This window comes from Aplidium turbinatum, chromosome 8 (genome assembly GCF_918807975.1).
Source record: "Aplidium turbinatum chromosome 8, kaAplTurb1.1, whole genome shotgun sequence".
Classification (NCBI taxonomy): Eukaryota; Metazoa; Chordata; class Ascidiacea; order Aplousobranchia; family Polyclinidae; genus Aplidium; species Aplidium turbinatum.
In genome coordinates this window covers 18,398,486-18,465,436 of record NC_137479.1, presented here as the reverse complement: position 1 = coordinate 18,465,436, position 66,951 = coordinate 18,398,486, and the positions used below count along the sequence as shown (strand labels likewise).

At 37.8% G+C, this 66,951-nt stretch overlaps 2 protein-coding genes and 1 pseudogene across 2 annotated transcripts; 2 read left to right on the top strand and 1 right to left on the bottom strand.

Annotated features, from left to right (window-relative positions):
• Positions 1 to 3,098: 3,098 nt before the first annotated feature.
• On the top strand, positions 3,099 to 3,981 carry LOC145775546 (phosphomannomutase 2 pseudogene; annotated as a pseudogene).
• A 13,604-nt stretch (positions 3,982 to 17,585) lies between these two features.
• On the top strand, positions 17,586 to 30,323 carry LOC145775326 (uncharacterized). Its single transcript, XM_082586602.1, has 15 exons — positions 17,586 to 18,142; positions 20,284 to 20,447; positions 20,523 to 21,197; positions 21,912 to 22,105; positions 24,287 to 24,438; positions 24,899 to 25,080; positions 25,271 to 25,471; positions 25,809 to 25,959; positions 26,221 to 26,315; positions 26,925 to 27,054; positions 27,422 to 27,502; positions 27,662 to 27,884; positions 28,046 to 28,149; positions 28,629 to 28,751; positions 28,989 to 30,323. The coding sequence occupies exons 1-15, from the start codon at positions 17,699 to 17,701 to the stop codon at positions 29,400 to 29,402; spliced, it is 3,333 nt and encodes a 1,110-aa protein (XP_082442728.1). The 5' UTR covers positions 17,586 to 17,698; the 3' UTR covers positions 29,403 to 30,323.
• An 89-nt stretch (positions 30,324 to 30,412) lies between these two features.
• LOC145775327 (uncharacterized) lies at positions 30,413 to 59,902 on the bottom strand. Its single transcript, XM_082586603.1, has 18 exons — positions 59,767 to 59,902; positions 58,657 to 58,811; positions 57,421 to 57,599; positions 56,875 to 57,080; positions 56,163 to 56,303; positions 54,453 to 54,639; positions 51,926 to 52,025; positions 48,236 to 48,334; positions 47,924 to 48,014; positions 47,574 to 47,765; positions 37,430 to 37,588; positions 36,987 to 37,134; positions 36,045 to 36,200; positions 35,566 to 35,744; positions 34,270 to 34,453; positions 33,710 to 33,822; positions 32,349 to 32,442; positions 30,413 to 31,894 (listed from the first exon to the last, which is right to left on the bottom strand). The coding sequence occupies exons 2-18, from the start codon at positions 58,757 to 58,759 to the stop codon at positions 31,793 to 31,795; spliced, it is 2,433 nt and encodes an 810-aa protein (XP_082442729.1). The 5' UTR covers positions 58,760 to 58,811; positions 59,767 to 59,902; the 3' UTR covers positions 30,413 to 31,792.
• Positions 59,903 to 66,951: the final 7,049 nt, after the last annotated feature.

Here is a 66,951-nt window from a genome sequence, read left to right as displayed (position 1 = left end):
TTTGAATTACATCGTCGTAGAAAGCTTGCTTTTGCTTCAGTTCTAGCAAAAGTTGTTTCCAACGCTGATCACCTCAAACTCTAATCCAACAAGCTGAAACTTGCTATTGCCTGGGATTCCCCCAATGACCGCCAAGGTGTGCAGATCAGCGAGTGCACAGCCTGGCTGACCTAAAACCATTGCTGTTTTCGCTGCCTTGTGACGTCATTTTTCTTAATTGTTTATTTTAAATAGCACTCGCCAAGCTGTCAGTGCACACCCAGCTTAAAGGTAATTACCGAAAAAAATTAAAGGCAATGACCTCAAACGTTGGAATATTAAAATTAGAAGGGGACGAGTTTTGCAATTGAAAAGAAAGCAATCAGCATGCAGCAAGATGTTAGAATATCATGAAAGTAAAGAACATCGACAACCGATGGAAATTTTCTTTTTTTCTGGATTTCTTGGGGTGTGCAGTGCACACCTTGAACACCCTGAATATACGCCACTGTACTGCACATGCAATAAAAGTGGCCGTATTGATGTCTGAAACCGCGTCCTACTGCGCATCAATTCACTACTATTATAACAAAGTAATGAATGTAGCCTAGGCCTAATTATAAGTCAATCGAGCCATGTTTGCTGTGCTACAGCATACATCGATTTCAACCTGAGAATGAGATATGCAGTGGTGGCAAGTTGTTAACAGCAGGATGTTTTCTTGAAATACATCTCTAGCGCTTGACAACGGATGAATTGCAACAATGCACCAACAATATTGTTGCTGTTATTATTAGCCTACACTTTTATTGCAGACAAAACTTTGTCCATAGTAACCACACACAGGGCGTGTGAGCACCATATTGGCATCCCGAAATCCACAAGTGGGCCTCTATACTTAATGAGTGTTCTTAAAAATAGGACCAAAAAGCGTCGCAAACTTGTCAGTCCGAAGATAAAGATTCAAAACCAAACCAAACTATTGTGGGCTATGAGGTATCCTCCTTGAAGCTTGGTTACTGCTGGGCACTCCACTATGAGATGGTCTGTGGACTGATTTTTTGTTGAGTTATCATCACCATTGGTAAAGGTTGTCACTTGTCATTTGTTTTAGCTTGTTTTGTTCTTATGCGGTTTGGTTCTTGTTAACAGCAGTGGAACATAATTTTCTGGTAACCATGTCAAAGCCTGGGAGAGCCTTTGTTGAGTCTGTGAATAGTTTTCCACTAGGAAGGATTTTGTTATTTCAGAAGTTCTGCTACTCCGTTGTACTGATTAATTGGGGATGGGTCGGTTTTGTAGAAGATGTGTCTTGATTTAAGTCGCTAGGTTTTTGGAGCTGGATTTTCCCTTACAAAAAGATACGAAGGTGACGTAGGACAACACGCCTGAGCGCATATTGAGGTCAAACGTCTTGCTTGAGTAAACATAAACAGGGAAATGTAGTCTCAGACAAGGATGCCAGAGCTTGGTTTTTCCACCTAGATCTGGGTTTTTTTGACCACATCTGGGTTTTAAGTTTTTTTTTCAAATTTAGGTAAATCTAGGTTTTTTGGTTTTTAACTTTGTACAGAGCTTGCACGGTAGGCACTGGGATCCTCGATAAGTGGTCCACACTGCAACACAAAAATGATAAGGTACGGTACCGTAATGTTTTTTGCATCAGCTACTGCAACTGCAGTCAGTGAGGTACAGGATGCTGAAGAAATGATCCAACTTTATGAAAATGTGGATGACTAAAAATTGGAGTAGTACAGCTATTTGTGTTACTGAACATTTATTTATTGTGAGTTTGAGTTATTCTTTTCAACGTTATGTTCAAATGAAAAAGGTTAAGCAGGGTTTATTGCTAAGAACCAATTTAGCTGTACACCAAACTGTAAGCAGGCATGATGATTCTCCTCAGCCACAGTCTACAACTCACACAGCAAAAGTTTAGTTCAAAAGTCAAAACTAACCTTAATGGCTAGCCTATACACTCATACATCTAGTCAGTTTTAGAAATTTTGGTTAAACACACACTGAACCTTGCTAGCCAGACGCTTTACCATGAAGGCAATTTTAAGCCAAAATCTTTGCTGTGAGCCCTTATAGGCCTACCAAGCTCTTGTTTTTCTATATAGTTATATTCCATATATATTAACTACTACCATACCAACATAATGGTAAGCATGTATATTGTATAATTATACAGTATATACGTGTTACCGTACTATTTGCAGCTTTCTGAGGCTTCTGTGTAATGATTTAAAATGGTGCTAAAAGCACACGCAGGTTTTTTTTAACCGCTTTACTACATATTTTTTGGACCTGGTTTTTTTTTGCCTCATCTAGGTTTTTTTTAGCACACAATCTAAGTTTATTAGAAATTTGTCGCTGGCATCCCTGCTCAGATAAAAGCTATAGAGATTGTGTGTTAATGATCTATTTATTATTAGCTAGTATATACTAGTAGGCCTACAAGATATAATACTTTCTCCAAGAATTTCATTTTTTACAGTACCATAGTCTATTTCATTTATTAGTTTTTTTTTACGATTTATTACATCGTTTGTAATAGCCTAATGATAATGTTATTATCTACAAAACCTACCTATGATGTAAATCAAAGAATTGTATATATTCATTGGTTTACTGCATAAAGCCTACTGTAGTGTAGTAGTACATACTCATGAAGTTTTGTGTTCCAAAAATATGCTAATGTAAACTTTTTCAGTAAAAATTGGCAATTTTTGCCATTTTCACAAAAATGTTTGTGCCTTAACGTCATAAGCTCTACTTTTAAATGGTATTATATATATATTATATAATATATGTGCAATTTCAGATAATAATAAACCGCAAGTCCAAATGCAGTTCATAAGTCAAAAAAATAAATGACAATCGAAACTTTGATGTGTGAGGTAAACACATGTACTTAGGCTATGAAATGTAAAAGCATTTGTGTGTAGGCTATATATTTCATTATTTAGTAAGTAGTGGGTTACTGTATTATATATTTTGATGGTGATCTTTTGACTTGCCTAATATGCACTATGCAGTAGACCAGTAGTGCATTTTAACCCAGGTGCATATAGGTCATTTGTGGTCAGCTTAAAAGGTTATCACAATTAAAGGAGATGTCGAGTAAAAATAAGTCAATTTTATGTCTGTTTGATGTTGATGGAACAATCACTTTGCCACGGCAAAAAATTTCTAAAGAGATGAAAAACTTTCTTACCCAGCTAAAGGAAAAACACACACTTGGGATTGTTGGAAGTTCTGACTTACCTAAATTAGTAGAACAGCTAGGAGAAGATTCACAAGATATTTTCAACTCATTTGATTATGTTTTTGCAGAAAATGGACTTGTTGCTTACAAGAATGGCAATCTTATAGCCGAAAATAGAATTGAAACTCACCTTGGTGAGGAATTAATGCAGCAATTCTTGAATTACTGCATGTCATATATGTCCAAGTTAACACTTCCAAGAAAGAGAGGCACTTTTATTGAATTTCGAAAAGGAATGCTCAATATATGTCCTGTAGGTAGAAGTTGTTCCCAAGAAGAACGGTTAGAATTTTATGAATATGATAAGGTTCATAACATACGTAAAAAATTTGTTAGCAGCTTACAAGAAGAGTTTAAAGAAAAAGGTTTAATTTTTTCTATTGGTGGACAAATCAGTTTTGATGTATTTCCTGTTGGTTGGGACAAGCGATTCTGCCTTAATCATGTAAAAGATTTTGGATTCAGTGAAATTCATTTTTTTGGAGATAGAACTGATGCAGGAGGCAATGACCATGAAATTTATAATGATGATAGAGTGATAGGTCATGCTGTAACTTCTCCAGAAGACACGAAACAACAAGCTATGAAACTTTTTCACTGTAATGCACCTTAAATTGATTGTTATTTCAGTGCTACGGTACTATACTAGTGTGAGGTCTTCCACATCATATGGCATGTGTCTACTACTGCATTATCCACCCTTCATGGTTTAAATACTAAAAATGACTATCATATCAACCTTTATTTGCTTCCTTTAATGTGGAAGGTCAGATTGCAAATTGGGTTACACCAATGGTCTCAAACTCAAATTGGTCTGAGGGCTAAATGAACTCTTATAACTTATCCCGAGAGCCGCAATACACAGTATGAAGTCAATAAACAAAATAATACAGTTAAAACGCATTAAAAAAGGTAGTAACAACGCATGAAGAATGTTAGATCCCAGGAAAAAGTAGTAGAACAAAGAGATGAAAAACGCTGCATGAACGCAAAAAAAAGGACGCCAACGAAACGACGGACCTGGAGAATAAAAATCTTGCAATCAAAATTCAGAAAGCACGGAAAAAACTAAGCTCTTGAAGAGCTGAACAGTGGCCAGCAAATACCAAGGTTACTATTGCAATAACGACACAATAAGTGAATAGGAAATGTCATTGTGATGTAACAATACGAGTCTCACTCACGCAATAAAACGGCTGGACAATGGACACTGGACAGTTGTGCTAAAAATCGTGTGAAGTTTGATGGGCGTTTTTGGAGTGAATTTTATTTTTCTAAATCTATGAAACAAATATGTACTGACAGTACTGTAATTGTTAATTATTTTAAAGTTTAAAGATGCATCACATGCCGCACCACGTTTATGGCGTTTAAAGCGTTTATACATCGCGGCCGCATGCCGCACCGCGTTTTGAGACCCTTGAGTTAGACCTTGCGTTACGGTAGCATTGTTTGCCATTTGAAACACACAGTACAATGCGTACATGTAGTATGCTGAAGTTAAGTTTCATTTAGTCACCTGTGTTTTGGTACTTTGTACCAGAGTATTCAGCCCCAATTTTCAAAAATCTATAATGCCCTTATCAAATATTTTGTAATGTGAAACATTTACATTGGGAAAGCATTGACCTATTGACTCTATCACTGTGCGCAAACATGTGTATTGTTTTTTGAGACTTTACGCTTCATCTTTGCCATAACCTACCTGGATCAGAGATAAAATGCAGTATGGACGTTGTGCTTTGCAAAGCAAAATAATTGTTGCTACAAATAAGCTTGTGTCACTTGATGGCATTGTTTATTTTTACAGTAAGTAAGATCTCTTATTAGGTAACTCCAATATGCAGTTTGGTTATTTTTTTCGCAGGTTCCCCTTACCATTTTTGTACATGCTGCCTAGTGGCACTGTTGTGTATTTTTATGCGTATGTTATTTGCATATATTATTAATATTATAATATTTTTTATGTGTATATTATAATACTGTATACGATACTTGTAAATTTCCACTATATTTTACATCGAAAAATAATTATGTTGTTCATTTTAACATTATACATTATGATTTCCATTAATGCTAAGAGATTTTTCATTCTTTTAAATTAAACACTTGAGTTTGACTAGCAAGTACTGCGCATCGAATTTTGTTCCACATCATGGTTACTTCGCAATCTTTAATTGCGTTTATGCAGTCTTTTATTATTAGTACTGTGTCCGTGGTACCTCATCTATTTAATTTTTTAGACTGGCTTTATAGTCTTTTACTGTCATTTGTGAACAGAGTTGGGCAGTAGCGTGCTACTTTTTTTGATAGCAATAGCGCCGTTATATTTGTATTGGAGTAGCGGCGCTACTTTTTTTCAATGTAGCGGAGAGACGTTCAATTACACTCCCGCTACCCACTACTTTTTAATTTAAAGTGAAAAAAATGACTCGTTTTTGAGATTTGAAATCATTCGGCAATTCCAGGAAACATCAAGCCACGTTGATACCAACAATAGTGACACCCACACCAGTCACGATTCCGAGAATGTTTTTTTTGGTGTTATTGCATAGAACAGTGTTTCTCAACCTGTTTTGGCCCAACGTTCTCTTTATAAACTGGCCCAATTTCACCGCCCCCCAACAAAAACGATTGATTTCAAAAACCAAATACAGTATATAATATATTTGCGAGCATGTAAACAGTATAGGCCTACTGGAAGTCAGTGTGAAACTTGGGCTTGGTGAAAAAGTGCCAGTTTCTTCACATCCGGTGTAAAGCCAGTGAGAAACATTCGAAGATCACCTCTTTTGGATACGTCAAGTCGGTTTCGCTGTTTGGTATGTAGCAGAACAACACAGCTGAATCCCTTTTCACCAGGTATGAGGTAGAAAATGCCGCTAGGAAGATACGAGCTCTTTTAAATAGTTCTCGGTATCTCTCAGTTGCATGCAACCACATCTGTGCAAACCCTTGTGCTCGAAACTTGTTTTTCATCTGTTCCTCATTTTACAAATCAATTACTGTTTCCTGAATTTCCACATCCACCAATTCTGGGTTCGCCTCAAAGGATTCATCACCCAGTCGGAATTTCCAGCGTACATAGGTCTTGAAACCGCCTCATAAAGCTTCCGTGTAACTTTTCCAGATATGATGTGTAGACTTGAAGATCATTATCCGTGACTTCTTTTGTCAATGACTTCAGCGATGCAAATTGTGCATATTTTTTGCTACTTGTATTGTGTTTGTACAATGTTAGTTTGGAGATAAATGCCATGACGAGACTTCTTGAGGCCACCAAATTTGTGCTTTACACCTGGAGCTGCCGGTTTCACTTATTAATTTTTTCAAAAATGTCAGCCAAATATGCACAGTCAAGATGGCATGACCAACTCGGTCGCCAGGCCAGGAGTAACTTCTTCAAGAATCTCTACCACAGTGTCAAAAAGATGGAAGATTCGATTCAAACTGTAGTAGCCATCGTACCTCAGTGTGCACTGTGCAGCAGTAAACGTTCGAAGTCTTCCTTCTCATGGCAAAGTTCGCTAAACAACCTGTCATTCAATTTGCTCACTTTGATTTTATTTATTGCCTGAATAATTGCCTGCAAAGACTTGTGCAACTTGAGGCTCAGTTCCTTCACAGCAAGATGTTGTCGGTGGATAATGCAGTGCAAGGCCAAGACACCGGGTATAACTTTTTTAAGGTACGATATAAAACCTTTGTGACACCCTGGAATCATTGCGGGTGCACCATCTGTATCACTAGCTATAATGTTTTTCATGGGTACAGTAGAATTCGCCTATAACGGCCTTCGTTTATAACGTCAATTTGCCTATTACGTCACATTTCACTCGGTCCCGGCAGAATTCCTATCTTTTACGTACATTGTAGTTCGGCTACAACAGCATCGCCTGTAACGTCAATTCGCATGTAGTAACAGCACCTTTTATTGGTCCCCAGACGTCTTTTGTTCGTTTATAACGTCACTTTAAGCCATCACCTTCAGTCCTTCACCACGAACGGTCAGTCTTTTAATCCAGTTAGCGCTGCTGCTTGCAAAATGTCTTCCCTTTATTTTGCTACGTCGTTCGCAGCAGGGACTTTAGTTAACTGAATTAACTTTTTTCCCGCGTGAAAAACTATCACGTGTAAAAACTTCTCTACTACTGTAGGCTATGTAACGAGTTGTATTGCGCAAATTTCCTGTACCTTTCGCTGTAGGTTATTTTTTTTTAAACAATTTTTTGTTTACTGCATTTTCTGCGTGACTTTTGTCAGTTTGGTGGTACACAGTAAACCTGATTGGATTATACACCACTTTCTTTAATCAAAAGAGAGTTTTGGAATAGTTTGCGGTAGTTCGTCTATAACGCCAATTCGGCTATAACGTCAGTTTTTGCAATCCCCTAGAGGTGCCGTTATAGGCGAATTCTACTGTATTTCCTTTTCTGCACAAAAATCATGAATATGATAAATCGATTCACGCCTTGTATTTGTTTCAAGTGTTCTTGCAAACAACATTTCTTCTCTAGCTTTTCCATTGTTAGTGTATATGATATGTGTATAGAACGCACATAGGCTGTAGCCCATAAGTAAGGCCTCATTTCCTTGTAAGGTGGACTCATCGAATCGTATTGCAAATTCAGTCTTTTGAATAATGCCACAGAGTTGCTCTTCAATGTCTGCACTCATTTCATCAATACGTCGCCGAATTGAGTCATTGCTAAGAGGGATTACCTTCAAGAAATCTGTACTTTGATAAAGAACAGTTTGACATACCTCTTCAATTGCAGGAAGAATAAGTGTTTCTCCAATGGTACGTGATTTAGCGCATCATCAGTCTGCGCGGTGGTTTTCTTTACCATTGATGTAATTGTAGTACGTTTTTCATACTTTTTCTTCAACCTCTTAAAATATTCCAAATTACTCGAAGATGCTGGGTGCCTCTTTGTAATGCGATTTTTCAGACAGTAGCATGTCCTTAAGCTTTCCTAGTTCCCATTTATATCGTCTCTTTATTATAAATACAACACCCCATACCTTTCAGTGCTCCGGTGGAGAGATTTTTGCTTTGAAAAAGACATGCTGAAGCCAAAGCGGACAAAACTCATCCCTCGTATTTTGAAATAGTCGTGTTTTTGAAAGATCCGTAGCAGTAGGCCTACATTTCACCCAAAACTTTTTTTCTGTAACGACTTTGAAATGGCAGTGTAAACGAATGACATTCGTTTTTAAGGTTATTTTGGCGTTACAAAGTGCTTCCAGTGTCGGTTTTAGACAAAAGTAGCGGTGGCACGCGCTACTTTAGCCCGAGTATCGGTGGCACACGCTACTACTTTTAAAGTAGCGGATGCCCATCTCTGTTTACAAATACAAAACACGCACTAAGACTACAATCAATCCTCAGGGGGTTTAGCCTATAACGCAATGTTAATTTCGCTCACAAGGTTTTTTGCTTAGAAACAATTTCTATCGCTTTTGAGTATCTTATTATATCATATAGCACCATCTGACTATCAGCATTTACTAAAAACGTGAATTTGATTTTAACAGCCGCTTCGTCTTTATTTATCCAGCAGATGGATTAAAGAGTCTTAAATCTCTCAGTCCCATTGAGAGTTGAGACTTTCACCTGTGTGTTTTTGATTTTGATGCGTTTTTCGCAGCAGGGATTCTATTGGAATAGAGAAGTTTGTATGGTACATATGGGACCCTTTTTTTTACGTTTCAATAGCTTGGCAAGAATAGCCCCGTAAACTTCACTCTGTCAATCTCGGTGACCGGGCCTGCGTCTGTGGTTCAAAACCTCTACAATTATGCGAAGCTGCCAGGATTAAGCTCTCAAGGAAGCTTTTCCAGTCCGAAAATAAAGATCAAGTCGGATTCTGTTTGATCAACATACCTAAGAAGCTGCCTTCGCACAGGCAAAAGCCTTGTCGAAATAAAAAAAAATGTATGGTATGATTTCATTGACGTTACTAAAACGTTTGAATTGATAGAATCCTTATTCACAAATCCTTGCGTAACTATCTTTATCGCTTTTACTTTTTTTTAGACCTTTGCTATGTTTGGCTTGTATAGTTTTTGTTGTGATGGTCAGAAATAAACGCATCTGAACTAATTCAAATGAACTATCTCTAACACCGAAGAGATTGAGAGGTGTCAAATTTTATGTACCGTAATTAGATTAAACATTGTTCAGTGTTAATCTATCACGAAGTAACCAGTGTTTTAAAAATAAATGCGTTTTCATGTAGCCTACTTTTTGCGTACATGAAATCGAACACGATTAAACCTATAGGCTACATACCTAGTACCTATCCCATGTAGCCTATGGTTTTCAGTTGCATCACGCATGCCATTGAGCAACGTTTGTCACGAACAGCTCTCCACAGGGTCATTGAAAGGATAATTTAATTGGGCCCGGTACCAACGTCATCCTCGAGCCCCAAATCGAGACATTTTAAAAAAATACACTTTATCTAAAGAATACGCTGTGGTTGCTTAAAGTTACAGGACCCCTTGGAAACTTACGGACTCCTAAAATCACCCTGGATGCTAAGTACCCTCTGCCTCTCCATTCAAGGGCACTGGTAGATAGAGTAATTTACATGCAATAAGCGGAGACTCTTTAGTCTGTCAATCTTGGTGATTCAACAACATACGGCATTGGATCGCTTCAAGTATGTGGATTCAAACTGCTATAATTAAGCTGTCAAAGAGGTTTTCAGTCCGACCACAAAGATTTCTACAAAATAAACTTTTGACAGGCAAAATTTTACATTTAATCACAAAATTTAGATAAAGGAAACATCATGAAATTCCAACTTGTAAATATTCAAGCTACAACTTGGTGCAGTGCCGCCAGAACTTCGCTTTGCCACCTCTCTGCGGAAAAACTGAAAATAACCTGACCACACAGATATTATAGTTTTTCATCACATCAAATACTGTAGCGGGTGTAGCCTATAGTTATTACTCTCTAACACATCTACAACCTGTTTCACCCCAAAAGGAGGATCATCAGAAGGTCCTGACAAATATGTAAAAGCAATTAATCGGTAATAGGCTACCTGAAAAGATATTAATTGCTTTTGCATATTTTTCAAAACCTTCTGATGATCCTGTTTTTGAGGTGAAACAGGTGTTAGAAAGTAATAAGTATATTTGATGTAATTCGCTCTGCTTGGTATTGAACACTTTTTGTAGTAGGCCTATTAATAGTATTTAGGTATTGTTTAGGCTACAGTTTTTAATCATGTTTACGTTTTTTTTCATGGTCAGCGGCACTTCGGTACCTATAAAATTTCCACTACAATCGAGTTCCCAGTCACAACCTTTTGAGTTTTGATAATAATTAATTTAGGCTACAGTTAGCCGTATGTATTGTGTGAGTTTCATATATGTTACCTATGTAGGGGAAGGTCGGGACCCATGATCATGGTGGGAGCCATAATCCACCCCCTTTTTTTTAATATAAAGTATTCTTTTTGCATTTTTTGATGTCATTATATTTTTTATGCTTGGATAACTTTCCCACAATCCTTTGGTCAAAATTGTACTAAAAATGAAGGTGCAATGAAGATTTATAGGTTTTGTGTTAAAAAAGTAAAAATTTTTGACTGAATGTGTTTCAAAATAACTCATTTGTTATGCAAGAAATGTTCATGAACTTTTTTGTAATGGTAGGTGATGTATTTATGATGAGATTAAGCTGAAAGTTTTTTAGATAGCAATGTTAGTTTTTTTTTCAGCTGTTGTTTCATTTCTGAAAGATCAGGTAGGGAGCCTTGAGTCACCTTGTGTTGGGACCTGCAAGCCATGACAAGTGCCTGTGATAGTAGGCTAGATGTTAAAGTGTCATATGATATCATTTTTTTCTTTTCACACCTTTCCATTAGGATATTTCACAATTCTGACTTTTGTTTCGTTTGCAACTATTAATTATGCTATTTCACATGAAAATTCTGACAACTAATCCCAAGAAATCATTTGTAAATTCTCCATCGCTTATTTCAAAATTTAAAGCTTGGAAGCTGGCTTGAAGATTGATTTGACACATAAATAATACAACTATGTTTTAGAATTGTATTTTTTGTATGGTGAAATGATTTCTTTGCTAAAACACTGCATTTTTTGGCTTATCGCAATTGTGGCTTATCGCTCCCGACACGTGTCTTATCGCTCCCCACATGTGGGGTGCGATAAGACGCTTGGCGCGTGTTTATGTTTTTGAGCGTAAATTAAACATTCGCTGAAATAATAACTTGTGCTTTTGCTGTAGAGTAGGTAGCACTACAAGCAGGGCCGGATTTAGACCATGAGAGGCCCTAGCCTATTCCATTTGTGAGGCCCCTCCCTATTTTTGAGCTCAGAAATTCTCTTTAAACAACATCACATGTCATTGCTTAATGTTAAAAATATGAATGCATTAAACTCTTCGTTCTTTTCATTTTCCACATTCATGTGTGCAAATTTTTAATTAAAAGAATATAAACTTAGTTAAGGCAGTTTTGCTTTTAATTTTAATTTCTCTGATCAAACAACCGTTACAATAATTGTAAAGTTTAAGTTTATTTACGAGCAGTGGCGTAGCCAGAAATTTTGGAAGGGGGGTTTTTGACGGCGTATTTGCCTAAAATGACACCCAGCAGCGGGGTTCTGAGGGGCCTAACCCAGAAAATTTTGAAAAATTACTTTGAATTTGGTGCATTCTGAGAGCATTTTCAACAAAAATGTGGGTATGAACATTCCTGTAAAATGGTACCGTCCGGTGGCATAGCAAAAGGATAAGATAACGTTTTCTTCGGCATTTTTCGGAAATAAAGCTAAGTCTCTATGTTTTCTTGTTGCTAATTCCTGGCTGAGATATTTGAATGTTTGGTATTGGCAAAACTCGCTCTTTTAATGCAGTTTCGTTTAAAATTAGGCAAACTTTGTTTCAGAGACATACATAGACTGAAAGCATCATTCTCAATATCGTGACGTCACACGCGTGCCAAAGAGGGGGGGGGGTTAAAACCCCAACCTCCCCCCCCCCTGGCTACGCCACTGTTTACGAGGACATAAGAAAGAATTACAGCCATCAAATAGAGTAGCCTAAGACTAGGCTACCAAATTTTTTTTCTAGCTTTCGTCAAAGCAAAATCATGCAACTTGAAACATTGTCGATCTCAGCTTATTTTTGATGCTTTTGAGCCTTGAGAAAGATCTCTCTCCTGAGCAGTTATAGTGACCATTAAGCTTAGAAACAGTCTTAATATTGCTTCTACATATTGAAAGGCAGTGTTAATTTTTTTCCTTACACATAGAAGTTCATCAGTAGCCTAAGTTTCGGGACTCGGGTCAACATCTTCCGGATACGCTTCCTTTAAAAGTTTTAAACCTACAATAGTTGGTTGTCCATTTTCAGTTTTAGCTAAAGCTCTGGTGGGCTAAGGTTGTCACTATCATGCAGAGCATTGCACGCTTGAGGCAAAGCTCCCTATTCTTCTTGCAAATCATCTAAATCTTCTTCGTTAACAACAGAAGGAAAGTTGATGCTGCCAGTCTCAAAATTTAAAAAAAACACTAGATTCTCCAAGAAAACCACTAGATTATTTCATACTGTTTTTTGCAGAGAAGACTGCGGCACTTTAACATAGAAGCTTCTAGCAGAAAGCGCGCAATAATTGCCTTTATTATGATGCAAACGAGTAACGACGTAATAATGACTGTTTGCAACTTGTGTATAGAATTTTCTACTCTGAAAAGCTTGATATATAGGTACTTTAGGTAGGGTTTAAACTTGTCAAGTTTTTAAAAGAATTACAAACTTTGAAATCGAATTTCGAGGCCCCTGGACGTTGAGGCCCTAGGCTTCAGCCTGCCTAGCCTATTGGTAAATCCGGCCCTGACTACAAGGCATTGCAAAACCAATTTATAGAGAAAAATATTGAGAAACGTAGAAGATATGCATCTAAAAGAAAATTTGCTCGCAGGTCCCGACCTTCCCCTATGAAAGTCATTCCTCGGTTGCGTCCTCTTTTTATGTTAAATTACGTATTATCAAAATTGACACGTAGCCTAATCGCATGGCAAAAACAGAAACGAATTAGTGTAAAAAAAGTCGCCTAGACTTATCTAACAATAATTATTAAGTTATACATCATAACTCTAATCTGCTCATTGCAATTTCAAACCGGGACTTTTTGGAGCAAGATCGGTTAAGTAGAAAATAAAATGCAACACGTTTGGTTATGTCAAATCATAGCAAAACCAAGTGAACAGTGCTGGAAAGGCGCAGTTGCCACAGAACACAAGATCCAATCCTTTATTGACGCCATCCTCCATTATTCTTTCAAACAATGAGTGCTTAAGTAGACTACAAACGAGAGCGATCATCCTCGATCCAGCAAATGTCGCTAGGCGACCGAGTAGCCTATCTGGTTTCAAGCTACTGTGAATAAACTGCTTCTTTTAGTTAACAATACCCTACTATTCTTGACTTTCTTACTTATAAAAACGTTATCTAAACAAAACATTGCTTAATTTGAGTTTGTAACATCAATACAAACTGTAATAATATGATTCCAATGGAATTCATTATGTTTTCCACATGACCTGCTGATAAACATTGATGCTGCAAGTAAAGGTATTCCTAATTAGATATTAATTTATCGAGCATACGTAGGTGTTTTCCATTTATAACATTAGCCTAAATGTGGTGTAACACAGAAATAATCATTAATAGGCTTCCAATCTTATAGCCTAAAGCAGATTACAACTCTATTTTAACTTATTTTTAGCTCTTTATGCTGGTTATTAGATAGAATTTCAAGATAAAGTAAAACTTTTCGTATAGTAACCTAAGCTAATTGTGGCTCGTCGTCAATAAGCTACGTCAGTACACCCCTCACATTCAAATAGAATTTTGGTAGGAAAACATAAACAACACTGCAACTTTTCGGCATTGCGTTTTTTTAAACTAATGTCCAGGTCAGGCCCGCAACCAGCAAATATTTTCGGGGGGGGGCATTTAATTTTTATCAAAGAACAAACGTTAAAATGATGCATTGTGACATTTTTATGTTAATGTCCACGCCCATTGATAGGGTGTGTGGCACTACCATGCTACGGTTCAGTGGTCATAACTTATGTCAATCACGTTTTTGTTTAGTACAGCATTAAAGGAAATTAGCCTTTGTAACCTTTTCTCATTTAGCTATGACTACCCAAGGAAGAAAATTACGATATCACAGTAATGTGTTCAGTCGGTTACAAATAAAATACAACATCTGTAGGCAACGAACTGCATTGGCACGACTGGAGTCATAAATTAATCAATACGGTAACATATATTTACATCAACATAAACAAACAGATACATATGAATAAACTCAACACGGTAATTACAAATTACAATCCTGAAACATTTCGTTGGCTCAACAAGTTTTTATGTTTGTAGGCCCAAAGAAGTTGACTTTGCAAATGCAAAATGACATTTTAATTTAGAGCATAATGTCTAACTTTCTACTTGATTTGGCAAGTTCGTTTAACACCAATTCCGCGCTTGGAATTTGAGTACGATGGATTTGCATGAGAGCTAGTCCAGAAAGCCTGTCCTGCCCCATAGTGCTTCTAAGGTAACTTTTCAAGCGTCGTAAACAGTTAAATGTTCTTTCTGCAGAAGCAATTGTGACTGGAAATGTAGCCAAAATTATCAAGAGTTTGTAAATGTTTGGATAAAACTCTTTTTGGGATTCTATTGCTGACACCGCATCAATCGCACTTGCTGGCCTTTCACTTTCAAGAATTCATTTAAAATCAGATTTACAAATGCCTAAGCCCAACTGAGTAGCTTATTCACCACGCTATCGCAGCTGCTTTTGATCTCGAATTATTTAGTTGTTTTTAAACGCTTTTTATGGTGATGATGGATGCTGACATTATGTATACGCTAACGAAACAGATAATGAGGATGCCAGCCTAATTTATCGAACAAAATTGTTAGCATAGCTTCCAACCAGCGTAGCCTACTTTCGGTTTCGGTAGTCTACACTCTACAGTACGTGCACGGACATTTTGCTGAAAGGACATTTTGCCGAAAGACATTTTGCCGAAAGACATTTTGCCGAAAGGACATTTTGCCGAAACTCATTTTGCCGACAGGACTAATTACCGAATTCTATAATTTCGCCAATTTGTCTAATCGGCATTTAGTCCTTTCGGCAATTAGTCTTTCGGCAAAATGAGTTTCGAAAAAATGTCCGGGTACACTACAGTATGGCTGTACGTGTACGACGTATAGTAGGGCCTACATTTCATACTGCATAAAACGCTTAAAAAATTTTCAAAAAATTTCGGGGGGGCAAATGCCCCCAATGCCCCCCCCTGGTTGCGGGCTTGGTCCAGGTGTTACTGAACTGCAATTTTATTGCTTTTCATTTACGTCATGATTTTGATGTGTTTTGCAGCTTTAGGCCTGATGTCATTTATAGAATAATTTTACACGAAAAGTTTTATTCCATCTAACTACTTTTAATCATTTTCAAAAGTAAACGCAATAACAAACTTTTCGTGTTGTTTTTCAACCTGTTACAGTTTTTGTCAATATTATCAGCACAGCATAGTGTAACGTGTTTAAAACATAAAGAAGCGAAAATTTCTTGTGGGAATATACATAGATTTGTATTTGTTTTGAGCACTCTTGTTATCAATTTAAAGACGCCAACACGAACAAAGAAACAGAGATCAGGTGATTACAATCGAGATGTCAATTATTCACGTAAGTTAAAAAATGCTTTTGAGTCCATTCAAGTAGCCGTGTTTACCGTATCTGCTCAATGTAGTAAATAGCCTCTTCAAACTATCGACTTCAGTGTAACTATTGATGAGGATATTTCATAATTTGTAGGACAGGGAAATTAATAAAAAGGTTTCGTTGAAGAAAAAGTTTTACTTGAAATACAAAGAGAAATCTATGGTATCTACATCCACAAGATAGTTTGCGCAATAAGCTTACATCCAAATTATCTTTTTTTCAGTTTTGTTTGATTTGAGAAGCATTCTTTTAATATTTACAGTGTGCATTACAGTAAGTTGACAAGGATGAGTTAACCACTGACACAAGTCCGATCAGCAAGTTTGACAGAGTGAAGTTTCCGATTATGAAATATTGTCTGTGAATTAGTCTATATTCCATTCATTATGTGCCGCTGAATAGAGAGCTGCCCTAGAAAGCGTTGCTCAAGCTTAGGGATTGTAGATCATAGGGATGCGAAACTTCATCCGCTTTTGGCTTATCCGCAACACTAGAAGGGTTACGTTTTTTTGTAATTTACAAAATATTTTATTTTTTATGGATTATATAAGAAGAGTGAAGTTGGTTTTAAAGTAATTTAAGGTTTTTAGTTGAAAGCAAGCCAGCAGTAAAGCGTAAAAAAATTGTCAAATTGGCAATTGACCCTTCTAATGTTGAAGGAACAACGGAGTTGCGCGTCCCGTAATGTACCGTCCCTATCAAGCTTATATCCATCCGTAGGCTACGTCGAACCAGTGCCGCTTTACCTTGAAGTTTCTTCGTTCATAAAGTCAAGTGTCTAAGTCTAACTAACTGAGTTATTTTGGCAAATAAAGACTAAGCTTGCTTTATTTAACTTGTTTTGAATAATAGCCTACTATTCAATCCTAGTTAGTGTCAGTCATCTGTTTATGGCATTGTAAAATTACTTCTCCCCCAAACCTATACTTTACTTAATATTTTCAAATTACGATAATCTGAAATGCCCTACTTGTAAAATAACATATTAAGTTGCTTGTCGGCTTTATGGTGATTATTGTATTGATTTTATTTGAACAAGCTAGACTGAAGTTTTGAGATATGGACAATTGGACATGAATCCCAATAAATGAATTGGATTGAAATAACTCGAACACAATTGTCGGTTGGCATTGACTTTTTGGGTCGAGTTTGGGTTTAACATTGAAAACAATATTGGCCAGTATTGAAACTAAGTTTCAGCAAGTTTGCCCGGTATTGAAATTAATTTTATAAATCGTTATATTAAGCTAGCTAGACCACCTTGTCCAGCCAGTTAAAGTATTTTTTAGCTTTTGTGACTGCTTTGAGCAATGAATGTTTAGGTTTGTACATTTTCGAACTCAATCCCCAATTATAAGACTTTGAGTGCAACTTTGAATTCAAACAATGTGATTATGTTTTTTGTGTTCAACTTAACAAGCAGTAGTTTTACTTCGCGTTACAACTTTCCGAAAAGCTTCGTTTGGCGATTTCTTTGTAAAAGTATAAAATTTATTCGCAATATTAGCCTGTTTGTCAAACTTCTTATTCTGTTTTCTGCAGCTGGAATACAATGTAGTGGTGCCTATTCGGTCTTGTGATAACTTCAACTTTGCGAACTGCTTTGAGCATTATGAGACATGTGATGATATGAATAAAACCAAAATTGAAAAATCTTTACTATGACATCATTCGCCAACAACAAAGGTAGCCCTCATTTTCCAAATATGGAAAATGATGACGTGTCGGTGATAACTGCATCAGCAAAAGACGTTTTCAAAGGCCAAGTCCTGATTGACAGACTATTAGTTTATTACAGCAAATTTGAAGGGTCACGAAGTAGAGCTGCCAGATATGCTCAGAAACTCCTTGATTTAGGCCATATAGAAAGCCTGACTAACAGCGGAAGCTTTCAAGACTCTGCCCATGTGTACAGATGGACTGATGCTACAAAGTTAGGTAAACCAAAGGCAAAAAACGAAGCCAGCGTCATTGCGCGAGAACCGGTCGCACAAGTTTTTGCTCATTCGGCCAATAAGCAAAAACACGAGCACTTCGAGGAAATTGGAAAAGCTATTTTGAAAATTTCGATTGAAACTGACAATTCAAAAGATACTGAAATTCAGGTAAGCATGGCTACCTAAAGATACGGCCTGATTTGTCACATTCTGCTGAAATTTTCAGATTCTGCTAACTTTGGGCGAATGCTTGAATAAATTTTTCCTAAAATTATATTTTTACGCTTTCTTTACTGTTGTCCTCGCATGATACAATGGGTTTTAACTTCCTCACATGTTGAAAACCAAAGAAAATTTGATTTCGAAGATTTTAGTCAGACTGTTAATTTTTCAATAACAGTCTGATTCAGCGTTTTTCAACTTACTTTTTCTCATCTGCTATTGCTTCCCCAAAGCAACAAAAAACTTTTATATCATTAGGAGACAGCAAAAAGTAAAAAAATCTCAGAAAATGTCGATTAAACGCTAGCAGTAGCTGTAATCAAAATCTGCAAAATGTGACAAATCAGGCCTCATCTTCAGGTGGCCATGAGGTATTGGAGGAAAGCATAGAGTTTTATATTGTTGAGAAAATCGAGATAGGAAATAAAGAGACAAGTTTTGTTTTGATGATAGCACGAGAAATTGGGTGACGAAACAAAAAAGTAAAAAAGGAGTAGGCCTAGCTAATATCACACTCTCTAAATTTTTCGCGTAGGCCTGGTTGAGCTGTTTAAAAGCAGAACTTGGTTTAGGATAGTGTCACCCAGGCGAACCAGCCGCTTCAATCGCCTTGTTTTTCTAATTTTTAGTTGTAGTCTATTATGTCTATAGGCTACCGTTTCCAATCACCACTTGGTTTACTCTAATTTGAATATGACCAATTTGGCTGAGTTGCAACAATATCCGATTTTATTGTTGGTTTTATGTTGAAAAAAGTATTGTTTTGTTTCGACGGAATATTTTTTGTCTTGAGCGAGCTTCAGCATAAAATGCTCAGTTATGATTAGGGCCATTTTTATTTTGACCGAAAAAAAAATTTTTTTGACATTATTTTTTATCTAATTTTGACTTTATTTTGACCTAACGAAATTGCTTATTTCTAGAGGGCACAGTTCTTCCTTGAATTGATACCAGTTACCCAAACATAATATTTTGTCGATTTCAGACCCAAACGTAATATTTTGTTGAAAAGTCAAGGTGTTTTATGGACAAATATAATCTCGACAAATCTGGTTAACTTTTGCAGAAGACGATTTAGCTTGCTTAGGCATTTTTTTATTACAGAATATCAGTAAGCTATTCTTAAAATCCAAACTGTTGATCTTCGAAAAGACCACGTTTGTGAAGAGGAAGTGTTTTAACATTATTTAAATACGTAACAATAAACAAGGGACAATTTGCGATAAAAGTTACTGCTGATCTAACTGGGCATTGTGACATATTTCCTGCTATTATGGGTTAATATGGTTTAATTGTGTTGCAGTTACTGATTTAAAATGCTTCCATGAGGATTTTGACAAAAATTACTCTCAAGAAACACAAAAAGTTTGTCAAAAGCCATAATTTGACAAATTTTGACTGTATTGAAAATTTTGACTTTATTGTCAATTTTGACTTTATTTTGACCTTAGAAACAGTCCCATAGGTGCTGAAAACAACTTTATTCTTTGATTCGTGGATAACGAGGTCCTTAAAAAATTTTGACTTTATTGACTTTTGCGGGCCCTAGTTATGATACGTGAATTAGCCTACAATTTCGCTTAGGGGTGGTATTTTAAGCAAATACAGATTATACAGAGTATGTTAAAAAAATTTTTTCTTTTATTTCTAAATTCCTTTTGTCTGCCTTGGTCTTTCATTCATGTTAAGCGTCTGAAGTGAAAGATTTTCTTTGCTTTTACAGTAGCGATTGGATCACGTTTCATTAAAAGCAATCAAATGTTATTTTTAAGATCGCAGGATATCGCAAAATTTTATATCAATGAGGCCCAACTTAATTTTGTCACTGCTCACTGGTTATTTCAAGATTCGTCTGTTAACCGGTGAGGATGCTGACTTAAATTAATCACGCTAAAACTGTAGTGGTTTAAAATAAAGAAAGTTTAAATAAATATATTGCAACAACGGATGTTTATATAACTGACCGGATGTAGCTTATCTATTGTTGATATCACAATCAACGTCCACTTTTCAATCACGCAAATGCCGCAATTTAGAAGGCTCATCTATGTGGCAAAGCCCAAATAGACATTTTTTTTTTGTTATAGGCCAGAATCCGATCTTCTCCACGCCATGGTTCTCATCCACAAAGCCAAAGCATCACTTTGGAACCAAAAGGTGTCTCTGGGATTGCAGAAGATTCCTTTTTTGGAAAAAGGATTCCAAGAACACTTAGTTATCTGACGGATGCTACTAACGATGATATTAACAGGTTAACATTTTTAGAAGCTGGAGCAGTAATTAACCTAATTAACCTTAATACTTGAATTTAATTTGTTTATTTTAGGGTAACGACTCCTTTTATTACTGACGTCACAACACCAGAAGACAACAAACTAAAGCAATCGTTCAACAAGAATGGTTTTGAATCCGAACAATCAGTTTCGAACAATAGGCTTATGGACAGAAATACAGAATTTAGTTATGAAGGAGTTTCAGAACATAAAAATGATCCTTCAACTTTTACATCTGAAAATATCAGCAGTTGCTCAAGTCCTCGCAAGCAGCCCTTCAACAAACAAACACCTCTTGTAAGCAAAAAGAATTGCCAAAGTGTTGACAAAGCTCCAAAAGTCGCTCTTCTGACGACTAAAAGTGCAACAGATTCAGTAATTACTAAAGGTCTGTCACCTGGAGCAAATGGGGCTTCAAAAGCAAGTGAAAGCGTAACAAGATCTGAGAATGTAAAGGAAATCGCTTCTTCTTTAAAACGCGAATCTCCTATTTATGTGAGCTACGAAACGGAACACTCAACAGCAAAACACGTCAATACACTGCAAAGTACTGAGAATAAAAGCATACCAAACGTTGAAGAGTGTGTGAAAGAAAGAGTGGCTTGTAAAAGTGAAGTACGTAATGATATATCAATGCATATAGCAAGCACACAGACATCTGAAAAAAGCATACTCGAAGCTTCAAAAATGTTCAGCCAAAATGACCATGCAAAGCAAATGGAAGAGCGGTAATTGTTCTTATTTTATATGAAAATAAATAGGATAGATGGGATTTATAGGCATACTTAGGCTCTTATCTGCGAGCTTCAATGTTGGCATTTTAAATGCAGACATGTCTTGAAATACTTTAAGCTACTTAACGAATTCTTTAAGACACTTAAACCAGGGAATGAAATGAAAGACGTTTTTTCACTCTTCTATCTTGAGATTTTTTTCCATTCCGTCATAGATATCTTTCAATTTATCTTCCATACTCCCCATCATTAATTTCTTCTCTCTTTCATCCCATCTTTTATTTGAAAACGTTGTGACATTTGTGAAATTGTGGACTTTTCGTTTTCGAACAACCGTCCCGGCAATAGTCGCGTTGGTTTAATACAAACCGGAAATCGAATTATTTTCGTTTAAAAAATGTAATCAAACGGAAACGTATACTAAACTTATTTTACAAATTTTGCATTTTTTAATATGGTGTTAGAAAGTTTATGATGGAATTGAGATGGAATGAAGTCTTCCATCACATCATCAAAATCTTTCATTCTTTTCCATCCTTGAAATTTTATATCTTCCATCCTAAAATCTGGCTTCCATCGTTCATTTCATTCCATTTTCGGATGTTGACCTTTCGTGATTTGAGGTGTTCGTTTTTTTACTATAGGCTATTGTTACTCTAAAGTCTATAAAACCTTGTGTTTTTCATTTGAATCAATAACTGCGTCCAGACAACCTTCTCCTGCTCCTCGAACATTAAAGATGGTGGAAAAGAACTTTCCAGATTCCCCTTCTCCACAAAGAATCCAAAATGGTGACCACAAAAGAGAAGCGAAAGCAAAAGAACTACAAAGAGTTAATAGCGATCAGCAACAAAAGAAAACTAGATTTAGTCATGAGATTTCGAAAGCTTCGACTGCATCAGGTAAGCTATAGCTTATTGGTTCACTTTGAAAATTCTCAAAAATTACATTTATCTTGCTACACAAGAAAAAGTTACAAGGATAAAAACATATCATTTGCTTTGTGGCACAATATTTTCTCTATCATTTGTTACTTTCAGTACCTTTTTTATCACGCCTTTGAAAATCTTCAGTATAGCCGACAACCGACAACCTTCGCATTTTTTGGAACATAATAAATGAGGGTGTTGTTACTAGGGGAGGGGGGGTGTAATCGTTTTTTCTTTTTAATTCAACTTTAATCCTAATTTTAGGATACAACAGTATACTCTAAGACCTTTGGTAAAAAAATTTGAACTTTCCGTCCAAAACCATCTCCCTCCCCCCTACTTTGAAAATTCGTTTCGCCTAACTTACCTTGTATTGTAGCCTATGAGCGTCAATATTTGTTTGTGGTATTTGAAGTTCAAATATTGTTTGCTACTGTATCAAAACACATTAAAAATGTTGCAAGACAGCCGCAAACAGTTTCTCTGGTCTTGGTTTCATCGTAAAACACAGTAAAGTGGTCATTTTTCATTATACGCATGACTACGCGCATGCGCAAAAGCGTGACATGCCACGTACAAACAGTTTGTGTGAAACTGATTATATTTAAGCCGCTGCAAATTGACCAAAACTTATCTCCAAAAACTATTTTTCAAAAATTATTTTTCAATTTCGACTTAAAGTCGCATTTAGCTTGTTTTGTAATGATAACTGATTTTACTGATGAAAGTCTTTGGCTTCTATCTGCAAACAGTTAGACTACTTTGCATTTACGAGCACCCATTCTGAGATTCTTGGCTCAACCCTTTTCATCTTGCTGTCTATTTTATCTGCTGGTTTCAATTTAATCACGGAGATCGACTTGCCCAATGCCCATGGTAACTACACTTCTGCTGTAACAACCAATTTAAAACCTTAGCTTAGACTGACAAATTCTGTTCAAGGTGCTTCAACGGCAATATTGAGACTAACTGTAAAGTTGTTGTAGGCCTAATGGATGGTGGTCGACGAGAGGTAGTTGTGGAGAAAGCTCTATCAAAAGGGCAGTAGACAATAAAGAGGTCTTAGAATATACTGTTGTATCTTAAAATCAGGGCAAAAGTTGAAATTAAAATTAACTCCTCTCCATATTGTTACTTTTTCGTTTCGTGAGCCGACGGTTTTAACAACCTGACTTTGCATTGAAGATGGTAGCCCAGGGCCGGATTTAGCTGATGGGGGGCCCGGGGCACTTTAAGATCGGAGGGCCCCGTGCAAAAAATTTTTTTGCGCCTACGGCCCGAAAAACCATCTCTACGTCTACAGTAGCATCAGTCCAGTACTGCACAGCATTTTGAAGAAACTTTGAAGGCCAAAAGAAAAAAATAACACAAAATCACATTTTTTCCACATAGGGGGGCCCTTCAAAAGTCGGGGGGCCCGGGGCAACTGCCCCCTCTGCCCCCCCCCCCCCCTAAATCCGGGCCTGTGGTAGCCTACAATTTTTATTGATATAATCTGCTATCTGTTCCTCAGCAATCGCAGTGGCAGTAGATGTGAAAGTTATCTTGAGCTGTTGTTTATTTTTACGAAAAGCTAGGGAAATTCAAGACCCATCATTAGATCACAGAGTGCTCCAGCTATGCTTTGTTGAACTAGACTTAGCTTATGTGATTGAAGATTTGGATTAAGTGAATGAGAAGGTAACAAAGTTATTCTTCGTTTCCACCTTTATGCATGTCTATGTGTCATGCCAAGGCTGTTTGCGTGCTCTTGAGCGGTGTCGAACCAGCATCCTTTATACTTTAAAGTGTTGTATCAGGGCTCTCACCACAGGGCTGTGCACCGATCTTTGGAAACAAATGCAAGCACACGGTATCAAACTTGAATTGCTATCAAAAGACAGGGGTCACTTCTGCATGTCTATACGCAGACACGCATTTGGCATTGGAATTTTTGAAGCTTTTGTACCAACAAATATTTTAGATAACATAATTTTGTCTAACCGTATTGCTAATTTTGCTGTTGAGAACTGGTCTCTGTGCCACTCAAGAGAAGAACCACGGTCTGTAACAGGCAGTGGTTTTCTACCAGCTATCACCTGAAAACTGCTTTGGAGTTAATGCAGATTTATTTTTTACGAAATGAATAAATCTATAACGATGTATAATTCCTAGAAACGACCGAGGTCAATGGGAGCAACGAAATGCACAAGCGAGAGGAATATGATTTTGTAAGCGACCGCGAGATGTCTTTGCATTCCACTGGTAATGCTGATGAGTCAAAACATTTTGGAAACACGAATGAAGACAGTGTGTCTTATATTCCAGTAAGGATTCAAATGGTGACAGTGGAAATAGTTGGTTTGTTCGTGTTTGAGCTTTCAAAGTTTGTGTGTTATTTTCATTGACTTAAATTTTATTTATTGTTAAACTTCTGTATATTTAATAAAAAAAAAGAAGGAAAACGAAGCATTTTTTATTTGTTTTGCCTAAGAGCAAAATTTCATGGTTTTGATTTTCTTTTTCTTTTTTCGAACAAACCGGCTAAAGAATTCGTTTTCGTTTCAAAGGTTTTTAGCATTTTTAATTCAATATTTTTGTTTCTATTTTTAGTTCCCAAAAGGTTTACATTGTTATTTAAGCGGTGTAGGCTAGCTTACATAACTTGCATTTGGCGGCTTGTTTAAAACTTATTTTTAGAAATTTGTATTTGCTTTGTTTAAATTTATAAGTAGATGAAAGCATCCAAAATGACTGCCAGTTTAATACAATGAAACTGTGTTACAGACTAGTCCTTGCCCACCATCCCCTAGTTTACGTTTGTCTTCTGAATCCCTACCCCAGCAGTCATCTCCCATGAAATCACTGTTTTGGACAAAAATTTCGAATCAAACTGAAGGCAAAAAGCATAAAGTGCTGTGGAACGAAATGGAAGGACTAATTAGTTTCAATCATTCTGAATTCGAAAAGTAAGCTTAATTATCTATTTTTAGCTTATATTTAACAAAAAATATGAAGCTTTTGCAAGCATATAATTTTTAACGTTGACCGCATTGTTATTCATATAAATAACTCCATTGTATTGTTTCAAAAAATCTTCGGCCGACTACAAATGGAATTCAATCAGTGAAGCAAAAAATTGTATCGATATTCCTACAGGTTATTCAGCAAACCTCTATTGACTTCACAAACACCAAGAGTCAAAGGTGACAATGGCAACGACCGTGGAGGTGCAATGAAAGTTTTAGGTTTGGAAAGATCTCGACAAGTCAGCATCAGAGCCAACACTATTCGCCTACCCATTGATGAAATCCACGATGCGATCATCAGCATGGATGATGAAAAGCTGGACATAGACGCGTACGAGAGACAAACGTTTTCTTTTGGTTTTAACTGTTTCAATAATAAGTTGTAGGATCCAGCAGCAATGCAAAAGCAGTGACAATATCAGTCTGAATATTGCATTGCTTATTTAATTTAATGCTTGTACTGTAAATGTAATTTCATTTAGAAATTTGAAAAACATAAATTGCCAAGTTGGTGGCTAAATACGGTACTTTCAAATTTTTAGTGCTGATGAAGATGAAGAGTGTGTGTGGTCAATCTACTATCAAGGTTGAAATTGTAGGCCAATATGGTTTTTATAAATAAGTTAATTTATTTTAGTAGAGATCATTCCGTTTGTCTGAAATTGCAGACTACAAGCTCTGTACGACATTCGCCCAACACCAGAAGAATTAGATCAGATAGATGATGCTTTGAAATCCCATCCAGCTGCTATTCTAGATAAACCTGAACAATTTGTTTTGATGTTGGCAATGACACCAAGCTTGGATGAACGACTACGGGTAATGATCACATGGCGCAGTAGGCTGTCAACTTTTCTTAGTTGGAGTAATTCATGCACAGCTGAAAGAATTGACCCCAAATTGTGTTAACTTTAGATTTGCAACCGACAAAAAAATTCCTATTTCTCTTTGTTTTATTGGTTGGAAAGTAGGAATCATTAAATTTAAGATAAATGCAACAAAAGCTGAATGAAAATATATTTAATATTTACCTGAACAAAGGAGGAGTGGTTACAAAGTTTTGTCATGATCACTTTACAGTGCTGGATATTCGCAAAGAAATTTCCAGACAAGATTGTGGATATCCAGGAGCAACTCTTAGCTGTTAATGAAGCCTGCAATGGAATAATGCAAAGGTAGTTTAACCAAGAATCTTGTGCTAAACTTGATATAACCACTTTATAAGTTGTAATAACCACTTAGGCCTAACTAACTTGTAGGGTACAAGCTAGTAATATAATACGTAGCCATTACTGAACATAAATTAATCGTAACTTAGACTAATAATGCAGTAATATCTCATGTTTGGTTAGTTTAATTTTATCCCAAAATCTTGGCTTCAAAATTTTGACTTCACTTTGCCGACAGAATCGAGAACTACAAAAATACACACACCTAAAAATTTAACTACGAAAAACTTTAATTTAAATGACTGATATTGAAACCTGTAGGCTACCTAATTACTGTAGGATTACTTATAATTAAATTACGTTGTTCTGCGTTGTTTTTTCAGTGTTGCGCGCGTGTGTTATAGTTCAGGCTATAGGTACACAACCCGCTACAATTATATCATGTTCTGCACAAAAGTCGGTGAAAATCAGCGACATTAAAGTTGTTAAATATTTAAAATGGGAAAATTGAACGCCAACTTGTAATGACGGAATTTCCTAATCTAGTGCTGATGATAGTAGCCTGCTGCAATTATTTACAGTATTTGCGTTGCTCTTATTTCATGTCGTTTGCAGTGTCACTTTAAGAAGAGTGTTAGAAGCGATCTTGCTGCTAGGCAACCACATGAATAAAGGGACGCAAAGAGGTGATGCGTATGGGTTTCAGCTGGACATTCTGCCGAAGCTAAAAGATGTTAAATCTCAGGTAATTTATTTTAACAATTTTTCGTGTTTAATTAGTTTACATTTTGTGGATTTAAAAACAAAAACTATATCAGCGCCAAAGAACTAATTAAGGCCGTAAAACTCTTGCTTTTGCACTTGCAGTTAAAACTAATTGAAGTTACTATCTAATGTTTTAAAGTAAAATTAATCTGCTTGCTCTTTTAAGTTATTACACAACAGCATAGGCTACGTACAGTACTTCATCGGTTGTGGAAGTTCTGATCAACTTATGTCTTAGTCTCATTGGGATAAGGTAAACAAGTTTTCTATTTGTTTTTGAAAGCAAACCGAGAACCTGATGGGCTACTTAAACAAAATTGGGTTAAACGAAGCATTTTTTTTTTCAGAATGGAGAAACTACTTTGCTCGAATACATCGTGAAGTTGATACGTGAACAAATGAAGCTAGAAGGAAGAATCGATGATCAAGTAGATTGTTTTATTTAGGCCTATTTTTAATTAACTTATAACAATAACTTTTCATTAAAGTTTAAAGAAAAGCTCAATATTAAGCCTAAATAGCTTAAGCTCCCGTTAGTGATGATAAACCAATATTGACATATTAATATTTCTGATTTGGATGTTTAGCTTTTGACACCGCGAAATAACGAAGCATGCGGTCTCCCCGATGCGGAGATCTTGTCAAGAGCCATATCAGCTTCACTTCAGGATATCGGTGATGAGCTGGAAAATCAAGCAGTGGAGCTGAGAGAGTGCAGAGAGGAATTGCTTCCAAGCATTATTAAAGAAAGTACAATACCTTCTGAATGTGAAACATTCCGGACAAAGCTGGAACAATTTCTGGAAAGAGGTAGAAGGCCAATTTTCTTTAAATACGATAAAAATAGACTAAATTCAGAAAAATACAATTATTCTGTAAACTAGATTTTCTGTATTTTCTGGCAATTGCTTTCTGGCTAGATTATAGAAGTACCGTAGTTCAAATTTAAGCAAGGCTTTTCATTTTTTTAGCTTCAGAAAAATTGCGAGTTCAAGCTCAACTGTATCAGGACGCGTTATTCACTGCTGAGGATTTTCAAAACTATTACTTTCCGAAAACAGACACGGACACAAAGGTGACTGTGAAAAAAGAAGTTTTTCCTGCTGTGCATTTTTGTTTAACTAAGCTTAGCTTAGCCTACATGGCGCAAAATATAAATCTGCAGCCGGTGTCGTATAATGTAAATTGTAGCCTGACTGACAGGAGTGCAATCAACTTCTCGCGGTTAGGCTGAATGTGAAAGATCTACCGTACATATCTCTTCCTAATATCAAACTTATCTCAACAAACTAATTGCTTGCAGACTACACCCGCTCTGCTAGTGAATTTTTTTCAGGTGAACTTTGCTTCAGGTGTAGCCTACATTACAAGCTTTGCTTAATAAAAAATCAGTTACTTGATTAAAATACAAAGTTAGAATACAAGAATATGTTAGTTAAACAATGAAGATCAACTTATTTCATTGGTTTCCTTGCGTAAAAGCAGGAGCATTTATAATTCATTGCAACCGATGCTTGGCAATTCAATAACCCACTATTTACCGGATATTTGCAGGAAACTGTTCTCTCAATGCTTCGATACATGTCAGACTTTTGCGCTGACTTCAGGCAACTTTGGTATGAACTTCATCGTGAAGAAATCAAGGAGGAATTTTGCAAAATTCAAAAATTGAAAAGGGTGATCAGTTAAATATATTTGTTGCAAGACAATGCTTTTTTAGTTTTGATATATAACATTCAAGTGTTGCTAAATCTAAACAGAACAGCAAAAAGCGGCACATTACTCTAAGGAAGTTTAGATCTCTCTTGCTTACAAATACTTAAGTATTTTGGCTCTGTAGTGCAGCCTGTTACTGCAGATAAAAAATAAAACTAGCTTTAAGGATTTAATATTGTGAACATAATTTTTGTACAGGAACGACAAGCAGAAATACAAGTGAGAAATACTCCTTCTGCATTAAAGGAACGATTCATAATGCGTCGACAGAAGAACACTTCTCATGGCAACGACAAACAAAGTCTTAATCACAAAAAACTTAACGGCAGTGCCCTTGCTCAGATAGCAAGTGGTTCGAATGGAATCGAATTAAGTCCGCAAGGTCGCAGTAGAGCGGTTACTCCCAAACGAACCTATAAGTTTGAAGACAACTTTGCCCGAGAATGCAAAACACCACAAAATGGCCAACAACTTAAATCTGGAACATGCTTATATGGGGAGCAGCAGAAAGATTCGTACGCTGAACGCGTGAGCGAAAATTCTATTCGAATTGAAAAAAGAATGAAAGAACTTCACTCGAAACGAAATCTAGTTAAACACGACACGCGTTAAGCAACCCTTGTTTTTGATGTTTCACTTTTAACTATTGTGTTTAATGGCCGAGCAATGGTATGATGGTGTGACGTCACACCAAAGCGGATAGTGGCACACCTATATAAAAGTTGTAAATAAGTGTTAGGCCAGAGTGCAGTAAATTTGGCGATTGGATAAAGTGGCCTACTCGCCTTTCGTGGCAGATCCAGAGGGAGGTGATTGATCCCTTCCTAAAACACAGAAAAGTAACTGGCGTATTTGCAAGGTCAAACTAATGTAGACCTGCGCATCATTTTGTTTTGTTGAAATCTTCCTCCTTAAAGCTACTTGCTGGATACGCTCCTGCTCGATTTTCAAGCATGCGATGCTGGTGCAACTACAGACTTAAACTGGCTGTTAAGAAACACCGCTCACCTCTACCCAGGGCTGAATTGGGTAAACAAATTTGCTGAGGGAAAGCAACTGGCCACCCTACTTTCGCTAGTGCTGAAGACTTAGTATAATGGGAACCTTAGCTTTTGTTCCGTTATTGAATCACCTAGCACCCACAGTTTAATTGAGACCTAGAAGTCAATTTATGAATATTTGGCGAATGGGGTATGCACCTACAATCACTGCATGATTATGACTTTTTATCGTGTTCCACTTTTGTAATATAAACCCAATTTTAGTTTCCTATCGCTCTGATAACTACCATGGGCATGGTAGTTCAAACATGTCGGAACGTGGTTACGCGACGAAGTTGAGCTTTGCCATCAGCACTGGCCTGTTCTTTTGCATTTATAGATTATCGTGTGTTGTTTCACCACTTTGTGTAGCCTACCGGTATTTTTGTCGCAACTTCACGGGTGGCTACTACGTTTGTTGACTTGATTTGTCTTTTTGAGAACATTATATTGTAAAGTGTTATTGATTTGTTATAGGCCTACTAAAAACAAAATAAACACTAATGGAATAAGAAATGCCTATAGCGTTTGTGCTTGTTTCTCAATGATTGAGTTTCTGAAAGTAATACAAACACAAACGACTCAAAATTTTATTACAGTAAGCTACGTATTGCAAAAAATAAAAGTAACTTCAGGTAATTTAAAAACAATATTGAAATAAGATCGTAAAAAGTTAAAGAAACATTTTACAAAAAAATGAAAACAACATTCTAATATAAAGATGAAGACATTTTTTTCTGTAAGTGAAGCAAAAATTATCTAAAGTAAAAAATAATTATTTAAATACTTATTTTTTAACACTTTACTCTTTGGAAATACATTATTAGCATTGCATAGCTGTCATACCATTAGCCAATTCAAAACTAAACGTAGGCTACCGTAGCCGATAGGCTATTATTGCTTTAGGTTTTATACGAGGCTCTTTAGCATTTAAATCGCAAACTCTTGTTTCCAATTTCAGTAATATGAAATTTAGTGCTTGAATTTAAGTATTTTTTCAAGCCATAACACATCAAGAGACTCCTTTATAGAGAGTCCGTGAGATTCTACTGGAGGTCAGCTACAACTGGCAAAAATTAAACTGTGGACAGTGGATTATAATCTGTTCAATTTTAGAAACTTTGAAGTAAACATAACAGTGCTTTAATAAAAAATAGTGAGATAAAAACTGCAGTAGACTAGGCTAAACAAAAACGAAGATAAATATAATACAAGAGGTAAAAATATCCTACTCAGATGGGAACGACCGCACGTCTTTGCCTAAATCTTAAACATTCAAGTAGATTTTTGAAATCATTGCTAAAAACGCAAAATTGGAATAACTCGAGCGATCAATAAACCCAAACTTGGTTCATATTAATAATTTTTATAAACCCATATTAACTTGGCTCATATTAACAATTTTTCCTAGAATAGATGATTTAGAAACGCTCCAAAAACAGTTTTAGTTTGGGAAATATAAACCGGATGAAGACATTTGATTGTCCCATATGAACGAGGAGGTAAATGTCAAAAAAATAACGAGAGGAACTCCAATAATAACAAACATTAACAAGTAACACGTCATAGGCTACACTGGAGGTTTAAAAATACGTAAAGAACTGCAGGTAAGTTTTAGGTAGACATTCAGAAAATAATTAAAACTGTACAGTAGGGAATACAAACACAAAATTTATAAAAAGGCCACAGTTTGAGTTGGTTGTACAGTACACAGTGAATTTAGTTCAGCCTATCGAGTTCAAAACTAAAATAAAATTGTATCTTTTTAACCCACGTTGCGAACGAAGTCAGGTTTGAATGCTTTATATCGCTTACAGCATCAAGTATTTGACTTCAAACATCACAGTTGCGGTAATAAATAGTTTTTCCAAAAAAAAAAACAAAAAAAAAAAACGGGAACACAGAAACGGTACAGACAAATACAGAAACAACTTCTTGTTTGGAAATCAAACAAAAATTTCTTCAGAGCCTTTTTCCGCTTTCTTCTTTTTTCCGCCTTCTTCGAACTGGTCTCCGGTATGCGTTCCATATCCGAATGGTCTTGTCCCAAGAACCGGAAACATACTGGGAAACAAAATTATATTTTACGAAGCAAGAAAGAATTCAAAATGAAATATATCATAGTCATAACGTAATACTTTACTCTGGTGGCAGTTTCATGGTCACGAAACAAGATGAAGAGTTTCGTCGCCCAGCGTCTTGCTAAGAAAGTTTTGTTTGTACAAATATGTAGCGGCGCAGTGAGCAGCAACCCACTCATATACAGTCAAAACTTCCTCAAGTGTTTGTCAACCTTTTCAACCCGTGTCCCAAGCATTTTTCGAAGGAAACCGTTTCGAATTCACATGAACAACACATGCTATGTTGTGGACAAACTTGTCTTGGCGTCCGCTCAAAAAAAATATTTTGTCTTAAGTCAGTGCCAACGACGAGTAACACATCACAAAAAGTTCCTGAGCGGGCGGCTATCAACATTTTTGTTTAATCTCAAACATTTCCAAATCGATAAATCAACTACCTGAGATCTCTCCACCACGTGAACAACGCTTCGTATGTTCTCGGTGTGACCAATATTCGTCTGCACAAGATTCGAAGTCTCCATGTCGTAAACTCTGAAAACGTAATGTCAACACGTCACCACAAAAACCATGGTCGGGTCCCGTATACTTTTACGTTGCAGGTTTTTTACGAACCATTTGCTGCTAAACAAACGAATAGGTAAGTTAACTTATGTGTTATTTGATGTTGTTCAATGCTATCTCGTTGTTGCCGGCAATCTGTGTAACTGTATATGGTATAGTAAAACTACTGCCTTCCTGTTACTGTTCGATGAAACATTCTACCCAGAAAAGTTTTGCAAACTAAACCAATTCTTTGGGTGTTGTGTTCAAGCCAAGGACACGTTCCATGACTTTATCGCCAAACCTTTGTTGCAGTGAAATCTGTTTTCACAGAGCAGCCACCTATCAATAACAACAGTGTCTTTGTAATAGGCTACACATATTATGTATTAGGGTGGGTCGAAATTTGGACTTTTTCTCCGATTTCATTGCTACAAACTTTCTTTCTTGCGAATAGTCATAAAACGACATTCCTGAAGGTTTGAGCTTGATCGGACATCGTCTTCATTTGCAAAAATCGCAATTTATAAAGATAATTGAAGAGGTTTTTTCGAGGCTTGATGGATATATTTTTTAAACTGTAATTGTAATTTTTTCCTCAAGAAACTAATACACAAAAAGTCTTCCCATCATAAGGGCTTGCACTATAACCTTAAACACTAAACAGTAAAGATTTTTCAGGTTTTTCCTTTGTGTTTGATTACGGTACCCAAGATTTTCAGAGATGTACGTATACGCCGTAGACATGCGGCGTAAACTTTTTGTTTACGCTAACGCTTACAACCACATTTTTTGGGTAGTTGTCGCTTGAGGCTACGCCGTAAAGTTTTCGCGGTTTTTCAGCGCATAGCGTCAACGCATACTTTTTAATGTCTTTTTTTCGCTACAACACGCCAATACCTTCCAACGCTGCAGTGGAAAGAATGTTTTCAATGGGTAAAGATCGACATATTGAAACCAAAACGCAGCAAAATGTCAGATGAACACCTTCAGATGCTTGCGTTTCTTCGTGGAAATTCAAAATAAAACTTGTTTGTTTTGAGTGGTTTATACCGTGTGAATGTTTGGCACCTAGCAAACAAAATTAGTTTACGCTAGTGTATGCGCTGACGCCGCCAACTTCTTTCACAACTTACGTCGACGCATACGGCGTATGGTTTTTCGAACGTTTGCATTTGCGCTGACGGCGTCAATATTTTTTGTATGCGCGTACATCACTGAAGATTTTACATTACAAAATCGAACAAAACCTACTTACTTTATAACTTTCTCAATAGCAGCAACAATGCTTCCATTGATCTTGTCGATGCACAACGTAGAGACACCGCCCTCGGTAGACAAAGTTCGCTCGCATGTCATTCCATCTTCTGACTGAAGTTTCAAATAAAACGTACAATTGAATAAGATCAAGTGCATAGTCTGCGGTTATATTAACCGAAATCAAAAATTGAACCATCACTTGAAATCACGCTCAAGTTTGTAGCACGGTTCCACCGTCCCATTGGTTTTTGTGGACGAGCTAGCTATTGGCCTACCGGTGCACTTAGTTTCCCTGCTGTTAAAACGTGAAGCCTGCCAGGACAACAAAATACGAAGAGACAAACAAGGCACGTGAAGTGTGGATACTGCAACTTGGATCGAGTTAAGTTTGATGCGAAGTAATAGTGCTATAAATATTGCTGTGACTTACAAAGCGCAAAATTGCGATCACAAAGTACAATCTATCAAAGTTACAAGGCATGGCATAGAATTGTCCTGCTGCCAATAAAACAATTCGTTTCGTGCAATAAACCTGCGACACTGAACCCACAAACCGACCCAGATTTTTATGGTTCCATCCTCGGATCCGGTTATCCACTTGTCGTAAACATCGTTCCAACGAACAACTGTGATTTCGAGCTCATGACCTTGGAGTGTGTTACGTAGGCGCATGTCACATCCCTTGGGGCTGAACTCCCGGATGTAAACCATCCCGTCGCTGCTGGTGTAAGCGAATTCATTTCTGAAAACAAATTTTTTTTAGATTAACAACTACATATATAAAGCATGTAATCTCGTTCAGACGAAAAGGGTCCTTTTTGAATTGTTTACAAATTGTTGTACTTTTCGTAGGCTACACCCGATTTGTGAAGTTAGTTTCAAAACATTTGAAATCTGTTGGTTGAAGACAACCTTGCAGTGAAGTGTAAAACTTTACTGATATTGACCATTTCTTCGTGTAATGGAAGTAGATGAGCGAAGATTCGTGCTTTGTAATATAATATATTAATACAGCGTTCCTTCTCCAACAACAACCATGCTTCTGCGATGCTAATGCGGTGCAAAAGAGTAGAAATTCACGAAATCATTCGAAATATTTCGTGGCACCAACGGTTTTCAAGCAAGTTGTAGATTCATTTAAATTTATTGATTCTTTTTTAATTTAACAAGTCAGTGCTCTACGTTCATACACAAAATTCTTTTTGAAAAAAAAACAAAAAAACTAGAAATTTAAAAAAAAATCTACGAGGTTGGTGCTCAAAGGTTTTTCAATTGGAAGATGTTAGAACAGGGGTGTGCAAACCGTGGCCCGCGGGCCACATTTGGCCAAAGTTGTCGGCCCGTGAAAATGTACGGATTTTAAATAATGTGTGGGCCAGTAGATGATTTTCATTTACGCCTCAAGTTTGCAACGTTTAGTAAACATTACTTTTGTTTGGCAACCCGACCAGTTCAATCAATGTGAAATTTCGCTAGCTAGGCGTGAGGTAGCTGCGTGGTTATTTATTGCGTGCACATTTGTCATAATATAGCGAATAATAGATATTTCTAGTAAACGCAAGTACGGACACTTGGCAGTACAGTAGTACTGTATTGTTCCTTTCAAGGATACAGCCTAGTTGTGACAGTGGTGATGGTACGTTACCGCAGTTTGCCTATGTTGAGGCTACTTGTGTACTTTGCTATCATTTTGTGCAACACAGTTGTAGCCAGCGGACCAAGCTGGTTACGTGTGTTTGGCCCAGCAGTGCTGCAAGCTTGCACACCCCTGTGTTAGAAGATGAAGATACTTTATATTGATGAAAAGACAAATTTGTTTAGGCCGAAGTGTACTCAAGCATAACGGATAGTTACCGTTTCTCACAATATTCTATGTCTAAGATGACACCATCACAGGCAAGCTCTTCTATAGTCTCCTCTTCCTGTGTCCCCCTCTCATGGTGGAAGACTTTCGCTGTGTTTCTGAACCTATCTTCTAATTTTCCTGTCTCTAAACACCAGATGAAGATACGGCGATCCCATCCAGCGGAGAGCTGGAAATAAATTATGATTTTCTTCAGCTAAAAGATTCAGTTGTGAGACGAATTGAAGCCAACACGAAGAAATGCTAGGAAAAGTGATGGGTAAAAAAAGGTACATAAAGTCGTAAGGAGTCGGTCTCTCGTGAGTGCAATCTTATCGGCTAATTAAAAAGAGACTAATAAAATCAACGCAATAAAAACAATTGTATAAAACTAAGTGCGCAGTGAAAGTACATTGCTTTGCATTGATCAAACTGAAATCAGTTTTATGAGAGAAATCTGTGTGACGTAACAAGAAATGACAACACTCACCAGGAACGTTGATGAGAAAAGAGCTTCGTTACGCACGACTGCAAGTGCAGTGACGCAGCTCGTGTGGCCAATCAGCACATCCCTGCAAATGAACCCAGCCACCCGGTTAGTGACGGAATCCTTCATCTCGTTGCTAGCGTCAGGGGTCACTGGAGACTGAAGAAAAAACCAGTCGGCTCAAAATATTTGTCTCAATGATTTAACATTCGCTTTAAAGAAGAAAATAGCTAGTTCTTCATTGCTGTCCACAGTCCACACAAGACTGAGCACATACCAGTCCGGTAATAACTTGCGATTTAATAATCCTACCGAACCAGCATCTTCGTCGCCGCTAGCTTGGAGATTTCCAATCGTACAATAACAGTATTGTTTTTGTTTGTCGTATCCAGGCTTACACCCGGTGGTTGAAGATTTAGATTAAGTAGACGGGAAGGCAAGGAAGCCAATCTTCGTGTCCATCTTCAGGCGTGCCTTCAAGTGTCCTGCCACATACACAGCCGCATGCTCTTGAGTGGTGTCGAACCGGCGCCCTTTCGATTGCCGTTCCAGTGTTCTCACCACTCGGCTATGCAGCCGGCAATAACAGTATCAGCTACCGACATAGGTTGCTATTACGTTGCAAGTCAATCAGTTAAAAGTAATTCCTTGTGATAACGTTAATTGCTGTAATAAAATGTAGGTAGTAGGTACCTTTGTAAAAAATTGACACACTCACTAAATCCTTTATATCTTAGAAATGTGAAAAAGTGACTGTAAAATGATGTCAAACTTGGATGACAAGCAGATACTTTGGTTGACAATCCCAGACAACAAAATTCGTTATTTTTACAGTTTCGTTTATTTTTACAATGTAAAAATAATGAATTTTGCTGTCTGAGATGAAATCGTACACATGAGAAAAAAAACGTCTTAAAACGCTTTAGAAAGTTTTGTATCACGTACATCTCTTGGAGAATTGTTGAATAGACTAAATCGTTTATCTTTTCCATGTATGTTGTCGCTGGACGACGAATCTCCATCGTTGCCTCCATTTTCTGCGCTCTGTGGACCAGCCATCGCGCGACAGGAGTCCAGCAGAATGTTGTATTTCCTGCAAAGTAGACGATTTGATCGCCATCATGTTACAGATATGTTAAAACTCTCAACGTGAGACAACGCTCAATCGCAGTATAAGCCACCGGGATACAAAGCAGCTCAAAGTTTTTGCAGCAAAAGCAAATCACGCAGCCATAGCAAAATCATAAATTACTAACATTGTTATTGGAGATTTGTCATTAACAATGTAACGTCAGTACCCCAGACGTCTGTAGATGTTGAATCAATGTAAAAAAACGACTGATTTGCTGTCTGGAACAGTACTTTGTTTAGAAAGAAACAAAATTCACCGATCGAGGTCGTTGACTTCTTTTTCTGGAGTCAGCCGCGTGAGAGCGCTCACAGCCGCAAAATCGAACCCCCACAAGTAGATGTAGCCATCTTCTGAACCAAGCACCAACAAATCAAGATGCTCCACGTATACACAGCGTAGAAGAGCGACGTTGGTTCTGAGAAATATGAAAATCTGATGTGGCCATTCATCAGTCACGTACCAGAAGGTTACAATCAAACTTAAAAGTTTCTATGCTCGGTCATATGAATGAATTGATCAACAAGATATAAATGCAAAGTTCTCATTTAGTGTTAGTACCACACCTAAAATGTAAATTCATCTAGTTTTTTGTGTTTCTGAATACACTGTTGCTACGAACCGGTAAAACAACTACTTCCGTATAGCCCCATTTTATCGTATAGCTCAAGGTGCAAAAGCAGAAAAATAATACATTTCTTAAGAATACATACATTACGTTAATGTTGCACTATTAAGGACAGTAATGTATCTGGTTTCGATATCTGACTTGATTTTCATCACAGCCATTAGAATTCCATACACAATATTGTTTTGTAAAGGTGCACATCATTACAACATCCCATAAAGTTTGACGTGCATATCTTTAAAATTTGCTGAGTATAAATCATGTGGCAGTAAAGACATGACGGAAATATTTGCATGTGTGTAGTAAATGAAGATGTAGAAAAGAAAAATACTTCAAGCTTTTTGCTTCGCTACTGCGCAAGATTCCTTTGTGGTAATTTAGTTTCAATAAAAGCTAAGCCTTTGAGTAAAAAGACGGCCCTTGTATGTTTCTATTACGGCTCTGCACACGATTTAACAAAGAAGAACAGCATGCGATGAAACTGGGCTGTCTCTATTCATCTGTGAGATTAGATTTGTTTCGAGTACAATCAGTGTGACCCACTTTGATTATTTCTCGTAAAATACGCCGATCGATTGTGTGCTCTCTCCATGGGATTTACTCGTTCTCGATCAATCTCGAACAGCTACATGTCAACAGCGTTAACCTACTTCGTACTGTTCGCTAGCTGCCATCTGTCTTAGCAACCTACTTTCTATTCATTGCAGTAAATCGCTAGCAGTTGAATTTGGGCGGGACAACTTGAAGAATGATCACATGAATACAACTAGTGCCTTGCATCGACTTAACGTCTAGCAACATAATAACAACGCAAACGCACAAACAGTAAAAATTACGTCCGCACACAGGAATTTATTAAACTCCCTGTTGTAAAATAAAAGATTGCAAAGCCAGCCATGATCAATGATCATGCAAAAATTGAAAAATGATTTTGGCTTGGATTGATTTAACATTATGCGATGAAAACATACATCCACTTTTATGACATGTAATATGATGCCTCAAATCTTAGCCATGATTGAGTGAAACGACTGTTTCAGGTGGTTGTTTAATTTGAAAATAATCCAATTCTATCTTTAATATACAACTGCATTAGAGTTCAATGATTGAATAAGCAAACGACCAAGAAGATATATGTAAAAAATTCTTTTAACCCAGGGGTGTCCAAACTTTTTCTCAGGCGGCCAAATTTGATAATGCGGAAGTGCCGCGTGCCAACAATCCCTGATAATCTTGTTTTGCTCGAAGGATGATGCATTGTATAGTAACATAAGTAATATAGTGTTATTTAATATCATTTTTATACAACAAAGCAATATGCAGGTTCTAAGTTATTTCATTTTATTTATTTATTTTTTAACTATAAGCTACATATCACCACCCAGATTGAACCACCCAGAAATTTTGCATAGTACAGCTGTGTAGATGTGAAGAAGGAAAGTGACGTCTTGATTTCAATACCGAAGTCAAATTTGGTTCGAGTCACGTATGCGAGAGTCCCTCAGTTTTGATCTCCAGCAGTTCTTGTTTTTCATAATTATGCAAGAACGTCTGTCCGAACAAGCTCCACATTTCTTTGAAAACGTTAGCATTTCTGGAATTTTTCTTCCAGCTGCTGATGAACAAGCACAAGGGAAAGAGGTTACTGTCGACTTCGGCATTAGACGTCGCAATGAAGGTCAATTAGCTGCATTTAAGCCGGAGCCTCATCCTCATCAAGCAGAAAAAAAAGTGAGTAGCAACAAGTCCGCAAAATCCCAAAAGTGGCCGTTGAATCCGCTAGCAAGAAAATGAATGAATGTTAGCCTATCCTCTTCAGGACAACAATACGTAGTTGATTTCGCAGTTATGCTACAATAAAGATTCCAACATTTCTCACCGGTGTTTCTCTTGTCTGTGAGAAAATGTCTTAATTTTTGTTTAAATGCAAGTTGAATTGGTATGATTTCTGTGTGTCTGCGGGCCAAAAATAACACATTGTGAAACAACAGGCGCGGGCCATAAAAAAATGTATCGCGGGCCGGACTTTAAACACCCCTGTCTTAACTCAATTGAATTTTAGCTACTGTGTTGTATTTTTCCGTCGCTTGGTAGCAACTTGTACAGGATGTTTTTTGCAGGTTTCATCTCAAAACGCCATTTTGTGAAATGGAACTGTTCTCATCGGAGGCTTCCGAACCACTTCGCTGAAGTTTAAGCCTTTGAATGCCGATGAATTTGATCTCATACCGAACTCCACACTTTTTGGACAAATGTTGTCATTGCCAGTATGTACTGCTGTTTGCAAATACGTGATTGTTATAATTTCGGAAGTGTGCTTACAACTCTTTTTTAGCAATAAAATTTGTTTCTATTGAAAACTGGCAGTATTGTAAGTTACCAAATAAATACTTGGACGAAGCAAGGCCTGACTTGCTAACAGCTGTTGAGTAATTAAACAAATTAACAACATTTGAAACTCAAAACAAACACTGCAGACTTATGTTGTATATCAACCAAATAAGTTAAATAAACAGTGAAGTAAAGAAATCTGATTAAAAGAAAAAAAGTTCTTGAAACCGTTGTGCGCCACTTTGCACAGTGCATTAGTGCAAAGATACATTTACAACAAACTGTGTATTTCAGAAACTTCAGGAAGCCATTTCGCATTTCAACCCAAATCACCAAAACCTGACGTTGTAACGTTTTTTTAACGTCAATGAAGATTAAATAAGCTAAATACGTAAAACCTGATGTCATCAAAAGATGTCGCATTAGCACCCGCAGAGAAAAATTCATTATTTTGCTTTGACTCAACGTTTCAAGACAATGGATCAACGCAAGACTAATTTTACGAGCTGGGTGGGGCTTTATTGTGGCTTTTTTTGGAAATGCAAAACCAGTACGCATGTTGCAAACTTTGTGAAGTCCATTCTGTAAACTACTATATTTATAGATGGACCACGCCATATAAGTTTATAACACACGTAATAAGACAACATTTTTGGCAAATTACCAATTTCAGCAATGCTGTTACATAAAACAAATACGGCTAAAAAATTGTTATCAGACGGCACATTTTTCATACCGTGGTTAAAATACTTAATTCGACAAGCGTTGACGTTCCAGGCAAACAAAATAAAAACTCGATTAGTTTTTAAAAGTTTGAAATGACTGCATTTTTGTCCCGCTTTTGCACTCAGAATGTCAGGTCAGAATGACTTTCACAGCACAAGAAGAAACATAAGTCAAAAACAACGTTGCCTCAACATCAGAATTAGTGCATTGCATGTAAACAAATGGCGACTGTTTGTGTAGAACTGTAATCAAGCATGACAACAAAAGCAAATTTTAAATCAAAAATTTCGCAACAAAATGGTCAACTGGGCGAGAAACTGGGGCCAAGGCCTAAAATCTGGATTCTGGAGTGTCACAGCTAAATCGGGAAGTATGGCAAGACCTATGCGCTATAGTATGTAGCCTAAAAATGAAAACAAAAAGCGTACAATTCAATCCTTTGCTATTGTGTTAAACGTATGCAATGTTGATGTCACTTTGCTCTGATCGCCGCAATGATCTGCTTTGATCCGCCACTGGGGCTGTGTTCATGAAGGTGTTGCATATTCAAAATCACAAATTAAAAAAGAACATTTGAAAAGACAAGCATGTTTCCAGCACATCATGTTTGCAACAGGCCACGCCTGTGTCCGCACTTCCTCGTTAGGGCAAGCTTTCGATTATTTTATGCCTCATATGTTTCATCAATAAATGCAGCTCAATTGCTTTTCGCGGACAATAAAAAAATAATCAGAATAGATTCCAATGACGTATATTTTCCTCGGGGGCACAACGACAGATCGTAATATGGAAGCTTTCTAATATGTCTTGTGAAAAACTCACTCCACATTATTATTAGTTTCTTTGTATTGATTCAACAAACTAACAAACACTCTTTCGGAAAGCAGTAAAAACTATGCAGTCTGTCCACTCTGCCCAGAAAATTTATTTGGAACGTAAAAATTCAGTTACATTCCAAACATCTCTGAGAAGTCTTCGTACTTAAAAGTGGTTGAAATTGGTCCATTCTGTCAGTTTTTCCGTGATTTATCCAAAAAGTAATCTTAAACAGTAGGCTACTACTACCACACGGTTTATCAAAAACTATCAATTTGGTACATTACGTACAACGCGAAGAAAAAAACAACCAGATTACTTGAGCTAAGCAAGAAAACTGTCAAACTGGCAACCCTGTAATTCTTGATGTTAAAAAGCCCACAACGGCAGCTATAACATCCAGCCGTAAAGCTTTTGTTTCTAAGGCGTGGCCACAAACCCGAGTATAAAAGGAACTTGCCACGTCGCGCGTACGTTGGGCACATGACGCAGTGGACGTGGACAAAAAAACATCAAAGTTAACCTTCTTAAATTTCCCAAGTTATCAAAACGATATTGAGTCTTAGCTTCGGTTTCGCTTTTTTTATCTCAGAGATCAGATTTCAATGTTAAAATTCAAATATAAGCACAAAGAACAAGCGATTTGCATTATATTCAGTTGGGCCCAATGCTTGCCAGCTAGTAAAGTTGGTCCTTTAACGTTGATTGTCTTTTTATATAGTCATTGTCTGTAGACGTTAAGTCAAAGTTGGAAGATCCAATCTTGCTAGCTGGGCTACTCAACAAAACGCCTGGTAAGTACAAACACCCGATGGCACTCAACAATTAAGCACGAGAAGGAAAGCTGCGAATAGGATTATAGTTTTGTCATTTCCTGGACTCTTAGAAGCCTGAGGTGGCTGGTAGGATATTTGCTTGATACAGAGAATCACGTGCGCAAAATAAGCATTCTAAATCACTAGAGTATGTTTAGAAACTGAATCTAATTTCAAAAAGCTCCATCACATCAAATAAACACTTCGTTGCCAACGCCTTGCTTTCGTGCAAGTATTGTACAAAATTAAAACGGAATCGACGATTTTTGCCTTGGTCAAAAGGTTGGAATGATTAAAGTCATTAAACATTTCTTCAATGTTTTAAGATGTCGAATAGCGGGAAACATTGTGATTGTTAGGCAGTTAAGCATCAGTTGACTAATTTCGTTCTTGTGGTAACGTTTCTAAAGCTAGGACAAACAGTTTTCTAAAAAAATGTGAGTCGGTATCAGGCAATCTAATTCCAATGACAATAAGCACACTGGAAACAAAGGAAGCCACCGTTTCATCAGATTTAAGAATTGGAAAGTTGCAGAAAGTCTTACACAAACAACATACAACGGAACATTGTTGTTTTTACCCTTGCCTGTCAATTCACGACTAACATTCGAGTTTCAACGATCCCTTCTTCACCTCACGTGTAACACAAACTTGTCACAAAGTTTGCACAACTATTTGGGAAGGTGATTTTAGAAAATCGCTATACATTAGTAAAGGAAGTATAGTATCGTACATCTGTGATATGACAGTTGAATATAAGTGAAAAACCTCTTTGCTAAAAACTTTCTCAGAAAAATACCTCTCACGGTAAAAGTTCCTCATAAAAATTACATTCGTAATCCACATCGTCAAATAGTTTAATACCAAGTTTTGGGGAACAATGTAAGTCTGTAATGTCAGTTTATCACAACGGTAAGCTGAAGACATGTTTAGAGATTCCTCCTCAGACACGATTGGTGTTGGTCTTTCATTGCATTGAGTATTACGTGTTGGTGAATTTCTTTGGTTGGGTTTTTTAAATGGATTTTATCGTGAAGCATGTTTTCTTGGCAGATGTTTTTATAGGTAATCTTTGCTCTGTTAGCTCATTGCGCACCATATCTTGTACAGTGTTTGAACTTTTGATTTGACAAAAAGAAAACATGTTATGATCTAATCCTTTTTAAGCATGGAAAATGAGCGCTAAACAAAGCAGGTCAACCTAATTTTAACAACTAACCTACTTGCTGAATGCATTTTTTAAAGTATCGGTAATCTGAAAGCCATAGTCGATGCAAATATCGTGACACAATAATTTGCATTTTCATTAAGTTTTTCAGCTTTTAATTAGCATGGATGGTGGGAAATGTGCTTCGGAACAGGTTTCCAATATTGTTCTCCCACGAAACTAGGTCACATCCAACTAAGCAATATTGCGATTTGGCATTAATCTGGTTTGGTCGCGTTAGGAAATCAAGCGACAGTTGCGCACAAGGGTTCATTTGATATAATTCGATCTTTTGCTGACCAAATCTGACGTCCGTGGAAGTAGTGTTGATGTAAAAAAAATTTGGAATCCTTTCAAATATTTCCCCTTGGCTAGATTTGAAATATGCTAAGAAAAATTTCGACCTATATTTGGTCAGACTGGACAGCTGTTGCTATGGTTATTGATCGTATTGGTCAATAATCCGCGTTTTCTACTTGACCGACTTTTCCAATTTCCATTCAACCGAAGAATATGTTTCATTAGAACCACTGCTTAAAACTATTGCACCAAAGAAGATTTTAGTGAGAGTTAAAAATTGCATTTCACAAAGGATGCAGTTTTTGTAATAAGAACAAAAAAGACGGATACATCAACATATATATGCTGCTCGTTTAAGAAAACCAACTCCACAACCATTTAGCCCAACAATGCCAACATTTCATGAGTTTATAAAAAGTTTCAAAACTTTAGAAAAAGAATGGTTGGAATATTTGGAAAATCTGAGTAAAAAAATACAAGGTCCAAAAAGTGTACTCAACCTAGATAGAAAATCAACTGTTTTAAATTCAAACGTCTGCAGACGTTTAATCCGATAAGAAAGCGCTGGTTTGCACCTTAGACATATCACGAAAGAAAAGAATACCACCGGTAATCAGACAGAAATAAAATTTTCACACGTGGCCAATACATCATTCTCATACACAAACTAAAGTGAGAGTACCAATTTTGTTCAGGGAAATACATACCTTTTTATATTCATACATATCTAAAGCTTTAACAGAAAACCATTACACCAAGTTTCAAAGGGATGAGCCTACATCATAGCTCATAGGCATGAGGAAAAGTACAGCGCTGAAACTTTCAAGATTTCAGCTAGAAAGTTTGGTTTAAAATTCACAAGAATTAAATAAAAACTAATTATTTGAATCATGGCTGGTTTTTAACTTTTTAACAAAGTTGTGCTGCTAATTTCACTGAAAGTTTAGTGTATGTACTTTGCATGATGTCGTAAAACTAAGACGTGATCAGTTAGTAGTCCATATGAAGGGGCTGTTCCAGTTAAATAGCGATGCTTACAAAACTTGAAACTGCTTGAACTGTCATATTTACCACGTGGACTGTTACCCCTTTAAAAGAGCGATGAAAGGCGGCATGACCTTGAAGTTTTGTTGACGTCCCAGCAATCTAGGGTACGAAATTCGTGTTGTAAATAACTATGTAGGTTAATGCCGACTTGGATGGACGAGTGCTGATGTTAATTATCTTCACATCTGTTGGTAGGCGGAACCCGGCAAGCAAAGCTGCCTGTTGTACATCGTTTCAACGTCGAATAGAAAAGAATCTCAAGAATTTGCAATTGGACGCTTTCTAAACAGAATAAACTAACAATGGCGTCATTTGTGTGGAATATATGAAAAAGAAGGACAGCGAAAGAAGGAGAATTGATTTTCCTCCTAATCAGTTATCAGGAGGAGTGAACTCATCTATAAATACAGAATTCAATCGAATCGCTTCATCTCAGTTGGACGAAATGACTTGGAAGGTGTGCTGTTCATTTGGAGGGACGGATAAGGTTTTGCAAGAACTTTCGAGGTATGGGCTATGGTTTATGAACCACAATAAAATGAAAGGCAATTCTGAAGTTATTTTGGCCTTATATAAATTTCTACTATTACTAATCACTTACTAAAAAGAAAGTGCAACTGTAGAACCAGCTAACGTTGTCTGTGAATGATTACAAGGGCTAATCGATGTGAATTTTCTAAAGTCGAAATGAAGCAAAATGTTTTCAATATATTTAGTTTCAAAGGTCCAATGGCTACAACGTAAGCCCTGCAACATTTCTACATAATGTAACTAGAAAATAAACTCATATGCCTGCCAAATTTTAAGTTTGCCGATGCTATTAATGCGGAAAAACATATTGTATGTATAATTAAAGCATTTACCATGATTGAATTTATGAGTCTGCCGATGCTATTATAAATTCAATCATGGTAAATGCTTTAATTATACATGTTTTTCTACAACTGCATAAAAAGGCGAAACGTTAAAACAACAGTAATAATACATCTCAGGCCGTTTAGAATGCTATTGGAATGGCACAAGCAATGTGTGCACCTCTGGCAGCCTTGCTTAACGATCATTCATAAAATTTTAACAGGTCAGTCCAAACACTGCCCGGAGAAACAATGCCTGTACTGCCGCACCACGCGTGGCAGGATATCCTGTTGTGCAACTTCCGCAGTGTGGGGCTGGTACGGGAAAGACCGAACGAAAAAGGGGGAAGGCCTTTAAACGGACAAACCACAGAATTACTTTAAGGTAATAATCTTAAAGAGCAACGTCAGGAAGTATTTTTTTAAACACTTTATTGGGATCTAGATAAGTTCGCCAGTTTTTGTACCATAAGCACAAAAAGCCGAATAACACAACTAGATTGAATAACTCTCTACCGAAGCTCTTAATTTTTTTCTACTATACATCATTCTTAACATTCTGCAGTATGTTTGAAGCGTAAAAAGTTTGTACTAGATTCGACTAGAAGGTGAGGAGATCGTGAACACGTTTTCGGGTGGTGAAGAATGATCGGCGCAAGGTGAGTTGCATGCAATTTTAACTGTTTGCTTATAGTTGGTACTCGTGTAAAATTTAGTACAGAAATTCAATGAGACATTAGGCCACTTCAATCTGCAGCACCTGGTGCATAAATACTTGTTGACGTGGTGTGAACTTTCCTTTATTGAGGGGTGGTTTAGGAAGCTCTCTTTAATGGAAATTTCTCGCTGGTTTAGCATGCTTTCAACATAGTTATGCCTATAACGTTTAAAGGTTTTCTCTTGCAAAGTAGTTTTTGGTAAAAATTGGTTTAATGAGAATAGTATCATGTGTTGGATGGTTTGAACTTTCTATTAAGAAGATAGATGGAATCTTCTATATGGTAAAGTTCCTACCAACTTGCACACGCTCAGCTTCTGTCATTCCTGAATATCGAGACAAAACCATAGAAGGACATCTGAGGTGTGGAACTTTTGACGGAGCTGGTTATAAATTACAACAGGTCTGTTGAAAGCCTCACACATTTAAGAGTCATTTTCCTCTCATGGTAACCTTGGGCAATATGACTAGCACAGCTAAAGCTTGAGCAGAACGCATCTTGCCGCAAATGGAACATGAGAATGGGTGTGGGCTGTTGTAAAAGCCGCACCCTCACATCTTCCCCATGCCATGGTGTAGCTTGCGACCCTTCAGATTATCTCAAGCGCCGAAAGTTTGCCTCGGTATTCGTGAACTTACGCAAACGGCGAGTGGATAACACGCCTTTGGCGGAGTTCACAGATATACTTGGCACTAACACTTTCTTAGCTAAGAGATGATAGGTAGATCTCAGTCAGTCATCGGATCAGTTTGAAGATAGTTATTCTTTCGCTTTTACTCTGTGGAACTTTCTAGTATGAATATGGCCCCGTGACGAATTCCGTGGCTTCAAATCATTCTAGAAAGGGCCTACATTGTGCAGCGATCCATCCTCAATTTTGAATGATACAATAGAAAGCGAAGTTTTGAAATGTGTAAGATATGTCACATCATTACGACAGACGATAAATTCGTTGCTTACCTTTTGTATAATGATGAAGGAGCTACTAAGGCTTTATTATAGGCATAATGTGTTGTGGGGCCTGCCAGTGCACGAGGGTGTGTCTTGTTGGTTTTCGCGGAAACGCTTGGCGGAAATTTCTTTTTTATACCCAGTTCCTTCTCTATGGCTGTTAATCTGTCCTTGCATTCTTTTCTGGTTAGTGTTTCCATGCTAAGATGTTGAATAGTTTAACAAGTGTTGACAATGGAATATTTATAATTCACGACATTCGTTACAACTTCTTCATTTGCACTGACAATAATTTTTAAATTGAATTTTTTTATTGGCAGTCAGAAAAAATCTTTTAGAATTCCATTTTCAAGCTTTACCTGTACATAAAATAGCTTGATTGCAGCCTCTCCCACTTGTAAACACTTCCCCCATTCCCTCCACTGAACAGTAGCATAGGAACCTTTCGAGCTAAACAAACATAAACTGCTTTATTGGATGCTTTTCAGCTGTAAAACAGTTGCATAGATAGATAGTTAAAGTTCCCACATTTCTGATGGCAAATGTTATCTCAAGTAAATCAGTCTTTTTTACAATGATCCAACGTCTGCAGACATTGAACCAATGTAAAAAAACAACCGATTTTCTGCTGGGGAAGTTGCTTTCAAATCACAATTTATCAACAGTGTTACTGTAGCTGATGCTTTCGATGGCTTGTTTGCATTTCAGAGCTGTAAGACATCCTTGACTGTTGAACTTCCATACGATGATGTGCCTTCGATTGGTGGTGCCTGTGGATGAAGTGAAAACAAGTCTCACCCAGACAGCAAACCAACTAATTTTTACATTGATTCAACGTGTGCAGACGTAGAAGCAATGTAAAAAACGGTTGGCTTGCTGTTTGGACTCTGGGGCAGTGACGGGTTTCGAAGTTTTCTAACAAACAGCGAGTTGAGATGGCGCGATTCCACTTTTTTTTATTCTGTAATAAAATTTGTGATCAAAATGTTTGTGTCAGAACAGTCGTGCAACAAACAGATGTGCAACGTTTCTTGGGTTAAATTATTCATTTAGTGCCTTGCATGAAGATGAAGTGCTACAACGGTTTAACCCTTTGCTTTTCAACGTTTTTTTGGAAGTTAACTGCTCAAGGGGGGGGCCGTTTTTGGATCAAATTCAATCAGCTGTTACGTGTTATCCGCTGATGCTATTTCAACAGAAGTTGCACTGGTGTGAAAGCAAATCATTTGTCTAAGTTTGAAAAGTCATTATTTTAAAATTTTATATGTTAAACTTGATATTTCAATTTTTGCAAAGGTACCCAAAAACGACAATTTTGATTTAACTTGCCGCTATTTAATTACCGTGCTAATCCGATTTCATGCAAACTTCTGAATAACAAAGAGCTCGATCGAACGCACGAAGTGTGTGTGCCGAATCATTGCATTGATTAGAATTTACGACTTGCGAGCAAATCTTATTGTAAGCTACTCACTGATTCTAAAATAGTTACAATCAGAGTAACATTGTTACACGAATTTGAAAAAAATCAAAACTGAGTTTGTTGTCTTACATTTTTATCCTAAACTAATGCATTCCGAAACTCATGGCTAGCTTCTAGTTTTATGGAACCAAACTTCTCATAAGTAACACCTTAGCATGCTTGAATAGCTGTTTACATCTTCGTTTGTGTATTTTAGGTCTACAATTGAGTTTGTGGTATGAATATTTTTAGTAGAGAGAAGACAATTGAACAAGTTGTTGAAATTATCTGAAATTTCTAAGTTCAAATTAGGTGCTTTTGAAATTGTGGATTTGTGTCAAGTCGCAACACAAATATCATGCAGACCACATCATAAGTCATTTCGCTTACGGGTGTTTATAAACATGACTCATAAATTACATCCACAAAAAATACAGCATTTACATCAACAAAGCTAACTTCGAAGCTCACTTTTTATTGAAGGTTGTGTCAATCAATTTGAAATAACATTTTTAGTCCGCCAGCGTCGAAACAATGCAACAGCGAATTGAGGAACATGCGTAAACAAAGGAAATGTGAAATAACCCACAGTCAGCATATCTACATAAATTTAACGTTTACAAATGTTGAATCAATGTAAAAGGACTGGATTGCTGACTGGGTCCTTATTGTTTGAAGCACAAAAAATACGCGTAAAGGCGACAACATCAGCAAGGCAGCGATTATGTTTCTGGCCAAAAAAAAAAATTAACTTTTGACTTCAAAGATAAAAATGATTATAACGAAGCTTCAAAGTTTGTCGTAAAAAATATTGCAGAGATACAATAAACATAATCATTTTGTGCCAGATTGTGAAAAGACTTCCTAGATTCTTTCCAAACATTTGCATGATTACAAATCGTCGTCGTCTGAGCTTCTGGGGCCGAGGGTCTATCCTTTTACCACCCCAGATTCACGATAAATTATTTTCTATAACTTTATATTGCCAAAAAATGGCTTCTTTGTTGAAACAACGTGGCTACAATTCTATAAAAAACTCTTAGGCTTACTACATTGAAGTAATGAAATTTTTTTTTGTGATTTTGCTGATGACGTTTTACAATATCCGAAAAGTAAAAAATAATAATGATGAATTATTTTACAAAACCGTGGTTTGCAAGCGCTTCACAAAACATTGTTGGGGGAAAATTTACTATTAGACGTAAAATGTTTGTAAAAGAAAATTGTCGGTTTACGTATTTATAATGTTTATTGCGCTGTTATCGAATTATAAACTGCCTGCATTGTCTACCTTTGTGGTTGCCGGCCAGCTTAGACCAGCATGCAAACTACGCGTTTTTGGTATTTGCATCGTGTTATGATTCTCGAAAATTTCCCACAAGGTCTTTATTTTCATCGTGATATTTTTGTGCCCTTTCTGTCCTAAACTTGAAGTCATTGTGAAGCACAATCCACATCGGTTTTTAGACTCAGTCTTCATTGAAAATCTTTTGTGTGGTGCATCATTTCAAGTAGTGTCTTCCCCCTAAGCTGTTACACAAACCGCCCAGAACCAGGTTGATTATTATGTATCTTACAGCCGTTGAGAGCCCGTTATTGTATGTGTGGAATTATTACTGTACGGTAGATGTCTGGCTAAATTCATGCCAAAGTCGAGCAAATTCTGCTTTCGGGATGCTTGCCTTTATTTACTGTATTTTTTGTTGATAAGTTTAGGCAGCATTTTTCCAAGATAAATGAAGACATCGGTATTGTTCGTCACTTAGATTTAGTTTTCTCAGCATTGTTTATTCATTCTTTGATCCACTAGTTTGTCTCACTTTTGGTATAATCGGATCGTTTATAAATGGCGGGTCTTCACAATAGCCGGCCTCTTATAATGTACATTGGCGCAACGTATTCAGATGTTGAATCAATGATCAAGAAAGCTGATTTGTTTTTTGTCTAATGTGACGCCTAACTTTATGCCTTGTCTACATTACAAAATATTTTGTAATGTAGATGAGGAATTATCATCTTTATTTTGCGCTCTTTGGAACAACACACAGTGCACGGTGAAACAAAAATGCAGGACATAAGAACAAGTAGGCGACATAAAGCAGGGAAGGGACGCCATCGAGTTAGCTGCTACGTGTAAATGGAGCCTATTTCATAATTTTGAGTGTATCTCACAATTACTGTTTGCAAAAACGCTATTTCTCCGGCTTCTCCCAAAAGCATTTGCAGTCATACATTTCCGCAATTGCAATGCTTGTCAATGAGAGTATTTCCATAGAACGTTTATTTCGAAACCAGGTTTTCGTGCCTTTACCCCAGATTTCTTATTGTAACGTTTTTTATTCGTCAATGAATATTATCTGCTTGAAACAACTATTTTGAATAGTTTGTGGCCTACATAGCCTACTATTTTGATCGTGGATTGCTATTCTTCTTTGTAGAGCTGATAACGCAAAAAACGTTTGCTATTATTTTTTCTAATTAACAGCTTTGTGATCACTGGCTTTTCTTTTGTATCATAAGAAATAACGCGCTTTGTATTATTGAGGTCAAACCAAACAAAGGAAAACAAGAGGAGGTTTCTCTCTGCTCGCGCATATCGATGCACGAAGCAATTATGAGCTTATGGCTGGTTATCGCAATGTAATCCATTTCACGCTTTGCTGGAAGTTAGCTAGAAATAGCAAAAATTCACCAAAATCTCGAATTTACAAGAAAACTACACAACTGTTAGCATAAAATTTAATATCATCAGATCCGCCTGGCAATTTTAGGAAAAGTCAAGAAAAACCAAGTGCATGGCGTTACTGTGCTTCAAATAATCAAAGGAAATATGAGGGGGGGGCCAAATCTGGCCTCCCTTTGAGGAGCAAAGTGTTAAGCAGTTCTTCAATTCACTCACCAACGATTTGCCCAGATTCTGGATTGTGGCGTAGCTTGAGCAGCTTGTGACCGATTTCGTCATCGTTGTCAGATTGAAACGTGGGAAGGAATTCAGTTACCTTAGAAACAATACTTTGATTAGAAATGTCGGCCGAAATCATTCGTTGCTACTTTTTGTTGGAAGTAATAAAATAAGATCAAACTATCGGCACAAGGACGACACTTTCTGGCTAGAGCAGAGGTTCTTAAACTTTTTTTTAACGCGGACCCTTTAAAACAATTTTTAGTTTGCGTGGACCCCCTTTATGGCCTAGTCCGAGAAACTATTTTGATCAGCATGAATTGGACATAACGCATTAAAATGAATTGGTAACAAAATTTGCTTTTATGTGAATAAGGACCTTCTGATGATATCCTTTTAGGGTGAAACAGGCTGTCAAGGGTTTACAGAGTAGGCTAGTAACTATATTTGATTTGAGGTACGAAAACTAAAGTTATGTTTTATTAAATTTAAGAAATAGCGAATGCTGATTGTTTTTCAATATTTTCGATTTAATTTCATTAATGTGAAGGATGCTGCTGTTTGTCACGCATGTCATCCTTTGTATCCAACCGGTTTCGACTCTTTGTTTTGATAGTTACCAAGGATGAAAATCCTGACTCATAAACATGTAGTCGCAAAAGGGATTATAGCAGCTATGGCTCTCTTTACCAAAAGAGGATATGCATAAACCTTTCACAATCTTAACCTAGCCTAGCTGATGTCTAACTTACCTGCAACCTGCAACTGATAAAATTTTGCAATGTTCAAATAGCGCCAAAACAACAATGTGGAAAGTGACGTAATAAACGTACGTAACAGAAAACAGTATATACAATGCGATAACAATTATCTGGAAACGCCAAACTAGAAATCATCAGCGTTGTTTGAACTTAATTTCTTTTCTTTTGAAAAAATTATTCCATTTTTGAAATGATACACTAAGATTTTCATTGGGCCTTCATGGACTGGACCCCCTAAAACTAGTCCGCGTACCTCTTGGGGGTCCACGGACTCCAGTTTAAGAACCCCTGGGTGACGTCAAGCAGGTGTAGAGGTAGAAGAAACTGTCCATCGTAAAGGCAGTGTACGCAAACTGCACAAACACTAGTCTTCTTACGGAATAGTCGGCAATACCTCGTCAGCTCGATAAACTGCCAGGTCATGCAGTACAGTAGGTCGATGCTAAATTTTCTTCTGCGACAGATCATGTTTGTTTGTTTGTTTGTTTATCTTTATCCTGCATTGCGGGAAAGCGGACTTGAGCGCTATGCATCGGTGTACGCCTTCCGACATACACCTGACCCACGCTGCAGCCGACGGCAATGTCTGTTTCCGGTTGTCTACTTTACTTATGACTTAAATTTGGTACTACCCATTACTCGAAATCGATCACTAGGTAGAGGCAATTATCGTTAAGTTTCTTGCCCAGAGAAACAACAGCAAGTGCGGGTGGCTGGAGTCGAACATGCAGGCTCTCGACTGCGAGCCCAACGCGCTAACCACTCGGCCACGGCTGCCGACGCTCATGTTTGATTCACTGTAACTTCCCTCTGTTATGTTCTGTGTTTTGTTAATAATTCAGGCGTGTTTCCAGACTCGTAATTTACTTGATAACTTTAAAAAGAATTTCATTCACTGCCGTTAGTGGCTGCGGTGCAGATATGCTGCGTTGGGGTTTAGCAGAAAGTGCGGTGAGGTGCAAGTCATAATCATCCGCCCTGCTAGCTCAGTGGGCAAGCGCCCGTTTCATGGCTAAGCGGCGCCGGTTTTACTCTGCGCTTGAGCAACGCGTTTCAGGAATGCTTTCCATTCAACGACACCTAGTGGATAAAAGAATTCACAAACAAGAACACTTCAACAACTATCGGAAATTTTACTCTGTCAATCTCGATAGCCAGCCCTGCGTCAACGGTTTAAAGCTTCTAAACAAGTATGGAACCTACCACAAATACCATATCAGAGACTTTGTCAGTCCAAGGATAAAAATTCCTCATGGTGTGCACTGTGCAGAGTTTGGTATCCATTGAAAGAGATACTCGACATTAACTAACACGACAATTCATCGTAAGACATTTTATCACCCAAATTTTTCATCAAAACTCCATTTTATCACATTTTTCTTTGAAAAAATTATCGTTTTGTTTGCGTTGTAATTAATTTTGATTGAATTGCTTATCTGTTGAGGTGGTTAAAAGTATAGTGGTGAAATGTGGTGATGATGAGGTGTGGAGTAAAAAAGTAACGCTAATTAATATTTAGCGACAAGACGAAAGAAGATTTATGGATTACAATACCACTCCACTTTTTTTAGCGATGACAGCAATCAGGGCATCAAAGGGCGCGACACGGTATTTCTCAAAAAAATACATATTGAAAATATGCACTTTGAAAATAATAGCACGATTACTGTGTGAACGCCACACATGCCGTTCAATATATTCCACAAAATTAAGTGTGCTGCATAAAGTAAAAACTTAAGACAAAGAAACTCACAACAACTTACATTTTCACCAGCCTTGGGGTCAAACAAAGTTGCATTTTGTGACGCTGAAGCTATCCACACGACCTTGGCGCGTGGAATGTAGCACAGACTGGTGATGGTGTGGAGGAATATTGTCTCCAACCTGTGCCGCAGTTGGCCATCTTGTGACCAAATCTTCACACTTCGGTCAAAAGAACCAGTTATCAACCTGAAATGTTCAGTCATAACCATAGAGACCCAAGCAACCAAGGCATTTGTCAATGATACAAAAACAATCACAAAACAGTAATGCAACAAACTAATCCATCTGAAATGCAATAAACTTGAAAGCGTTTTTGGCGATACCGGTAAATCAAAACATCAAACCGTCGTCAAAACTCTTAAATATGACGTATATTGCTGTCAAAGAAATCGTTCCCTTTTGCCTGCGTGTTAACTTTTAATATTTGCATAAATAAAACGTCTTTGGACGAGAAATAAGATTTCTTTCATTTGTGATGTTTGCAATTTACGTTCATCTCTAAATTTTGTGTAGCGTTAGGGTAATAAAATCCTATGACTAACACAAACAGCTACAATTCGAAAACAGTATGATATTATCCTATGTTTTATGATTTAACTTGGCTCATACAAAATTATGAAAACTTGTAACTTCAATGGTTTAACGAATAAAAAAATCAGCGACAAAACCAAAATAGGCTAGCTGGTGCGACTTTAAAAATCTATTAACTGAAACGCTAAGCATTCTACAGAGCAGGGCTACTCAACTAATGTTAGCAAAGGTCCATTTTGATAAGTTGAATATTTTTGCGGTCCGGTGAATATTTCATATGCCACCACGAATATTAAACAACCAGTAGCCTACAAGCACCAAAACACTTTTCAGGTAGTATGTAACACGACTTGGCTTTTTGTCTGATACAAACAAAGAAACAAAAAAGGAAAAAATGTATTGTGTTTCTTTGCAGTGTAGCTGTGTGGATCGCACATTAGAGAAGACGGCAAAGCGTGGGGGGTCTAGGGGCGAAGCCCTCAGCTCCTTGGATAATCACAAAAAATTGCTTTTCCCCAATGGAATTCAGTTTAAAGAGGCCCTAAAATGTGGCAATGAGGTTATTCTTCCAGAAGCCCGAGGTCCCCCTTCAACACACAGAAGGTCCGGATTCGGACCGCGGTCCGCCAGTTGAGTAGCCCTGCTATAGAGTATATCAAGTCCGCCCCGTTAGCGGCATCTAGTGAATGGAATAATTCTCGGGCAACAACACTTCAACAATCGGAAAACTTCACCCTGCCAATCTCGGTAACCAGCCCTGCGTCAAGAGCCTCTACAAATATGTGAAACTATCAGGAATAACCTATCAAGGGTTTGTCAGTCCGAGAATAAAAATTCAAAAGCCAACCAAGTACAAACAATTAAACAACCATTTTCTGGTTATGGTGGATCATACGTATGCTTTTATTTCAAAAAACCCTGTGCCTTCTTTCAACAAAACTGAAAATCAAAGAAATGGGTATGAGTTACCAAGTTGAATTTTAGCACAAACTGTTGTCTTGCAAAATCCTCACCCTTTCAATGAATGAGTTTGTTCGTTGACCAGTAAAAATTTTCTGTGAACAACTTGTGGTTTATCTGAACCAAGTTGCTCTCCGCCGGAGAGATATAACACATCTGATACTTCCTTTTAATACAATGTAAGTCAAGCATGCATTGCATATTGCATAACCTCCTACCAAGTATTGTTTTCGTTATCTTTGACAAGTATCATGCAATTGATTCCAGCTTCGTGTGCTCTGCTGTTGCAATGCGTTAAATCCAAGCCTCTTTTACCCGGATACAAAGTCGTATCATATATGCAAAACCTCCCATCGTACCTGTGCAAGCACATTCAATGTAAACAAGCTGTCAAAGATTAGCCTGCACAAGTCAACAATTTAAAACCAATTTTGTGGTGCGTAAAAAAAAAATTAGGGTAAATTCAGGTCGCTGAGTTTGAAAATGAGGTCTGTTTTCCAGTATCAAATCTATTTTATTTCTACTGCAGCCATTACACATATTAACCCTTTGGGGACCAGCGACACAAATATGCACCACAGGTTGGGCTTGTTCATAACTGAATACTTTCAAATTGTTCAGCTTCTTGCATTGATTCTCATAATTTTGACTGATGAAAAATCGAAAAACGACAACCATCTTGCTTTCAGATGTCGCCGCCACTGTTCAAAGGATGGTGAAAGGCCAAATCAGCAGAGCCCCTTGGAGTAGAGAGGAAGGATCAAACGAAGAAAACAAACTACTTAAACCTATGAAGATAAAACATCAGCATTGCATAGTTCAGTTCAATTTGATTTTGTTAGTGAAATACCATAAATCCATTATATAATAATCCAGTACTGGTAGTCAAATCGCTTTAATGTTAATATTTGATATGACATCTGGACTTACCCGGCTGAATAAACTCGAGATTCGTGACAAATTACACAAGGCACAATGTCCACGTGGTGACGTGACATGTACGGCTTCCTTTTGTCAATCAAATTACCGGATTCGCGATGTGGATCGAGCATGAACAACTGAAGTGCTCCGTTCAAACCACAAATTATTTGTTCTTTGCGTAAATTGAAGCACATGCAATAAACTGGGTGACCGACCTAGAAACCAACACATTGTAGTACGTATTGTATTGTCACTGCAGAAACATCACAGAGTAATTAGTCATATCTGCCCGACTCAGTTGAATATCAGTCCAGTATCAAGCAATGATCAAATAATTTCATTCGGATAATTGTATATATCGGTTAAATGTATTATGCAGCTTAGCAAATTGACAGCGTGATTATTCACTTTCATTTGAAATAGCACACTAATTAGTCAAACATGATCACTGCAAAAAAGTTTCACAAATTTTCGTGAATAAAATTAAATCACAGAACATAGAATAACCTGACACAGAATTAAATAGTTCTAATGTTTAAGCAAACTTTTTCTCACCCGAATCTTATCCACACAATTCCCTCCACTTCCCCAGGCTAAAATCATTCCATCATTGCCAGAAGATAATAAAACTTTCTGATCAGCCCAATACTGAAAATCTGTAATCCAGCCACAGTGTTCGTTGCTTGTTAACATTAGTTTTGCTGTGTCTTGCTCCCACCATTTAATCATTCCATCTAAAATACGTAAGTTCTTGATTTCAAAGTGGTATAGATAAACCTGTCACAACATGTATGCCAACCAAACCAACATGAAAAATCGCTTTTTCTTGCATAGAGTATTTTAGCAGATTTTTAAGTAATTTTGAACAACAAATCTGAAACTTGTCTTGTTTCAGCTCATCACATTAGAAATCTTCATATTACACCCACATAGTTAGATGAAATACTGTATATCAAGAAACAATCTGGAGCACTATGCTTAATAAAAATGCAAGGATAAAAATAGGTTTGTGATGCATTCTGAAGGGATAGCAGCTTTATAGTACAAAAACCATCTGGAATAAGGCATATAGAGACACAACTGACAAAAATCGAGGGGACAAACTACAAAGTTATGCTGCAAAGTTAAATGAAATAAAGGTGTTGCACCCTTTTTGGTGATATGTTACGTCGATAATAAGGTACCAGTATTTTTATAAAAATTGTGTACCGGTAATCACTTTATTTTGGAAATTTTTGACACCACTAACACAAATGTCCAGATAAGCGATTGCATGTATGAGTATTTTAAAATCAGTTCAGTTAACTTTATTTTGTTTTGGTGAACTTTGATTGGTTTTTGTCAAAGGAAGGAGAAACTGATTGTCAAAACTATCACTTTTCTGTTTTTGTCAACTTTATGAAGGTGTGTAGATGTATTTTTATTGTTACATTAAGTACCTAAGTGACTTCATCAAAACTCTGCATCACAGTATAGAAATAACATTGTTGTGATGATCTTGAAAGAAAAACTGTCCAGTAATAACCCTTTGAATCGCTGTGCTGCATCATAAGCATAAGTCAATTAAAAAGGTCAGTTAAAATTGCAACGAACTTTTTTCCTTGTAAAACAAATGCCACACATTTGTCTGATAGACAATTTCAACATCTTTTTTCTTATTTATGTAAAAGAATTAATGGGCTAAGCCAAAAGCTATAATGAATATGAATTGGCTACTTTGCAGTCAATCACAAACAGTGCTTTATTTATGTAACTTAAATAACATATCAACTTACAAAAAAATTCACTAACCTTCAAACCCAACAACAATTTCTCGTCGTACTGGATGAAATCCAAGTGCAGTTATTGTCCTAGTATGGGTATCACTAATCACAAACTGCTTTTCCATTGCCATGGTGATGGGTTGAAGATGGATACAAAATAAAACTAAATTTAAGTTCCGTTCCCTACATCAATGACTCAAATGTTATAAACCAAAGATAAGATACAACAAGCTACTTTGAAATACAAGCATTCAAGGCAGTCCATGTTTGTTGCAACTTTATTTTAAATGTAAAGTTTAAACGTAAAGTAAAAATACAATATAGGCCTAGCTAATCGGAGCTGATATACAAGCCTCTGCCCTGGTCAAAAATACCACAAAGTTATACATTGGAATTGACTAAAAATATAGGGTGAAACTACTTCATCTTCACTTAACTGTTCATATGCTTCACCCTATATGTCTCAGTTGATTCCAATCTATGACGTATATTCACATGACCAGAGCAGAGACTTGTACACTAGCTCCAGCTAATTTATCACAGATATGCATTTTTTATATGTAGCCTATAAATTCATCAAAGTACATTGGGATACAAAACAAGTTAATATATATTCACAACACATCCAAAACAAGCTAATTAAGTTAAGCATGAGTGAAACAGATTATCAATAGGCTATGTTGATCAGTGGTTTGCTGCTGCAAATTCTTTTATATTCGACTGCTAAATATCTATTATAAATTATTGTTTAGAAATTGTTAAGTTATTTATTACATTATAAAATTTTAAAAGACTGTTGTAAGCTACACTCAACTTTTCAAAGTTTCTAAAGTTTAATGAATTCTTAAACCAGAGTCAGGGTGGCAACTGACTGATCAACGGCATGGTTATTTTGTTGTCTTCCTATCAAAAATAAAATTGATAAAGTCTGATGTATTTTTGTTTTTATGCTACGTTTGAGTTGTTTTTGTTTTATGCAAATAAAAAAATGATTGCGTTAAAAATCCAAGCTTGTATAAGAGATCAACATTGTATTATATAAGAGAGTAGTACTCCAGCACTGACAATTAATTTATATGCAAAAGAAAAACAAAGACGGCATCTAGACTTCAGCAAAAGTAGCTTAAGCTTAGCTTACCAATCAATCCAACAACCTACTGACACAGGTAAATAGCAGTGAAGTGTTACTCGAAATCAATCAAATTGTCTCCACTCAACTTCAACTGAAATAGCCAATAGACTAGCTACACTAAGTTCTACCCTATGGTTCTACCACATCAACTTAGCCTGACTGGATAACTTATAAATACCTAGTCTTTCGCTACTTCTTGTCTGTTATACACTTTAACTTTTATGGCATTTCTTTGCTTCTTGATTAGGCTTGCACCATACTATTCTTACAATAGAAAAAATAGTTTTTTTCTCTCTCACTCCCCTTGGGCTAGACCAGCCTAGACCTATTTGTTGAGCGAAACCAAACGATTATCATTGTCATATCATACAGGGAAGGTCCCTATATAGCGTTGCGTCGTTAAGCAACCAACTAACTGACGTCATATAAATTTTCGGGGTCGTACTGAAATCAGAACTAAAATGGTCTAACCCAGACATGGAAAAACTACGGCCCGCGGGCCAAATCCGGCCAGTTGGATTATTTAATCTGGCCCGTCTGATATTGGCAGAAACGAATGGTTTAACTCAATGCATTAGCCTACTATTTTTACTCTCTTTTTTTGTACTAAAATTCGTATGATCAAAACTAGCATACTTCACTTCTGTAGCTTTAGTGTTTAATACAAATGGTTACAGTTGTAATTTTTCTGCCTAATTTGTTTTTAAATAAAAAAAATTTCGCATTTTTATCACTTTGACGACCTTTTTAGTGATATAATAATTGCATTTAAATTGCCAAAAATTTATTTCAGTTGTAACTTTTGTAAAATCTTTGGAAATTGAAACTGAAATTGATTAAAGTTTATTTAAACAAAAGAGTATGTCTGTATTTTATTATATTTAATTACAGTATATCTATGCTTCACCGGTGCAGCGAGCTTCTTCTCCGGACGCTGGAACACTGGTACAAACCCCGATCTGGCTTTAACAAGTGATGACCCCGATAATTGCCAACCGGACAGACGTGTGCTAGAGAAGTTCCCCAGGTCCCAACATCGACCCTCGATTATCACGGCTCCAACGCTCATAATGCCTGTCCCGAGCAAGCCTGTTAAGCAATGGAACTTCAGAATGGCTAACTGGGAGTACTATTGCCTCCTCACCAACAAAGCCACACAGTATCTCCCATCCCATCACACCAACAACGTGGAAGAAGCCTACCAGGACTTTTGTGATGCAATAACATCAGCGGTAAAACAATCCATCCCCCGCGGCCGACGAAAGACCTACATGCCGTGCTGGGATAAGGAGTGCCAAAGCCTCTACTCCGATTTCCTCCACGCCCCCCAGGGCAATGACACCAACAGCTCAGCCACAGCCCTGCTGGCAAGGCTGGACTCAAAGAGGAAGGAGCGCGGGACAGAAGCCGTTGAATCAATCGACTTCACGCACTCCAGCCGCATAGCATGGAGTACACTGAACAATCTAACTGGCAGCTCACGTGCCTCTCGTCAGCAATGTCCCGTTTCAGCAAAATTCATCGCCTCACAACTTGTGGAGAAAGGGAAATGTGTGGAGAACGGGAAATACAAATCGAGAGACCGTGATTCAGATAGATCCGTCTTACAAAAAATGACGGACCTCTGGAGGGTAACAACCCCAGACGGGGGCAACATCTCGGGTGAGTTCAACCGGGAAGAATTTTCCGCCGCCCTCCAGCATATAAAGCCAGGTAAAGCCCCGGGCCCTGACCACCTATGCCCGGAGTTGATACTCCATGCTGCTGCCTCTTTAAAGTCCTGGTTAAAAGACTTCCTTTCCTGCTGTTTGCGCCACCTGAGAATTCCCAGAATCTGGAGAAGAGCCCTTGTGGTTGCAGTCCCAAAGCCGAAAAAGCCCCCAGGGGACTCGAAGAGCTACCGTCCAATCTCACTGCTCTGCAAGATCCTCGAGAGACTCATCTACGCCCGTGTCGAACCAATAATAGATCCGCAGCTCCCCCGTGAACAAGCTGGTTTCCGAAACGGACGATCAACCGTAGATCAGTCAATCAATCAATCAATCAATGTTTTATTTGTCAGGGCACACTTATGACCCAAGACATTGTGGACAGCTTCTCGGCTAAGAAGAAGGCTGGCGCCGTGTTTGTTGATCTCACGGCTGTCTACGATACCGTATGGCATAGCGGCCTTACCTGCAAGTTACTCCGTCTGCTCCCTGACAGACACATGGTCCAAATGATGATGGAACTTGTGCAAAACCGCAGTTTTACCCTCACAACCGGTAGCGGTCGTCGAAGCAGACTACGCCGACTTAAAAACGGCGTCCCACAGGGCTCAGTCTTGGTTCCTCTCCTGTTCAACATATACACCTACGACTTGCCCCCCACCATCACCAGGAAATGTGCTTACGCAGACGACCTGGCACTCCTGCACTCAGCAGGAGACTGGCAGTCAGTGGAGAGGAACCTCAGCCAAGACATGCAAACACTATCAGCATACCTCCAGAAATGGAAGCTACAGCTCAGCAAGTCAAAGACAGTGTCGGCAGCCTTCCACCTTAACAACCGGGAGGCACAGCGTGAGATAAACATCAACATTGATGGGGAACGCCTGCCCTACTGTGCCGAACCTACATACCTCGGCATAACCCTGGACAGGTCACTCACGTACCGCTAGCACTTGGAGTCACTGCGCAAAAAACTATCAACACGCGTGGCACTTTTCAGGCGATTGGCGGGTTCCGGCTGGGGAGCTGGTGCTAAAACTCTTCGTACAGCTACCCTAGCCCTTGTTCATTCCACCGCTGAGTACTGCGCGCCGGTCTGGTGTCGTAGTTCTCACACCCACCAGATTGATACCGCCATCAACGACGCACTGCGTACTGTGACTGGATGCCTGCGTCCCACTCCGACGGACTGCCTACCCATCCTAGCAGGCATCCAACCCGCTGAGCTACGCCGTAAAGGAGCCACGATTTCTCTCGCTCGCCGCGCTCTGGACCCCGACCATCTACTCCATGCAACATTCAAGAGACCACCACCTATAAAGCAGCGGCTGAAATCAAGACGCCCCTTTGTGCCTGCCGCACAACAACTACTTAAGACCGCAGAAGAACTTGATTTGAGTGCGGCACACTGGACGAACCACATGTGGAACACGAAGTGGCAAAATCACACCTCCACGCTCCGTGACTTCATACCCGACGCCGATCCCCGTCCACCAGGGATGTCCCTCGCAAGGCTTGCGTGGGTCAGGCTTAACCGCCTGCGAACTGGCGTCGGCCGCTTTCGTTCGGACATGCACAAGTGGGGCCTGGCTCCTTCATCAGAATGCGAGTGTGGTGCCACGGAACAGACCGCAGACCATGTCATCCACCACTGCCTAACCCACCGGCCTCCACACGGTGCGCATGGTCTGAGGGTCCTGGACGACGAGACTGCTGAGTGGCTGATGATTTCCTGTCCTCCAATCTAACCTGGAAAGATCGCTCATACGCCATCACAGTATATCTATATTTTTATTTACTTTTTTTCTGAATCTGCATGGTCACACTGCTGAGCCGGTTTCCTGTAATTTTACCGGATTTTACCTTGCAGAGTCCTTTATGACAAAACATCTAAATTTTGGATTTCGAGACTATCATGGTCTCATGCATATAGCCTACGCCGACGAAGGTAAAAACTTTAGGAAACTTGTCACTTTTTAAATTTCGTTTGTAGGCTATATTGTAAAATTTAAATTGCCCTTTTTAAGTTGTTACACTTGCAAGTGTTGATGGTAGGCATATTTTTACAAATTACAACCGACAAAATAAAAGTTTTATTTTTTCCCTTTCTTTTCTAGGTTTGGTGGCTGTGCATTTTTAAGATAGTGTTTTCAAACAATGTTTTATCGATGCATATTTTAAACCTTTTGGTGTTGTCATCTTTTCCTTTTGCTGGTGCGAAATTCGTGTATTTACCTTATATCGTTTTCTGCATGTTCGCGCCAGCAATGAAAAATAAATTGAATTTCTCATGCACGCACAATCGGAAAAGACTAGAACATCACACGCCCAGGGCAAAAGAGAAAATTGAATTGAGTCCGGTCTTTGTCATGAGTTACCAAGGGGGGTGGGGGGGGACTTATATACCAGTCCCAGGTATAACCTGTCCCCCCCCCCCATGGTAACTCATGACAATGACAGGACTCAATTCAATTTTCTTTTTCGCCCTGGCCGTGTGATGTTCTAGGCGTTACCCGCACAATCATTCCATCTTATTGAGATTTTGTTATGTAGCTTAAGATCTATGGTTTATTGTTGTGTCACAACTGAGTATTGTTAATTTGGTTTATTGTTCCGCCACAGTTAAACAATTGTTGAAACTTCGTTTAATGATTTTTTTGTTTTTTGAAAGTTTTGTTTATCACTTCATCGTTCAAGTTCATGAAATATGAAATGAACCTGTTAAATAATGTTGTTAATAAAATTGTAGCTCAACACTATTGTCCATTTCATATAGCCTACTCACATGGCCCGCTTGTCAAAGATTAAAAAGTTTCTAGCCCGTGGTCCAAAAAGCTTGCTCATTCCTGGTCTAACCGGTTTAATTCAACAAGTGAATAAGAAAATATCAGTAACCTCTCAAGTACATGTAGCCTACAGTTAGAGGTAGGGGATAAAGTGTGACCTTCTCAGATTTTGCTCTGTCCACATTTTTTGGAAAGTATTTGTGATAACTATCAACAATATGCAAAAATTTTTGAAAAATATTTATTTTTCATCAGTAGACACAATTTTTAAAATTTTGACCATATTTGTGAGAAAAAACGTAAATTTCGGCTTTCTGCGTGTTTTGATGAATTCATAATTAGGAGTGTAGGTCCTCTAAGTCTACATAGCTACATGCACATTATTATGTTACGTTCCACTTGAACCACTTTATTCTTCCGCACATCCCTAATTTTAATTTGACCTTAGTTGACCCCTAGAGCAGAGGCATAACCTTTCGTTTCGTGACCTTTAAAATAGTGAAAATTCCTACATTTATGAAGAACTAGTTATAAAGTTGAGTTAGCCCAGGGGTCCGCAAATAGTGGGTCACGACCTAAATTTGGGTCACGAGACCATCCACGGTGGGTCACAAAACAGTTTAAATTTACTATCAATATAACTTGTATAACAAAAATAAATACAATCATACACTCTTTGATGTGCTGAGTTTCGTAGAAAAAAAATGTATATATACTTTCGATTGTAGTAGCCTACAGTAGCCCTCGCTTATTAAGCCTACGGTTATAAAGTCTAAAAGACACTTTGAGCCAGGACATGAAAACTCTCTCAGCTTATCCCCAGAACTGGCGACTGAAACACAGCGAAACCAAAACTGTGGCAGAAGCTTTCCACCTACACAATCGGGAAGTTGATCGTGAGCTACATGTTCAAAACAATGGAAAACCTCTGTCTTTCTGTCCCGAACGAAAATATCTTGAGAGGGATACTGGACAGATCACTCACATACCACCACCATTTGGTGTCACTGCGCAAGAAACTGACATCCGGCGCTGCGCTACTCAAGCGCCTGGAAGGCTCCATCTGGGGGCGAGGGCTGACACTTTGCGTACAGTAGCCTTAGCTCTTGTCTACTCTTCAGCAGAGCACTGTGCAGCTGTTTGGTGCCGCAGTGCTCACTGCCAAAAAAAGCGCCCTGCGCACAGTGACTAGATCTCTGCGTCTCACACCCTTGGACAATCTCCCCATTCTCGCTGGCATCCAACTTGCCGAGCTTCGTCGCGAAGAAGCCACTTTGTCTCTCGGCCGACAGGCACTGGAGCCTAACATCTTCTCCACCACAACCAGACGATTTCTGCTCCCCCAAACGAGCACCCTTGTCGAATGAAATCCTGACATCCATTCGTGGCAGCCGCTCAACTACTGATCAACAAAGCTGGTGAACAAGACATCTATGCAACTATTTGGGTAATGGACAGACCATAAATGGAATTCTGAATGGAATTCAAATAGCCTACCACCACACTTCATCCGTTTATCTCCGAAGCCAACATATGCCACATCGGCCTGACACTACAAAAACAGACATGGGTGGGCTTCAACTGTCTTCATACGGGCGTCGGGCTTTTCCGCTCAACCATGCAACAATGGGGAATGGCCTATTCCTCCTCCTGTGAATGTGTTGCCGAGGAACACACCGCAGACCACATCATCAATGACTGTACCATCTTCAAGCCATCAAACGGAGTGCAAGGTCTGCGCGTCATGGATGATGAAACCAAAGACTGGCTGCTCTCTAGTAGCCTTCCAGTGTAGTCTGGAAACATCGTGAATCTGGGGTGGTAAAAGGATAGACCCTCGGCCCCAGAAGCTCACACGATGACGGTTAGTAGGTCCACCGGCTTATTTAGCCCAATTTGGTCCATTCCGGAATTACTGAAGGTATAGGAGTGGTAGAAAATTGTCTCCCGCTTAATAAGCCCGAAATCGTCCAGTTCCGATGTGGGCTTAATAAGCAGACGACCGTATTGAATTTGATATTAAATTGCAAAATATTTTCTTCAAAATTTTATGCTTCTAAAACGTTTGGGTCGCGAAGGCTTCGAACGATTGTTTTTTGGGTCGCGCCAAAAAGTATTTGCGGACCCCTGAGTTAGCCTAGTTAACAAAGCAATCACCTTTACTTATTGATGATGACTGAAAAACTGAATCTAGTTTTTGTGTTAGGTGATAAGTTGCCATTTTTATCGGAAACCGTTATTGCAATATTATCTTATGCACCTGGTGGATCTCCAAAAAAAGATAAAGAAACGAAGCTTCAGAGAGAAGCGATCAATGCATATGTCGTATCAAAAATTAAAAACGCATTTTTATCTTTGAACTTAAAATAAAAAAGATAAAAATGCACTTGAATTTAATGTGTATATTCTAAAAGTGACTTTTTTCCAGGCTCCGTGCATGCAAGTGTGAGTTTCATGCTACGGTACCCAGATTCCTGCTACCGAAGTGTGAAACTCACATTTCCGTACAAGGAGTCTGCTACCAAACTGTGAAACTGTAACTATGGTACCCGAAAACTGTTATGCAGGATGTGCAGGGTGTGTTTTCACACTTTGGGGAAAGGAATCGGGCATGCAACCGCCGTTTTCACATTTGCCCCCCCTCGAAAGTTTTGTTACCGAACTTCCATTTTCTAGCTTCAATTCCAGGAAAAAAA

Coding starts and splice junctions, on each gene's coding strand:
- LOC145775327 (XM_082586603.1), bottom strand. CDS start 58,759: ATGGCAATGGAAAAGCAGTTTGTGATTAGTGATACCCATACTAGGACA. Junction 57,600..58,656: donor AATTGTTGTTGGGTTTGAAG/GTTAGTGAATTT, acceptor TACGTATTTTAG/ATGGAATGATTAAATGGTGG. Junction 31,895..32,348: donor ACGTGGTGGAGAGATCTCAG/GTAGTTGATTTA, acceptor TTTGTTTCCCAG/TATGTTTCCGGTTCTTGGGA.
- LOC145775326 (XM_082586602.1), top strand. CDS start 17,699: ATGACATCATTCGCCAACAACAAAGGTAGCCCTCATTTTCCAAATATG. Junction 25,081..25,270: donor AATCATTCTGAATTCGAAAA/GTAAGCTTAATT, acceptor ATATTCCTACAG/GTTATTCAGCAAACCTCTAT. Junction 25,960..26,220: donor GCTTGGATGAACGACTACGG/GTAATGATCACA, acceptor ATCACTTTACAG/TGCTGGATATTCGCAAAGAA.